At 50.1% G+C, this 67,371-nt stretch overlaps 2 protein-coding genes across 7 annotated transcripts; both read left to right on the top strand.

The window, feature by feature from the left end:
* Positions 1-7,339: 7,339 nt before the first annotated feature.
* Positions 7,340-19,837, top strand: UBL7 (ubiquitin like 7). 6 transcript variants are annotated; one of them, XM_011382068.2, is made up of 12 exons: positions 7,366-7,442; positions 7,834-7,897; positions 8,740-8,952; positions 9,739-9,858; positions 13,272-13,354; positions 13,971-14,079; positions 14,773-14,830; positions 15,497-15,630; positions 15,890-15,939; positions 16,199-16,366; positions 16,897-17,019; positions 19,588-19,837. In XM_011382068.2, exons 3-12 carry the CDS (start codon positions 8,769-8,771, stop codon positions 19,723-19,725), a joined length of 1,167 nt encoding a protein of 388 aa, XP_011380370.1. In that variant the 5' UTR covers positions 7,366-7,442; positions 7,834-7,897; positions 8,740-8,768; the 3' UTR covers positions 19,726-19,837. The 6 variants fall into 6 exon arrangements, with proteins under 6 accessions (XP_011380366.2, XP_011380367.2, XP_011380372.1 ...); XM_011382069.2 differs by having other exon boundaries at positions 7,375-7,392; XM_011382064.2 differs by lacking the exon at positions 7,834-7,897 and having other exon boundaries at positions 7,340-7,392.
* Positions 19,838-30,000: 10,163 nt separating this feature from the next.
* Positions 30,001-54,200, top strand: SEMA7A (semaphorin 7A (John Milton Hagen blood group)). Its single transcript, XM_011382071.2, has 14 exons — positions 30,001-30,234; positions 44,451-44,602; positions 45,126-45,167; positions 45,457-45,549; positions 45,757-45,841; positions 45,963-46,073; positions 46,713-46,852; positions 47,466-47,650; positions 48,567-48,675; positions 48,769-48,967; positions 51,443-51,567; positions 51,773-51,927; positions 52,143-52,204; positions 52,530-54,200. The coding sequence occupies exons 1-14, from the start codon at positions 30,063-30,065 to the stop codon at positions 52,889-52,891; spliced, it is 1,992 nt and encodes a 663-aa protein (XP_011380373.1). The 5' UTR covers positions 30,001-30,062; the 3' UTR covers positions 52,892-54,200.
* The last annotated feature ends 13,171 nt before the right edge of the window (positions 54,201-67,371 follow it).

Below are 67,371 nucleotides of genomic sequence, written 5' to 3'. Positions count from 1 at the left end.
GGATGGTTGTCTCTTTACCTTGTTGACGATTTCTTTTGCTGAGCAGAAGGTTTTTAGCTTGATGTAGTTCCATTTATTTATCTTAGCTTTTACTTCCCTTGCCTTTGAGGTCAAATTCATAAAATCCTCTTTAAGTCCAAAGCCCTTGAGTTTAGTACCTATGTTTTCTTCTATACATTTTTATTTGATTCCGATCTTATATTCAGGTCCTTATATTCAGGTCTTATATTCAAAATTGAGTTAATTTTAATGTGTGGTGATGGACAACAGTCAAGTTTCATTCTTTTTGCAGGTGGCCTTCAAATTATCTCAGCATCATTTATTGAAGAAGCTTTCCTTTCTCCACTGTATGTTTTTGGCTTTTTTGTCGAAAATTATTTACCCATGTAAGTATGAGTTTACTTCTGGACTCTCGATTCTGTTCCACTGGTCTGTGTGTCTGTTTTTCTCCCAATACCATACCGTTTTGATTACTGTCTCTTTGTAGTATAATTTGAAGTCAGGCAGAGTGATGCTTCCAGCCTCGTTCTTTTTTCTAAGGATGGCTTTGGCAAAACGGGGTCTTTTGTGCTTCCATACAAATCTGATGATTTTTTTGTTCTATTTCTTTAAAAAATGCCGATGGGATTCTGATGGGGATTGCATTAAATCTGTATAATGCTTTAGGTAATGTCATTTGAACTATGTTGATTCTTCCAATCCAAGAACACGGAATATCTTTTCATTTCTTTGTATCTTCTTCGACTTCTTTTAATAGGGTCTTATAATTTTCATTGTATAGGTCCTTCACATGTTTTGTTAGATTTATTCCTAGTTATTTAATTTTTTGTTGTTGTTGCAATTGCAAAAGGAATTATTTTTTCCACCTCTTTTTCTGACACTTTGTTATTAGAGTATAGGAATGCTATGGATTTTTGAACATTGATTTTGTATCCAGAGACTTTACTGTATTTGCTTATTGTTTCTATCATGTTCTTGTGGAGTCTTATTCTAGTCATGTTCTTGTGGAGTCTTATATATAGAATCATGTCATCTGCAAATAGTGACAGTCTGACTTCTTTGTTATCTATTTGGATGCCTTTTATATCTTTCTCTTGCCTGACTGCATGCACTAAGACCTCCAATTTTATATTGAATAACAGTGGCAGTAGTGAACAGCCTTGCCTTGTTCCTGATCTGAGAGGGAAGGTTTTTAGTTTCTCACCATTAAGTATAATATTTGCTGAGAGTTTGTCATATATGACCTTTATTATGTTAAGTTACTTTCCTTGTATATTGATTTTGTTAAGTGTTTTGATCATAAATGGATGCTGTATCTTGTCAAAGGCTTTTTCTGCATATTTTGATATGATCACATGATTCTTATTTTTTAATTTGTTTATGTGGTGATTTACATTAATCGATTTGTGTATGTTGAACCATCCCCGTGCCCCTGGGATGAAACCCACTTGATCGTGACATATAATCTTTTTAATATGTTGCTGTATACGATTCGCTAGTATCTTCTTTAAGATTTTTGCATCTGTGTTCATGAGAGATCTTGGTCTGTAGTTTTCTTTGTTTGTGTTATCTTTACCAGGTTTTGGTATCAGAGTGATATTGGCCTCATAAAATGAGTTGGGAAGTATTGCCTCCTCTTTGGTTTTTTGGAAGAGTTTGAGGAAAATAGATATTAAATCTTCTTTGAATGTTTGGTAGAATTCACTGGTGAAGCCATCTGGCCCTGGACTTTTACTTTTTGGTAGGTTTTTGATGGTCGTTTCAATTTCCATAGTGCTGATCGGTCTATTTAGATTTTCCAGTTCTTCTCGAATCAGTCTAGGAAGGTTGTATCTTTCTAAGTACTGGTCCATTTCTTCTAGGTTATTAAATTTGGTGTTATACACTTTTTCACAGTATTCTTGTATGATCCTTTGTATTTCTGTGATGTCAGTCGTCATTTCCCCTCTTTCATCCCTGATTTTGTTTATTTGTGTCCTTTCTCTTTTTTCTTTAGTGAGTCTAGCCAGGAGTTTGTCAAATTTATTAACTTTCTCCAAGAACCAGCTCTTCGTTACATTTATTTTATTTTATTTATTTATTTTTGTTTTCAATTTCATTTATTTCTGCTCTAATTTTGATGATTTCTTTCCTTCTGCTGACTTTAGGCTTCATTTGTTCTTCCTTTTCTAGTTTTTTAAGATGAAGCGATAGGTTGTTTATCTGGGCTCGTTCTTGTTTTTGGAGGTAGGCCTATAATGATATGAACTTTCCTCTTGTGACCCCTTTTGCCGTGTCCCAAAAGTTTTGATATGTTGTACTATCATTATCATTCATTTCTATGCATCTCTTGATTTCTTTTTTTATTTCTTCCCTGACCCAGTTATTCTTCAGTAGTATGCATGTTGTTCAATCTCCATGTATTTATGGTTCTTCCTAATTTCTTTTTGCCCTTGATGTCTAGTTTCAGAGCATTATGATCAGAGAATATGATTGGTATGATTTCAGTCCTCACATATGCTGAGGCTATCTCTGTGTCCCAGCATGTGGTCTATTCTTGAGTATGTTCCATGTACACTAGAGAAGAATATATAAGCAGCTGTTTTGGGATGGGGCTCTGTAAATGTCAATTATGTCCCGTTGGTCTGATGTGTCATTTAAGGATGTTATTTCCTTATTGATTTTCTGTTTGGATGATCTGTTCATATCCAACAGTGGGGTATTTAGGTCCCCTGCTATGATAGCGTTTTGGTCTGTTTCTTCTTTTAGTTCTGTTAGTAATTGCTTTACATATTTTGTGGCTTCCTGATTGGGAGCATAGATATTAATGTGTTATGTGTTCTTGGGGTATGATTGATTCTCTTTATCATATGAAGTGTCCCTCGAGCATCTTTCTTTACCTTTTTTATTTTGAAGTCTATTTCATCCGATATTAGTACCACTACTTTAACTTTTTTCTTAATGCCATTTGCTTGAAATATCATTTTCCACTCTTTCATTTTGAATCTATATTTGTTTTTGGAGCTGAGATGTGTCTCCTGGAGGCAGCATATGGTTGGGTTTTGTTTTTTGATCCATTCTGCAACTCTATGACTTTTTATTGGTGAGTTCGGTCCATTTACATTTAGGGTGATTATTGAAATATGAGGTATTCTTGTACCCATTTTATCTTTTGCTTTCTGGTAGCTCAGTGTTTCCATTGCTTCCCTGTCCTTATGTTTCTTTTTTCTTTATTTTGGTTGACTTTTGTGGGTTTTTCCTCTGGTTCTTCTTGTTTTATGTTACATACTTCAGTTTTATGTTATATACTGATCTGTGGTTTGTGGTTACCGTTACGATTATGTAAAGGTTAGTTATATACGTACAGTTGTCCATTTTCTTCTGTGCGTGCCTTATCTCTATTTCCCTTTGCGAATTTGGATCTTTGAATCCTCCCCTTTTCAGTCATTGTTTTCTCAAATTGTCCCTATGTATGCTGAATGTTCATTACTATCTTGCTATAGCGATTCTCTTCTTATTATTTAAGCTTATAATGCCTTGTTCTTAGTAAGGATTGCACTCCTCTGCTCCTATTTGCCTGACAGTCACTTTATTCCTAATTATGTATTTTTTTTGTGTGTCATTTTGTTTTAGGTGATCTGACCCCTTTCAGTATTTCATATAGTGCAGTCCTCGTAGTGGAGAATTCCCTAAAATTTTTGTATGTCTGGAAAGGTCTTAATTTCTCCTTCATATCTAATGGAGAGCTTAGCTGGATACATTATTCTAGGGTGGTAGTTCCTTTCACTTAATAGTTTAAATATTTGATTCCATTCCTTCCTGGGTTGTAAGGTTTGTGTTGAGAAGTCCGAGGATAATCTAATGGGTTTTCTTTTATAAGTTACCGTTTTCTTCTCCCTGGCTGCCCTGAGAATTCTGCCTTTGTCATTGATTTTTGATAGCTTTAATACAATGTGTCTTGGTGAAGGCCTTTTTGGGTTGTGATAATTGGGTGTTGTGTTGACTTCTTGAATTCCAAGCTTCGGCTCATTCCTTAGATTTGGGAAATTCTCATCAACTATTTATATTTCAGATTCATCTATTTATTTTCCTCGCCTTCGATAATGCCCATTATTCTTATGTTTCCTCTCTCGATAGTATCAACTAGTTCTTGTATTTCTCCTTTACTATTTTTCATTCTTCACTTTCTCTCTTTTTCCTTCTGATTTATTACTAGATTTCTGTTTATGATATCACTGATCCTTTCCTTCATTTGGTCAACTCTATTTCCCAAGCTTGTTATTTCATTTTTCAACTCTTGTTTTTTATCTCCAGAAGTTTTATTTGGTTCTTTTTGAGGGTTTTAATCTCCTTGCTCTGCTCATGTCATTATTTTTTGTTCCTGAAATTGTTGATATGACTCATTTTGGAACTCACTGAGTTTTTCAGAAGTACCATCCTTAATTCTCTCTCTTTAAGTTGCATATTTTCATGTCTGTAAGCTTACTTTCTGGAGATTTTTCTCTTTCTTCCTGAGATACCTTGTCACCTTGGTTGTTCATGGTGTTTAATGGACCATTTCTCTGTCCAGGCATTAATGGAAGTATATTCTGCTGTTTTTCCAGAGAGAAGGTTTATTCTATAAAGGTCTCTCCTTAGCCTGTAGCAAGGAAGGCGTTTTTCTTTTGGTTTCCAGTAGGCGGTATCTAAGCCTCTTGGATTCCTGCTTTATATAAAGCCTTAATAATGCCTTTTTAATTTTCTTGTAGATATTTAATCTTGCTCGCTACTCTCAGTTTCGGTCCTTGTCAGAGTCAGCAACAGTCTCAGCAGCATTTGCTCAGATTCCCCTGGGGCTCAGCGGTGATGGTCTTGGAAGTTATGGGGGGAGGGACCCTTTGGGTTGGGAGTTGAGGTCTGCAGTTTAGCCTTGGTTTTGCAAGTATAGCTGGTAAAAATCATCTGTTTTTTCTCTGAGGTCCTGTCCTGCTTCTCTGCTTTCTGCTGTGATGACTGGACCCTGCCGCCAGGGTCTTGGAACTCAGGCAGAACTGTTCAGGGGATTGGTTGCACTTTCTTTCCTCCGTAGGGAGGTCCAGCGGCTGTGAGAGACATCTTTGTTTCTCTCTTTCCACTGCCTGACACCCAGGGTTCTGACCTGTGGTAGCTCTTATGCGCTGATCCCATGTTCAGATGTGCTAGTGTGCAGTTTGGGTGTTTTTTGTTGAGTTTTAGATGTTCAGCTTATTGTTGTTTCAAGGGGAGAGATCAGGGGACATCTCTCACTCTGCCATCTTTCTGCAAAGTCCTTATCAGCGTTCTTAAGCTGACTCTAACATTGCAGCAAACATTCAGGAAAATTCTAGAATTTGTTAACTTGAGTAAACCTGAGTGTGGGGATCCTCTCCTGGTGCATTGGGATCCTCTCCCAGAGTGTTGTCCAAGTTCTTGACGTCTCAAACAAAGACTTGAGGAAGATACCGAAATACAGGAGAAAAGAAAAGCTTTATTGGAAGGGAAAGTACACTACCCCATGTAGAAGCGGGCCTGAGCAAGTGAAGCGTGGCTCAAAAGCATGATTTTTATACATGTATTACTTTATACATTTGTTTGTATCAGGAGTATTTACAGATGATTTTCATTTGCCATCTCGTTAGACACAGGTATCCACGGTAATTCTATAAACAGAAAAAAGTTATTTTAAAAATGCAAATGTACATTCTTATCATTTGTTTTCTAATAGTTACTGATTGGCCTGAATAATGTCTTGAAAGTTTATTTAATAATTGTCTACTACTGTCTCATAGAGAGTTGATGAGAGTATCAATGTCTCCAAATGTGAACTATCTAAAGGACAGGTCCAGGACATTTTCATTTTTACCACCTCTCTGTTCACCCATCTTTGTCTTGTGTCTAGGATTCTAATTTTCTGTAGAATCTGAACATTGCAATGATTTGGAATTTAGGCTTACCTCCTCTCCTGGGAGCTATATTAAGACAGCCATATTTGGTAGATAGCTTTGGCCTGAATTATTCATTCAACACATTTATTGCTCACTTACTATGTGCCATGCTCTGGTCAACTGCTGAAAATAAAGTGAAGTACAAGATAGTCACTGTTCATTCCCCCTGTGGAGAGTATAATCAATCAAAATGAGAAGTTCACCAGCACGTATTTGAGATCCACTCTGAGGAAAACAAAATGAATACAGGGTTCCCTGCTTTCTCCTGCAGGCAGTTAAGGCACACTATTAAATAAAGTTTAACATAACACTAAATTCTGGGGTTCAGGTAGAAGTACCTAAGTAGATAGGAAGGAGCCTAACAAGGACTGGATCGTTAAGATTTCTGAAAGAGCGGGTTTATCTAAAGGTGAATAGGATGGGGAAGGAGGGAGTTTTAGGACAGCCATGAGGAACCTGAACTTGAGCTTGAAGACAGTGACATGTTATGAAACTCTTCACATAACAGAGCAGCGAAGGAGTGATTGGCCTCCAATGATAGGCCTTCCAGACAGTACAGTTTTTCTGTTCTCTTCAGTCAAGCTATCCTACTCAGTTGCTGCCCTAGTCCCATGCCATACACTGGGAAGTTCGAGTTATACTTTTACATTTGGGCACACAGATTCAGCTTTTAGCTGTTGTGCTCTACCACATTATTTTCTTATATTCGCTTTTTATTTCCTTGAGTAGAGTTCAATCAGAAATAGCCTCTCTTCAACATTTAGCTAATCCTAACTTCTGTGCAAACATAACCCAGTTCTAACCAGGTAGCTAAAATATGTAGTTCTCTTTGAGGATTCAATGGAAATTCCCTGCCCCAAACTAATTCTATAAATGACTTTTACATAAACACACCACTGAACGTTGGGGCCCAGCACCCGACTTAGTGGATAGAGTCCCCCACAGGTAGGTTCGCCGTGAGAAATTTGTGGCGAGGAGCACAAAGAGGCTGACTTCACCCAAGGGCACCCGATTTCATGGTGAGGATAGCAAGGGCGTGTCTGATGAAGCCACTAGGGAAAGGGCCTTCCACGGACACAAGGGTCGGAGTGGGAAGGGTTCGAGGTCCGCGATCTGGCTGAGGGCCGGGCAGCCCGCATTCCCACGTGCTGTAACAACCCAGCGTGACCGACGGACTCTGCATGCTTCCCAGGATGGCGCGGGAGTCACACAGGGCTGTACACGCCACACCTGACCTCTCTCGCGACTCGAGCCCTGGGATAATGTCATTAGATAGGACTCCCCGGCGAGAGCACCAAGAGGCCCGAGCGCGGGGATTTCGAATTGCCCAGAAACCACGCCCTCCCCGGAAACGGAAGTTTGCCACTAGCGCCGCATGCTGGCCGACTATTTACTAGGGGCGGAGCAGCAGCGGGAACTGCAACTCCCAGAATGCAGTGCGGAGCTTTCGGTTTCCGGCGAGAGGACCGGAGTGAGTGTTTACACCGGCGGCTCTGCGGCCGGGTTCCTTCCGCGGGACGGGTGAGGGCGCTTGGGGCCCCGGCCGCGTGGGCTCGGCTTGTATCGACTAGTTAGCTGGTCCCATGGGAATGGTGGGGTCGTCGCCAAAGAGATAGTGTCGCTCCGCACTACTAGCTATCTCTGACCTTGGGCCCGTGACTTCACCTTTCTGAGTCTCGGTTCCATGGTCTGTAATATGTGGATGATAATGCCTGCCTCAGGGAACGAGTGTGAGGATTAAATGAGATATAAAAAGACCTATTCCCTCCCCTGTCATGAACCTGGAGATGGGAGATACCTTAAGGATGGCTTAGAGTCTGTTGGGCAGCCTCAACCTCACAGCCTTTCTATCTTCGTCCCTACTGGAGGCCTCTTTGCAATGATCGTAACAAGAGCTTGTCTTGCCTTGCAGGATTCTTTCGGCCTCAGGATTTCTGACTCATTTTTCTGAGCACCCATATATGCCAGGCACTGGGGTAATAAAGGCAAAAAATTCTAGTCTTTGCTTTCAGGGGCCTCCAAGAATGGGATGGGACGAGATTGGGAATAGTTATTTGTAACCCTTTGCCCTGAAGGAATGTGAGAATAAACAGAGGAAAGAGGGAGGGGACAGAGGAGGTGGTATTTGGCTTGGTCTTGATAGGAGGAGTTTGCTCAGTTTTGCTAAGAGGCCAAAGTGGGAAGGGGAATTACAAGCAGAGTTAGCAAATGAGAGAAGTGTAAAGTGGGGGAGCTTTGTTTGAATGGAGGCTTAGTGGAGAGTGGCAAGAAGACTGGCAGAGGGAACAGATGTGAATGTATTTGTTAGCCAGGCTGTGGAGTTTAGGCTTATTCATAGAGGTAGTTTGGAGTCTTGGAGGAGTTCTAAGCAGAGGAGTGACTTGATTAGATCTGTTTTAAAATGATGAGTTGGGTGGCAGCATGGATATTTGATAGGGAGAAGCAAGAGTCGGAACTTGTTATAAATCTCTTGTATAGTTCAAGCAAGAGTTGATGAAGAAAATCAGAAATGAGTGTACGTAAGGGAGAGGGTTAGATGATCTCATTTGAACCTCACAAAGTTCTTGTTAGGCGGGATGGTGTTTTTACATCTACTTTAAAGATGGAGAAACAAGCCTAGAGAGCTGAAGTTCCTTGCTGTCCATCATTGGATGAGTAAAGAGAAGACCCCAGATTCTAGTTCTGGCCTTCTGATGCTGTATCCTGTGCTTTTCCAGCAGTGTCACATAGAATTGTCTCTCATTCGGCCTCTTGGTTGGGTGGGGTGGAGTAGGGTGGCTGTCTGTATTTTAACCACAAAGGCTACGTTCCTTTACAGGGAGAAAGAGAGAGCGCGAAAGAGAGAGGATGTCTCTCTCAGATTGGCACTTGGCGGTGAAACTGGCTGACCAGCCACTTGCCCCAAAGTCTATTCTTCGATTGCCAGAGATGGAGCTGGGAGAATACTCACTGGGGGGCTACAGTATTTCATTTCTGAAGCAGCTCATTGCTGGCAAACTCCAGGAGTCAGTTCCGGACCCTGAGCTGATTGGTGAGTCTGTAGTTTCGAGATGGGCTGCTGCTCTGATCTCTTTTGGGGAGGATACTGATAGAATTTCAAGGGTAAATTAAGAATTTGGGATTTGTTGCCTCATAATGTTAACACTCCAGGGGAGTGAGTGTTGTTGGGTTAAAAGAAACGCAAATCATATAATAAAACTATTGGTTGCCATTACAGTTGTGCATTATACTGAACTACTTTATCGAAGTAGTGACATTGTTGAATTCTTTCTCTGAAAGAGCAAGAATTTGAGGTGAGATAGGGAAGGAGGAGCTGGTCAAGGAAAGCCCCCGAATATATGGCATTTTGAGGTGAGTCTTAAGGGATAATTAAAAGGATTTTTGTCTGCTTGGTTGTTTGGTTAGATGGAGGGCAGTAAAAAAGGAAAGGAGGATGGCAAGGGCATTCTAGGAGGAGAAAAAAGAATTAAATATAACAATTAATTTATAAAGATAATTTATAATAGCTAAGGGATCCAACTGGCAAAAAGTGTATTTTCAGTCATAAAAACACTGGGCTTATTCTTTTTTTGCTGTCGCATTTTCTCATTTAAATTGAGCGGTCTTCACAAGCTTTAGAGCTTTCTTATACACATTCTGTATTTTAGAGTTCGTACTTGCTGACAATTGCTATTAAAATGTATTTTTTAAATAAGTGTACTTCTTAAAGCCTATATCATTCTACAGCTATCTGTCTAATCAAGATAAGGCTCCTGGGGACAGAAACCATCTAAATTATTTTGAGGAGCAAAATATAAATGGACAATTCTTTTTTTAGATCTGATCTACTGTGGTCGGAAACTAAAAGATGACCAGACCCTTGACTTCTATGGCATTCAACCTGGGTCCACAGTCCATGTTCTGCGCAAGTCCTGGCCTGAGCCTGATCAGAAACCAGGTGAGTGAGGGTTGGCCTTACTCAGACAGGTAGAGCTTCTGTAGTGTCTATAAGGGAAGGGTCTGTGGGTTTTTGAGGCACAGGCCTGGGTGGATGGACCAAAGGAGTGATTTACTGAAATGGTAATAGAAGATATCTTTATTACTTATTACGTTAGATCACATTGATAAGCAAAATGTAATTTTGATCTTCTCTCTGCCAACGCTATTAACGAATGGTGATTTTTTCCCTCTTTTTAATTTCATTATCCACTGTTTTAGGTTAACAGCTTATTTCTCAGTGAACTTTGTATCTTGTTATTGTTGTTATTGTTCTCATTAGAAAAAAGCAAGGAATTCCTTGTACTCTTAATGCTGTAGTTTTTTTTCTTGTTAGCAAATCTTCTGACAAACTGCTTCAGGTGGTGACTTGTTTAGTCAGCTCATTCCTCCTGCTATACTGGTCATTTATTTTTCTCAAGCTTGAAAATATTAGAACTGTGTTAAAGTAGCTCTTGGAGAAAACATACAAAGCTTCTACTGCCTTTTGGGTTTATTAATAAAAGGTGCTGTTGGACTTGATAATTTAAATTCTGCATCTGTGTTTTAAAAGCCTCCCCAAGGGTAAAGCTAGGTTATATAAAAGATTAGCTTTGTTAAACTAGCAGTTGGACATTTTTATAATGTTCATGTTTGCTATAACTGGTTGTCAGCTTGAAATTTATCCTCGTTCCAATTCTAAACATAAAGGACAAAAAGATCTTTTGTTCTCTGATGGGAAGTGAGAAAGAGAAACCCTGATATCCAAGGGCTGGCCTGGCTCTCAACTAGGCCTTGGAACATGAGCAATTGCACAGATTACCAGCATCTACCAGGCTGCTCGGAGATTGTAATGAATCAAGACAAGAACGAGAACCCTCTCATTTCCGAACAGAGACAATAACCTGAACATTGTCTAAACCACAAAAAAAGACCAAATATCCCCCTCTCCTGGCTATTATGAGTGACTGCTGCATCTTTCCAATTATGTCTTTGCCATGCTCTAGTTTTCCTTCTAGATAACAGTTATTAAGATACCCAATCATAAGATCAACCCACTTCCTGATAGTATCCAGTCCAAAGTAAAACCCCACTTCTTTAAACTTCCCCCACAAATCACCCAGCCAAAGTCCAAATCTGGTAAGTCCTTTCTAACACCCTCTTATTGAGATGCCCCCGGAATCTGTGATGTGCATTCTTCTCTGTAAGGAGCAGTAGATCCAACTTGTGCAGTTGTGAGTGAGCCCCTCCCGTCTGGCTAGAGGGCATTGACAGAAGGAAAGTAACATTTGTCGTTCTCCCAGCCAGATTGTTTCTCCTTGATATCTTATTTAGTCATTACAGTGGCCCTGCAGGATAGGTAACATTAGCATTTTACAGATGAAGAAAAAGAGGGTTAGAAAGGTATTTATTCAAGGTCACCTACTTAGAAAATGAATGCAAAGCTGGGAGGTAAATCCAGGTTTTCCTGGCTCAAAAACCCACATTCTTTTCACCGGGCTAGCTGCCTCCCGCTTCCAAAGGGTAAGATTAGCTCAGAGATGTTAATAGAGACAACAATAACTCTTAGCTGATTATCAGCTTAAGATATTAAGAGTCCTTTTCCTCCCTCCTTCTACCTGGAAATCTATTTTTGAAACAAATGGATTTTTTATTGGGAGATAAAATAAATTTCTAAATCTGAAAAGAAACTGTGTCGTGAGGGCATCTTAGGTATTCTGTCCTTGAGTGTTCTTCCAAAAGGAAGTACATTCTTGATCTCCCACTAGATTAGTGCCTGTAGAAGATGAATCTGTCAGACCTTCTCATCTCACCTGGATCCCTTTAGTGGTTCTCCATGGAGGGTTACAGATCCCTTCAGGGTCTCCCTTAGCTTGCTATTTGAGCAGAGATGTGTACCCCAAGCTCCAACCATACACACAAAAAATACTTGTTGTTTCTTCAAAGCAACTTATTTTAGACTTCCATGCCTTTACACAAGTTCTTGCTTAAGCTTGGACTACCTTCTCTCCCTAGTAAACATCTGCCCTAACCTTAAATACCCTCTCAAAGGGTCTCCCCTGGGAGACAGCTCTGTGTCCTAGCCCTCCCTCTTAGTAGTAGCTGTCCACCTATTCCTAGCGCTCTAGCTGGGATCAACATCTCTGCTGAGGTGCTCAGCGTGGTATTTTGTAATTGTATAGTTTTTGTTTGATTTAGTCTTATTTCTCCTGCTGTCCTTAAAGTTCCTTGATGTGAAGGATTCTCCTCTATTTTTCACTTCCCTGTGCTTTGCCCAAAACCAGGCATGGAGTAAAGGTATGTTGTATAGTACGTTTGTTGAATGAATACATTAGGTAATGTGCTTAAAATGAATATTTTTCAAAAGAGACAACCCTCACAACTAGAGCTATAGGTAAGGATGTGGTTCTACACAGAACCACAGGGGTGCCATTCACCTTGCTTTGGGAGTTGGACAGTACACAGTCTAGAGACAATCACAAGTAGGCATCCTAGGTGAGGGTAACTACTTTTAAAAGTATGACCCAGGGTGAACTTCCTGCCTATTCTCCCTTCCTTTATCCACATTTTTTCACCTACGAAATGGGCTGATGTCCCAGTAGTCAAGCAACCAAGTAAAACTAAGACAACTGCTAAACTTGCCCATTTATATGAATCATAGTGTCCAAAGATCAAAAGGGAGCTTTGAGTCTCAGTGAAACACATGCTATCAAGCATGTGAAGAAAGTTGTTAAGAACCCCAGAAGCACAGTGTGTTTTCTTGGTCTCTCTTGTGTTTTTTTTGTTTTGTTTTGTTTTTTGTTTTTAATTCAAAGTAATATTAAAGAAGCCTGAAAGAAAATATCAAAGAGAAAACAATTACCCCAGATTCTGTCACCCGACTAAATACTGTTCTTTCTGTTGTCCCATCCAGCCTTGGACCACAGGCAAACTGACACATTTATATAGTTTTATTAGAGAATACACATGCAACTTTGTGTTCTGTTTCTCTTAACATGTTGTGTCAGTGTAGCTCCTTATTGTTCAGATGGTTTACAGCACTTAATATTTTAAATATGCAAAAAAATATGCTGAGTTGGTTATACCTTCCTCCTTTTCAAATAAGTCTAGAATTCCTGCAGTGGGATGTTGATCAGAGCAACCTCTTTCATGTGGTAAGATTCCCCTTTGCTGGAACTTGACTTTGAGGATCTACTGAAGATGCTTAAAAGAGAATGCAGTTTTCATACCTGTTTGTAAATGGATTTTTCTCAGTAGGCACTCACAGTCTCAGTGGGGTGATGAGGGAGGGGAACCTGCAGTCCAAGCTGCACCTGGGCACATGTTGAAATGATATTGTGTGTCTGCAGCAGGTGCGAGGCCTAGACTGTAGGTAACTGAGTGTCTTGTCTGCAGAACCTGTGGACAAAGTGGCTGCCCTGAGGGAGTTCCGGGTGCTGCACACTGCCCTGCACAGCAGCTCCTCCTACAGGGAGGCGGTGAGTGTGTGCCAGGACCCCCTGCCCCAAGACTTGCCAGGCCTGCAGGAGAGAGTGCAAATGCTGGAGAGTGGTATGCAGTGGGGACTGGGAGCCTGTTGCCATGGCTACCAAGAGTTCCTTGGGGAGTTTGCCATGTCTGTGGGTCTTGGTAGAGCCCTGTCTTCTCCCAAAGAGGCTGTCTCAGCTAGCTATTGCTGATTTCCCTCTAATAATAATGATGCAACCTCTCCTAATATTGGCCTCACAGGGTGAATATAAATACAGCCAAAAGATCTGCATACTGTTTCTGCTGGGCTTCATTCTTTGAACTTGGCTGAACTGCTTGCCCACCACTCCTTACCTGGATTTTCTCGCTGGGAAATGTACTGATATGTTTCTGTAGGAGAGTTCTCATGCAAAATTAATACAGCTGCAAACTTCCCAATATATATGAATATGAAATGATAATTGTACGGAGATTGAAAAGGACTTTTGGGACCTAGAGAACCTTTGTTATTGGCTTCTAATGAGAGCTTTTATTTTGGAAACATTAAGACTGTAGATGGAGGAAGGACCAGATTGAAGGTTTAGTGTGATATTGTTTTTTTAAAAAATTTGTTTGTTTCCCCTCCAGTATAGTCACATTTCAGAGAAGAAAGAGGTTCATCTGTTTCCTGGGGCTATTGTTCCATTGTGGTGGTGTATATGCAAGCACTTAGAGGGAAGAAGTACTTCAGCAGAGTGTAGGTATTTACTGAGTGGATTGAGATGGTTGGAGTGCTCAGCCCTCCCCATTTCTCCTGCAGGTCTTTAAGATGCTCAGCAATAAAGAATCTTTGGATCAGATTGTCGTGGCCACTCCAGGCCTTAGCAGTGACCCCATTGCTCTTGGTAAGTGCAGGACTGAACTGGAACAAATAGGAGTTGTTTGGGGAGGAGAAACCAGAAGGCAATTATCCTAAAGAGACTCTGACCATCTTTTGAAGAATCACTGCTCGTGGGGGAGGGGACAACCAAGATGTGTTCCATATGCCCAGCCCTCCAAGAGCTATCAGCCCCTCAGAGAAATCATGGCCTAACTAACATCATAAATGAGACTATGAGGATGTCAAATGAGGGCAGCAGCCCAAACCACAACCATCAGAGAGGACTTCCTGCATACCTTGATAGAAAAGGAAGAACCCAGAGATATGGGGAAAAGAGCTGGCATGTCAGTACACAGTATGTGACTTAAGTGCAGGGGGAGGCGGTGAGCAGGGAACAAGATGGAGAGCACTCGGTTGCACTGCTTGGTGCTTTGTTCCTCCCACTTTCACAAGGGCTGCTTTGTGATCCTGTGTCTATGGTTGAGCTCGTTGCTCTTAGGCCTAAAGCCTCGTCCCTCTCCTGGATCTGGCTAGATTTCCAGTCTTTGAGTTGAGCCCTGTTCTTCTTAGGGGTTCTCCAGGACAAGGACCTCTTTTCTGTCTTCGCGGATCCTAACATGCTTGATACGTAAGTATGCCTATCTTATTAGAGGGGACCCTGTCTCTCCTTATTTGGTTAGGCCAGAAGTCTAATTGTCACTCTGGCTTCCGCTCTTGGAGCCCAGTCCTCGTCTACTTCCAAGTCTACCTTCTAAATATGTTAGGAGGTGAGAAAGAGCGAGTCGCTATGGGAGAATGACAAGCCAGAGCATGTGGAGCTGTGGAGGTGAAGGGAAGTGGCCTGTGAGCCGGGCTCAGTTTATCTCTTATTCAGTAGCTATGAAGGAGCCTTTGAAGGATGTGAAGCAGGTACATAGATCCCTATTTTAGAGCCAGAAGGGACAGCAGAGGTTCTCTCTCTTATTTTGCACGTGAAGGAAACAGCTCCACCCTACCCCCTAGGAAGACAAGTAGTGATGGAATTGAGAACAGAGACTGACCCTACAGCCTCTCAGGCTGTCCTAGCCCATCATACCAAGGAAAACGATTTATCTGCAATGGATCCCAGGACTGAAGGCCTTGCCACTGTTGCTTGGGGCACAGCAGCAGGAAGACAAAGCCAAATGGAGGGAGGTGCTGAACTGAGGAAATTAAGGTCAGGCACAGATGGCTTGAAAGTTGTGAGAGGCACCAGACTCTTGTCATGGCGAGGGTACTCTTATTCACCCTGGATTTCTTTTTCCTCTTCCTCCAGGTTGGTACCTGCTCACCCAGCGCTAGTCAATGCTATTGTCTTGGTTCTGCATTCTGTGGCAGGCAGCACCCCACTACCAGGGACTGACTCTTCTTCCCGGAGCATGCCTTCCAGCTCTTACCGGGACATGCCAGGTGACTCCCAGGAGAGCATAATGCAGGCCCCCACAGGACCCGGCAGTGGCCCAGGAAATGCTTTACTCAGCAGCTATGTATAGCGCTGGCAGAGGGTGTTCCTCGGGAACTCTCGGTTTGAGTCAGGGAGTGCATCTGTCCTGTAATTTTCCAAGGGGAGAGATGAAAATATGAATTTGGAAAGTATCTGAGCTGAGATTCTGGAGCTATGCCTGTGCCTTCCTGTTCTTCCTCCTGAAATCTGTTCTCCCACCTCCAGGTGGCTTCCTGTTTGAAGGGCTCTCTGATGATGAGGATGACTTTCACCCAGTAAGTGGTCTGGCTGCTTACTGGCCTCCCCACCATTTGGGGAACATGGTGCCAAGGATGCGCCCCTCCCTGGGACCTGGTGTGTCCAAGCTGGGAGGTGGTCACAGGCCCTTTGGTGGCCAAGTCCGTGTCATAACTATTGCTTTCTGAACCTGGCAGCTTGGGGAGTCTCCCCAAGAACTGTACCTGGAGCGGGGGCGGTGTTATCTGGGACCGTCACAGGGCCACTTCCCTGATTCTGGGTGCCTCCCTTCTCCAGAGCGCCAGGTCCACGCCCTCTAGCAGCACACCCAGCTCCCGCCCAGCCTCCCTGGGGTACAGTGGAGCTGCCGGACCTCGGCCCATCACCCAGAGCGAGCTGGCCACTGCCCTGGCCCTGGCCAGCACTCCGGAGAGCAGCTCTCACACACCGACTCCTGGCACCCAGGTATGGAGAGAGGGCGGGAGAGGCTCCCCGGCGGTAGAACGGGTTTGCCCCTGCTGACCCTGCTGCTGGGTCTGGTTTGAGCTGAGCTCTGCCTGGTTCCTGGTGGGTTCCTCTCTGCGGCTGGGCTGGGGCGATTTCCCCCTCACTTGCCTTTAGGGCTCAGAAGTCTGGAGTGCAGCACAGTCCCGACTGATTCCTCCTCCTGGTAGTTCAGGAGGCTCTTCCCTCACATAAAGTGCTCTTCCTCATCCCTGACAGGGCCCGGGCCTCACCGGCTTACGTATTCCCAGTGATGGTCACTGCAACTCCCAAGGCCGTCGCTTCCAGTGCTGGGGTCCTAGGCTGGGTCGGGGTCTGATTCCATTTCCCTGGAGCGGAAGAGAATGGAGCCGTCGTCTCATGCAGGCCCCTGTTGGGACACAGTAGTTGGGCACGCCGGGGACACCGTGGGGGTGATGCGATGGCAGCGGGTGTGTGCTGGGAGATTGAGATGGCTCTGAGAGTAGCCCTGACCACTGTTTTGTCTCTAGGGCCATTCCTCGGGGACCTCACCAATGTCCTCCGGTGTCCAGTCAGGGACGCCCATCACCAATGATCTCTTCAGCCAAGCCCTACAGCATGCCCTGCAGGCCTCTGGGCAGCCCAGCCTTCAGGTCAGTCTTCCCTACTCCTGGCGTTTATGCGGCTTTCCCGGTTAGGTTACCTTGGATACCGAGCTTTTTTCCTGCTCTCTGGAGGGCCTTTCCACTGGGAATGCTGGGTCATGGCAGTGGAACAGGAGGACGCTCCCAGCAAGGGCAGTTGTCCCTTCCACTCCTGCATCCAGTGACCATGGCCCGACCCCACCGACCTCCCGGCTTGGATACCTACGGCAGTTTTGGTCAGTTCATGCATTCCATGACCATTGACTGAGCACTGAAGAGATATATACCGGGCCTGGGTCCAGGACCTGGGGTAGAGACAAGCCATCTTCATCCCTGCCACAGAGGGGCTCAGGCAGTTAGTTACTGCACTGGGAGAGCAAGAGGGTGAGAAGCCCTGCCCAGGCTTGACGTGAGGGCCTAGGTCAGGCAAAACTTTTCTGAGGAAGGGTTATTTAAGCTGATTGTCAAAAGAATTAGCTAGAGGTTATCTAGGCAGGGAAGAGGGTGTTTGGGGTGGAGGGATGGTATCCAGGCAGAGGCAACTACTTGTTTGAGCGAGTGTGTGGAGGTACCTGACATACTCAGAACTACAAGGCCCGAAGGCGGTGTCCTCGTGGATAAGATCCTGAGATGGAGTCAAGACTACAAGAGAGGCTGAGGGTTTCGAGAACAAATTTTGAAAGTTTATCCAATAAAAAAAAGGAAAATTTTAATATAAGGTCAAAAGAAAAGGCACAAATTACTCGATGTCTAAAGTTCAAAAGATTAAATTACTTTTCTCCTGCTATATGTATAGACACACCCACACACGTACAGGCACACGTGTAGGAACAGGCCTTGAGGAGGAGCCTGAGTGTGGGGGCCTGAAGTACCTAGGTAAAGAGATTAGACTTGATCCAGCAGTCATAGGGAGCCATGGAAGGTTTTAAGCAGAGAGCGACACCATCCGGTCACCTTAGCAGCTAAGTGGAAGACCCACGGGGTCAGGTTTAATTGCAGGTCTCTGTGCACAGCTGTCTGCTTCACTGTTTGCTTTGCTCTTCACAGTAAACCTGGGGGTGAGCGTCATGTCTGGAACTTGCTCAGGGTCAATAAGCCAGTAAGTGGTAGAGATAGGGCTGAAGCCTGTGTGATTTTGTGTACGCCATATGGCCCAGGTGGGCAGTGGGGAACGGGAGCCGGACCTGTGGACAGCTTTTCTTTTCCGTTCCTTTATCTTGCCCAGCTAGAAACCTATTCACCCTCCTCTCCAGCTCTGGAGCTTTCACTGGCTCCACCTGGCCTGTAAACTGAGCCTGAGTTGGTTTGTGTGGGTTTTTAAAGCCCTTCACATTCTCACTCTTGCCTGCCTGCCTCCCTGAATTTGTGTTACTTCCCCACTGCCTTCTTCTTCCCACAGTTGGAACACATCATTTTCCCAGGTTGTGTACTTATCTCCTTCAGGAGATAGAGATATTAATGAAGCTTTGAAAGTATAAAAGAAAATATAGTTAATTTCTTTAAACTTTTAGAGTTGAGAAGGCCTTTTATATCTTATAGTCCAAATCCAGGAGTCATTGTATAAAGAGTAATACATTTGGAATTCATAAAAGTGAAAATTTATGCATAGCAAACCAAACCAAACAATAAAAAGCAGGCAAAGTTTGCATGCTAACAACAAACTGGGAAAAATCTGTAATGTATCAGACAATGGGAAAAACCTCCTTGATATGTAGAGATTTTAGCAATTTAGGAGAAATAACTTCATAGAAAAATGGGCAAAGGCCGTGAACAGACTATTCACAGATATGAAGTACAGATGGCCCTTAAGCTGTGTAATTCCTCGCAGTTCCATTTCTCGGAATTTATCCCAGAGATGTATATGCGTGAAGAAAATGACATTTGTACGGAGTCAGTCACTGCAATGTTGTTCCAATAGCAAAAGATTAAAATAGTCCAGTTATGGTACATTTTAGGACATCCATGGGTTGGCATATTATAGTTATTAAAAACTTCTTTATATGCTGGCATAGAGAGATCTCCAGGTACATTGAGCATGTTAAAAAACAAAAGGTTGTGGGATGTAGAAGGGGAATATAAGGAAAGGGTAAATATGGGAATATATATGTTTGTCTCCTCAAAATAAAATTGCTTATGTGAGATGGGGATGGAAATGAATGGCAATAAGACTTTTCACTATCATAGCAAAAAACAAAAGTAGTTTTAAAATTCATCCCCTTTGCGCCTTATGTGTGTGTGTGTGTGTGTGTGTGTGCGCGCGCGCACGCATTTGTATATATGTAGCAGGAGTAAAAAAGTAATTTAATCTTTTGAACTTTAGACATCGAGTAATTTGTGCCTTTTCTTTTGACCTTATTTTAATAATTTTCCTTTTTTTATTGGATAAACTTTTAAAATTTGTTCTCTAAACCTTTAGTCTCTTTTGTAATCTTCCTACAAGCCCTGTGTTCTGTGGAGCTTCATATCAGCGACTTTGCTGTAGGAACCTACCTTTTTCTCTCCCCTGAGATGATAGACTTAAGTGAGTCTCCGTTGGATCTCAACTAATGGCTTCTGCTTGGTCCTGTCTTTCTGCAGAGCCAGTGGCAGCCCCAGCTGCAGCAGCTGCGTGACATGGGCATTCAGGACGATGAGCTGAGTCTGCGGGCCCTGCAGGCCACTGGGGGGGACATCCAAGCAGCCCTGGAGCTCATCTTTGCCGGAGGAGCCCCATGAACTCCTCACTCCTTCTGAACCCCCAGCAAACTGCCAAGGCAGCCACCCATGGAAGGCACTCCTGAAGGTGCCCCATCTCTCCTTTATCCAATACACCTCATGGTTGACCTTTGATTTGTCCAGTGCTTGGCCTTTCTGGCTGATCCGCGCTGGTGGAGGCAGTGGAGCAGGCATGGTTTGTGGGTCTTGGTGGCATTAGGGATCACACCTGGTTCTTGCTTCTGAGCCCTGGGTAGAGAATTTTAGACCCATGTCATGGGATTCTACGTGATGCCCACATTCTCTTTCGGGAGAAGTTTCCAGTGATAGTCCTCAGACCCTTTGGTGCTTTGGGGTGTGGCATCCTCAGTATGTGCCTGAGGCTGGAGCAGGGCTGCTGCCCAATCTCCAGGGTGGCTCCTGTGTTACATTAATGGCCAGAAGAGGTTTGTGCTTAGGAGTAGCCAGGTGGACTTTCAGAGGAGCAGAAAGGGGCAGCTTACCTTCTACATATTCCCCTCCCAAAGGCTTCTAAAAGATTCCTGACCCTCCCCCCGCCTAGTCTTACCAGGCATTCTTAGACGCCTGTTCTGTAATGATGCCAGAATTTAGGCCTCTGAGCTATGCCAGGAGGCAGGGCCCTCTTTTCTGTCCTGAAGGCGTAAATACAAGAGCAGTTAAATAACAATGCTAAACAACACCAACAGGAACAGGGCTCAGCTTTCATATTGAAGAGAGGGCACCAACCCCAAGCTGCTGCTCCATCTGCCTGAGCTCTTGTTCGCCTTGGCATAGTGTTCCCTGCTGTGCTGCAGACATGTCCAAGTTGAGCGAGTGGGTTTCATGTGCCTTGAGTACTTTGTCGGGAGAAAAATCCTTCCCTTCATATAATGTTTCAGTAGAAAGTTGCTTGGAGGTCCGTTCCTGCCCCATGCCTTTGGCGGGTGTTCCATCCACAGCATCTGTAGTCATGGCCATTTGGCTTCTGTTTGTCACCTGGAACAAAAGGTTTACCACTTAAGAGGACTACCTACTTCCCTATATTCCCCAGCGATTACTCCTTAGCCCCCTTTCTGCCCCGAGAGGGAGCACACAGAGCAAGCCTGCTCACTGTTCCACTAGCATGGCTTCAGTTAAGGAGACCAGTATGATTCACTTGTTGACCTGTCCTCCAATTTTAGTTCCCAGCACATCTTGTTCTCTCTGGATGACCTCCAGCTTATCAGTGATACTTCTTAAGGGAGATGCTCAGGAGGACCCACTATTTCAGAAATGGCCGAACAGCACCTTGTTCTTCCTGTAGAAAATGTGAAGCCTTTTTACATTTCCCTCTCGGTCCTAGAATTAATGTTGAGAGGTGTTTGCACTGGCTGAGAAAACTCATATTGAACCCACCAGGCTTTTTGGGGCCGGGCCTCTTTGGGCCTCAGTGGGCTGCCTGGAGCCCAGCTGCCTCCTTGTGGTTGAGGGCAAAGACCAGGAAGCCCTGTCTTTGAACCCAGTGTTTTTAGCTTGCTTGTGATGGAAACACTGGCCAGTTCCATGCTCATGGGACTGCCTTGGTCAAATGGAGCTGACACAGCCCTTCTCGTCCCCATGATACAGCCAGCCTAGAACTGGTTTCCATTCTGTGGCAACTCCCACCCTGCTCCCAGGAGCTGTCTTCAAAGGGACTGGGGCTCCTTCACTCCCCTGCCCCATTATGCTGTGGGACGTTTGAGTAACCCTGCCCTGTCCCTGGAACTGACCCCCAAATCTCAGTTATACTGCTTCCCAGAATTGAGCTGTTCCCACAGTTTCCTTTTCCCTTCTTTGTCCGCTCTTTCCTCCAGGGTCTTGGCAAGTTGGCTTTGCTTCCTGTGGCCATGTTTTAAATAATATATGTTGAGTCTGATAAGTGCCCCCACTGAGCCTGGGGCTTTCCATGGGCCAAGGACTCCTTCCTCACCATTGTCCCCTTCACCCTTTCAACAAACATTCAGCCTGTACTCTGTGCCAGGTAAACATGACGGGGTCCTTACTTTCACAGAACCATGTCATTGGTAAGACAGACAAACTGATGTTTACACTAAAGCCTGATAAGAACCTGTCCAGCAGGTCCTGCAGTCATTGGCCCATAGGAAGGGGAGCTAACTTGGGTTAGGGTGTGTGCATGCGCTTGGAGAAAGCGTCTAAGCTAAGACCTGAAGGGTGAGGAGGAATTAGGCAGGAAGGTGGGCATTCTAGGTGGGCTGGGTATGGGGAGAACATGGCTCCTATAGCCCTGTGTGTCAAGGGTGTGGGTTGCGAGGTAAACAGAGGCTAGATTATTTTAAGCCATGGAAAGAGTTTGGACTTACTCTAAGGACAATGGGGAGTCACAGGAGAATTTGAATCAGGGGAAAGAAGTTTGTACTTTAGAAAGGTTGCTGGCTGCTGTGTGTGAATAGATGGGGAGTGGGCCAAATTTGAGGGAGAGAGACTAGTGAGGAAGCTGTGATCCACTGAGTACTGTTGGTGGGCTGACCTGGTAGTGTGGAAGGAGAGGAGAGCAGTAGGTGGAGAGAGACTAGGAATTGGCGATAGCACATCAAGAGAAATAAATGTAGTACTATTTGTTCCATTTAGCAAATAGGGACGTTAAGGTTAAAAGGCGAGGCCATCTGTCCACAGTCTTATGGTGAGGCAGTATACAAGTTGGTCTTAGAAACTCAGGTCTGCCTTATACCAGAGCTGGTACCCTTCCCACTGTTGCCTATGGCTTCTGAGTGTGAGGAGGTGGGTGGTGCAGGGTCTGACGATCAGGTAGGCTGAGGAGCTTGGGCCATGGTAACCTTGGGGAGGTGCTACAGTGGAATCAGAGCCCAACTGAGGCCTGAATAAGTGACAGCTGTGGAGGCAGGGAGGCAGGGAGAACTCTAGAGAAACTTGGTGTTGAGAGGGTGGTTGGAGGGGATATAGTTGGTAGTTGGAGGGGAGGGGGAATGCGAGTGAGCTTTTGTAGTTCAGCAGAGGTGAAGTTGGAATTGATCACGAGAACTTTTCTAGGAAGCTAAGGGGGAAAAAAAAGGAAGAGACCCTGAAATAGAATATGCAAATATATAGAGATGGGTGAGTTTTCTGAACAGATCTCTTCTCCTGATATAACTCAAATTTGGCTGGGCTGGCACAGCTTGTTGGGCACATGGGCCCTAGTTCTGCTCTTCGCCTCAGCCCCATCTGGCCTGGGCCTCAGATCAAGCTCTCAGAGCCCTACCCTAATGTGGCCTCTTGTTGCCTGTGCCACAGGCTTTGGCAGTAAATGGTGAGGATGTTGTGAGGTTTATTTAGGCCTCCGTCTGTCTGTTTACCCTACCTCTCCAAGCCCCCTCTGGCCCTGGGCTAGGGTTAGGTCAACTTTGCTGTGCCCCTCATTGCCCTGGCTCTGGCCCTGGCCCTGTCTGGCTCCTATAGGCTCTGCAGTTCCTGGTAACAGGATTCAGCTTCCTCTATGCTTGAAATGCCTTTTGCAGAGACTCAGGCATTGCCCTACTCCACCTTGGCAGAAGTGGCTAACAGCAATGCGGCGCAATAGTGCTCATTTATCAAGCACCCTCTCTGTGCCAGTCATTGAGCTAGGCACTCAGTTATCTTAAAAAGTAGAAATTATTGTCTCCATTTACAAGGGAGTGCTCCCCATTAACAGGATGTGACTGTGCCGGGAAACTGGCCTTTCCAGGGCTGGGTGGGATTGTAACAGCACAATCCCATCAGTGTACCCACCTGGGGCTGTGTGCCTGGCTGGCAGTCCTGTAAGCCACTCAAAGGAGCTAAAGAGTCTTCTCACCACTCATCCTTCTTAGAAGTGGCAGCTTAAGTCTTGGAGGGGAATCAGGCTTCTAAATCAGACCGACAGGTTTAGATCTCTTTTCCACAGACAGTCTAACCACTTGGAGCCTCAGTTGTGTCCTGTTTGAAATTTCCCTCAATTTATGTAAGTGGATATTGACAATTTTTGTATTAAAGATGCCAGGGCACTTAGAGCTGGACTGATGAATGTTGTAGATGACTGATCAGGATCCTGACAAGGCAACTCTAACAAGAAGGACGGGAACAGGGGACTAGAAAAACAATTGCTCTCATGCAGAATGGGGTCTTATTTCTTCTCGTGGGCCCATATTCAAACAATCTTTCTCAACCAGTGTTCCATAAAGCCACTACCGGTGGTTGGGAATTGGCTCAAGGATGACCCTGGTTTAGGATGAACAGGGTTTAAAAGCCTGGTGTCTCAGCTCAGTAAAGCAGTGCCTTTGGAGGGGTTGTAATTAGGAATGAAGTCTCTCTTTTCAGACCTTTACTGCTCAGCCTCTCCTCTAAGTGATCTGATCTGTCGACACACACTGGACTGCCTAACACCTTAGAGAGTCTCCGTAGAAGTTTGTTAAATGACTGATTCTTAGGAATCAACCAGAATTAGGCCAAGCAAAGCCCCATGTGGGACCTAGTTGGAACTGGGATGATTTACCCTGGAAGAGATTTAGAAGGGCATGAAATCCCCAAAGGACTATTTCAGGAAGAGGAACTAGACATGGTCTGTGTGGCTTTTGAGGACAAATTCGAGATCTCTGGTGGGCTGGGTATCTTCCTCCGGGGAGGAGGCTTTGTGTTGGAGCTAAACAAGATGGCATGGCTGCTGCGGGTGAGCTCATTTGGCAGTGGCGGTGTGTGAGCAGTGGTCCTTACAACTCCATATAAAGGCTGTGGTGAAGGGCTCCCAGGTTGGACCGAATGACCTCTGAGAATTCTAATATCAAGAATTGGGCTTTTTGGATCACTTTATCCGTGAAAAAAAGAACTGTTTGTGGGAGACCACGTGTCTGCATGTGTTTCTCTTCCACATTCAAATGGCTCCAGCAGGCCCAAGGATCACATCAGAGCTGGGAGGGTCCTGGGATACCTTCTATCCTGTGGAGATAGTTTTAAAAGCATATTTATTTCAACCTACGAATAAGGAAATGTGGAAGATAGAATGAGAAAGCTTTGTCTATCTCTGGTCTAGATAAGAGATAGACCAGAAGAACTGTTTTAGCTCTTCTTTCTGTTTGTAAACAAAGAAATGGAGGCCTGGACTGGGGCAGGGCCCTTGCTTAACTTGGGTCAGAGGCCCAGCTAGGACTTGATTCTTGGCCTCCTAGCCACATCTAGTCAGGAGACTTGTTAGTCTAGATGGGTTCCACATGACTCCCACAAGATCCTTTTCTGCTGCAGGCCTTGGGCACTTGAGAATGGAGGCTCAGAGATGGATTTTGGGGGTGGAGAAGCGGGCGGGGTGGGGTGGGGTAGAGGTGGGGGTCGAGGGTGGAGTTTGTCTCCAGAAAGGCTTGGCTGTATATAGGTTTATCTACAGTCTCTGCTAAGACCCACTCTGGACGAAGTGGCCACCAGGTGGCGCTCCTGCCACAAGCGCAGTGCCATGTGGGCAGTTTTGAGTCTAAAGACTGGGCTGTCCCCTGGAAGCCATGGGTGGTCCTGTCGTGTTTTTAGGTGAGTTGAGTGCCCTAATGGAAGGTGAAATGGTCTGTCCCTTCTCTGCCAATATTCTGTCCATCACTGAATATCCTCCTGTGGATTTTCACTTTTTGTCTCCCTACTTGGCTGGCCAGACTCTGATCTTAGCAGTTTAACGGTAGGGTCAAAGAATTAAAAATGCGTCTAGAATGACTAGGATAGAGAGCAGAGTTGCAGAAATGGAATGCTGCTGGAAAGTTTTGACTCTCAGGGCTAGGAAGGGTGGTGGAAATTCTGAGAAGTTTTCCATTTAAGGTGAACTGAGCTGACATTAGGAGATGGTGGCTCTGAGCTGGCCTAGTAGGAAGAGGGAGGCTTGGGTAGGTGTGGAGGAGCAGGCACTTGAGGGGAACATCCTGGTAGAGGTTTAGGGGTGGGCAGAGCACTGAGAGAAGAGTGAAGTGGCCTGTGTAGGCCGAGGAGGGTGTCAACGTAAGAAAGGTCCAAACCTGTAGAAAATTTTTATGTTTATTTGAGCCAAGCTGACAACGATTACCAGGAAGCAAAATCTCAATGGGTTGAGAAAAGGCTCCAGAGAATAGCAGTTTTGCAACTTATTTTATACATGAGAATAAAAGGAGGAGATTTAAAAAGGGTTACATGAAATCCACTGGTGGTAGATTGAGGGGGTAGGACAAAGCCAAGGGGCGGGGGTAATCGGATTGGATAAAAGGTAAAACAGACACGTACTTCTTTTACACTGGTGGGTACAGGATAGTTAGTAATTAACATTTATAGCACATAGAAATGGTATGTGGGAAACAAGATGACAATGTGGGGTTCTATGGTCTTGTGCTCTGGTGTGGTTGTGCCCTGAGGGGTCTGGAAAAGATTACTCTGACATTTCAAAGATATGTTCGATACAAGAAGACAGAAGATAGGCTCATTTAAAGTAGAGACTGACCTTTACGAAGGAAGCTACAAGCCTAGGACATGACTACCTGCCATGGCTGGCCTTTAGTTAGGAATTTTTATATTCAGCCTATCCTATGTGGTTACTTTTGGTCTCTGATTTTGTAAGGCCAGCCAAGCAGGCCTCCCCTGAGGTTGTCAGGTTTAGTGTTTGGCCCCTTTTTTGTCTACAAGGGTTTCTTCTGTGCGCCTTGCCTGGTTCAGCCCTAAGCCCTGACATGGTCTTCCAAGAGTTGGGCTGAATACAGTGGTAACTAAGGCTGTTGTGGCCATGCTCTTGCCTTTGAGATAGTTACTTGCCTGCACACAGTGAGCACACAGTAAGGTGGAATTTCCAGATGTGACCTATATATCCACAAGCATCTTACTTTTGTATTATTTGCCAATATTTTAAAACTGAGAATTCCAACAAAAACTCAATTTTCGCCTTTTCTTGAAAAATCAAACTGCCTGTCATACTGGGTATATTTTCCATGGCCCCCATGGGTTGGAGCTGAATAGCAACTGCCCTGTAGACAGGGCATGTGCCCTCCCGGTGCTTTCTAATTCCCCGCCCCACCTTGCTTTACTATTCTCAGGATTTTCTTGGTCTCTGCCCATGCAATGGGTGATGGTGATGTGGGGAGAGTAAGAAAGTTGCTGTTGATAGTAGCCAGAAGGCCTATGTGGGCACCAAGCTCTTAGGCCTCAGTGGGGATGGATCTAGCATGAAGGTCCATTGTGGGCTTGGGCTCCTTTAGCCTCCATCCTTACACTTCCCACAGACCTCTTGTTAGGGGTGGGTCGCTCCTTTGAAGACCAACTGCAGCTGTGGAATCAGGGCTGAGGAGAGATTTAGAGGAAGCTTGGAGAGTGGAGGAATGCTCTGAGTAGGGCCCTGAAAGGCTTTGTTTGGAAGGCTGGGCAGGGCTCCCAGGGCCAGTGTTGCAGCTTTGCAGCTGTGAACCTCAGGGCTGTGTGTGTCCGTTTCTTTGATTCCACATGGGGGCTTCTTGGTTTTGGCTATACCTTAGCTGCCTACAGGGAAGACCCCTTCAAGGTGTTTTTCTTCTAAGTAGGAGCCTCCACATCATTTCTTTCTCTCAGTCTTCTTCCTGCACTCCTCTGTAGGTGGAGTTATGGGGAAGGGGAGGCAGGAATGTACCTCCCCCTCAGCATCCACATCTGTTGCTTCCTCTGCTCGTCTAGTTCCATCCTTGTGAGGGGGATTGTGCCCCTACCTAAGCCTCCAATGAGGCAGGCAGTCTCCTGTCACCACCTGCATCATTCTTATTTGATTTCCCTATGCTGTGTCAGGCAGGGAATCCATGCCCAAACACAGGTCCTGTGCTCTCCCCGCCCCATAGAGGGGTACTTGCTCCCCTCTATGCCCAGATTCTAGCTTCCCTCTCCCTCTGTGGAGCTACTTACTACCCAAATCGTGTGCCCAGTTCTCACCTTCACTGGCTTGTCTGTAGCCAACTAGGAGTGGGGCTGCCATCTGGCCCTGGCCCTTTGCCCCTAGATTGGCTGGCTCAGGGATGCCCATTGGTGGTAAAGCAGGTGCGGGCTGGGTGTGGAGGAGCCCAGCCAGGGGGCCACCCCGGGACATGAAGTGGGATAGTCTTCAGCAGTATCCCCTCACCCCCACCCCAGTCCATTTCCATCTGCTGCCCTGTTGCTTGGGAGGCTGAGACTAGCCCCTGGCCTGCCCTTCAGCCCAGCACCTGGTAACCTGGGCCCTGTCTGGATCTTTCCAAGGATCATTCGGACCCAGACTCCAGCCTAACACAGGAGGCAGTAGCAAAAGGGTGTGTTGCACTGAGAGCGTTAGGATAGAGAAGAGAAGGGTGTAGGCCCCAGAAAGACTGCTTGAGCTCTAATTCCAGCCCATCTATAACTAGCTGTGACCTTGGGGACATCACTGTCCCTCTCCCTACCTTGGCTTGCAAAAGGAGCCAAATAGTAGCACCTATTCATAAGATTGTGAAGATAAGCCAAATTTAAATGAGGCTATGAGCACGTAGCAACCTCAGAGTTAGCCATTGCCATTGGAATCAGAAAGCCCAGGTTCCCATCTTGGCTCCACTAGCTGACCTTGGGCACACTCCTCTCCCTGTGCCTCGGTTTCCTTCTCAAATATGGGGTTATGCTCTCTCAATGAGGGAGAGCATGTAGGCCTGCAGGGAGAATGTAGGCAGAGCGGGCTGTGTGTGTGAGTTGCTGTGCACATGGACGGTGTTATCATTAGTTCTGAATGCCCAGTTCTTAAAGGCAGGGGCAGGTAATTTCTTAATTTGCTTACCTTTGCAGAGAGGTTCAACACTGGGGGCGATACAGCTCAGCAGATGAGGCCGTGGGCTGGAAACAGTGTCAGTCTCGGAGGCTAGCCTGGGCCAGGACATGCTGCTACCTTCAGGGCCACAGGTGGGGGTGCAGGCCTAGGGAGGGGCTCTTGGATTGTCCACAGCCTCCCTCTCTTTGGGGCAGTGTATCTCTGGGCATGATGAAGCTGTAGGACCCACAGAGTCTGCTAGGACCTAGCCCTGCACTATCTCTGGAGGCATCTCGATTTCACCTTTTGGCCTGTTCAGGTATCTCGGGGAAGAAGGAGGGGCTAGCTGGAAACAAAAATTGGAATGAGAAAGTAACAGTACTTTCCTGGTTGTGGATCAGGGCAGGGGACTGGAACTGGGGCTGGGGCTAGGGCAGCCTGCTCCCTGTCTTAGCTGGTGTCTGCAGTGTGTGAATCAAGCCCAGCTAGGTTTGTGGGTCCTGGAGGCCCACATGTACCTCTGCTACCTCCTTATCTGTCTTCTCAGTGCAGTGCACATGGGCGAGACATCCCATAAGCACTGGATAAGTGGATTTCCCATCTGTGGCTCCCTCAGGCACAGGCCAAGGTAGATACAAAGTCCGGCCTTCTCTGGATAGAACTGATGGGAGAGTTGCCTGGGCTGCTCAGGTCACTGCAGAGGACTGGACCTGGATTCCGCAGGGGTCACCACAGGGTCATCAGGTTACTTGCAGTAGCTCAGCCCTATGCACCTGATAAGCAGAGATCCCTTAAAGCTGGCCTGACCCTGCTTCCCCACAGTGAGTCCTGGACACACAGGATGCTCCTTTCTCTTTCTGTTTAGGTAAGGGGGCTTCTTAATTATATCCCCCTCCACTCACATGGAAATGAGTTTGGATTTTTCTGAGCACACACCAGCTGGCTGGGGGGAGGCAGCCCAGAAGGCTGCTGGCTGGGGAAGGGGGAGAGGAGAGGAAGAAGGGGAGGGAGCCAGGCCAAGATGAAAAATGATCGGTGTTCTCACAACAGAGCAATGGTGGGGCGCTTAGTGCTCCCCACAGTTCATTGACCCTCTGTGCCCCAGCCAACCTTACCCCCCACGCCCCCCACTCCCCACCATCTCCCTCGCCACATCCCCCTTAGGGAGACGCATCTTGGTCCTTCTTATAGGCTCTGTGCAGTGTCCATGCAAGCCATCCAATCTATCCTCTGAGAACCACAGCCTTCAGGGGCCATACCACTGAGCTGGCCATGAGCGAGGTTGCCTGGTGGTAGACTTTTCTGTTCCCTCGGAGAGGTCCTCTCTGACTTCTAGGCCAACACTTTCACGGGCTGGGGGAGTGGATCTGAGGCCCTGAGAGGGGACCAGGACTGCTGCGGATCACAGAAGACCACAAGTCTGCCTCGTTCGCGTCTGCCGGGGTTCTCCCGTGGAATTGTCGGGGAAGGGGTGGCGAACATTCCGCTGGAGGTGGACAGTGCACCCACGTTGGGCAGCGCAGAAGCGAGAAAGGCTGAGAGGGGCGGGGGAGGGGCGGGGTGGGGTCAGGCATTTGACTCCGCCCCTTCGTGCTGGGATCAGCCTGCTGTCGGGTGCTGCTCTTTCAGTCTGGGCTGCTCGCAGCTGTCGCTTCCCGGCTGCGGGATGTCACCGCCTCCACCCGAATGCGCCGCCCTCGGCGTCCGGGGCGCTCGCATTCCTGGCCCGGTGGTTCGGTCCGGGCTCCCGCTGCGGCTGCTACTGCTGCTGCTTTGGGCGGCCGCAGCTACCCAAGGCCACCCGAGGAACGTACCCCGCATCTCCACTGTCTGGAAAGGTAGGTGGAGCCGCGCGGCCGGAGGGGCGCGGGAGCCCACGCCGCGCGGGGCGGGTGCGGAGTGTGTGGCACAGGAGCGAATGCGTAAGCGTAGCTCTGCGGGTCCCGCGCGATCCTCACAGGGAGCGTGCGGGTCTGGATGAGTGCGAGTGTGCAGTCTGGCTCACCGGAGCTGCTGAAATGCTGCGGGGAGCGAGCGGAGGTGCCGGAGCCCTGGCTAAGTAGCTCCAAGTCTGCCCGCAGCCGAGAGCCATAGCGCAGGGGCGCAGGGGAGGGGAGCGGGCCCCTCTCTCCGCCCAAGGCGCTCTTCGTCCGCTAGCACCGGGGCCTCTGTGCAGGACCCTTACTCCCGCCAGGACCCTTTCCCACGTTCTCCTTCCTGAGCTGCGGGCTCCGCTGTCACGCGGGGCGCAGGCTGGGCCAGAGAGGGGGGCGCGGACCCCTTGCCGCCGCCGCCGCCGCCGCACTCTGGCTGCGGGAACAAAGACCCCGCTGCCTAACCCCCGCCCCCGCCTCGGCCCCGAGCATGGGCCGGGTAAAGGGTCGGGTACCCTATGGAGAGCTGGGACTTAGTGCGGTGCGGAGGCTTGGGGCATCTGGGCGCTGCCTCTGCAGTGCCGGCACCGGCCGCTCCCCCCCTTGTCCGCACGTGGCAGTTTTCACCAGGAATAGGTGCTAGCTTGGGGGACAGTGCCTGTTAGGTGGGGCGTGGCCGTTAGGACCCCCCCTCAGGCGGTAGATGTGGGACGGGGGTGCAGCTTTTAGGCCACAGTGGTGTGTGAACCTGAAGGACCCGAGTTTTCCCCAGGAGCACCTCAGTTTCGACCCCTGTACAATGGATCAGAAAGCCGGCGAGGTGGGGTTCGAGGCTTTTTGCCCTGGGGGACTGAGTTCCTCTACACTGCGTTGCACACAAATGCTTACCGTCCCCAGGACAACTGGGTTCTCTCCCCAAATTTGCCGGGTTTGCGGCCCCTTGTGGTGGTGGACATGCGGTGGCGGTTGGGGGGACTCGTCAGGTCTGGTCCTACCAGGAGCCCTTTGATGCCTGAGGTGATTTGCAGGGATTGCCAGAGCCTGAGCATTATCTGGGGCAGGTATTCTTAGCAGAGAGAGCGGGAGGAAACCCACACATCACCAGTGGCCTGAACTGCAGCTGCAGCAGAGGGAATGTGACTCCTCCAAGGTCACTGGGCAACGTGTGAGCTCACAGTGCCGACAGGGTCTGATCTGGCACAGGATGAGTGCTAATACTGGTTAGGGAGGGGAGAAGGATTCAGGCAGTTTCTTGGCCATGAAGGAGAAACTCTGGGAGCCAACTCTGTTACCCAGCCCCAGGTATTCTTCGGGGGAGTGAAGCAGGGCAACTGAACCTCTAGTGGTCTATTCATGGTGGACACCTCCAGCCCAGGCTTCCTCTGCCTTTCCAGCATCTTTGCCTTGCTTCAGACCCCTTGGCTGCCCTGGGCAACAGAGCATTTGGGCCCCCTGAAGGGGATAAATGGTCATATCAGAGTGTTCTAGAATCTCCCTCTGCACCAAACCCCTTGCATTTGGCTCTGTTTGCCCCATCCCACAAGTCTTTTCAAGACTCTTACCCCTAACATACTTAATGCACATCCATTTCTTAGCACTCAATGTGTGTACCTCCCCATCTTAGGCACTTAGTCTCTCCACCCCGAGGCTACTTAAAGCTGCTTTCATTTCTTTCACGCTTTCAGAGCTCCCGACCCAGCTCTACCTCTTTCCCTTGCATGAAGTTCACTAGTGTCGCCGCACTGGCTGGGCCCTCTGCTTGGTAATACACTAATGACCCCCTGCTGGGGTCTGCCAGCTGCTCACCTGTCTTGTCCAAGGGCAGTCCGTAGTCTTTTTCACCAGTGCCAGGCACCCCACTGGCCAGACAGACCCTGCCATCCACCTGTCCCCCAGGACCACCAGCTGGTGATGGTATGCCTGGCTGACAGCTGTCTTCTATTTCCTGTGGGGTGACACATGGCAGTCGGACAGGAATGGGCTTGGGCAGAGCAAACCCTGAAGTGCGGTGAGAGGAGGACCCTCCCGGCCTTGCTGTAGTATAGGCCTAGGTCCCTGTCTACCAGTAGGTGTGGGGAGGAGGATGGCCTTCAGGAACAGCTAGATCAAGGCTAATGGTTGTTCTGGAGCCACTTTTCTAAAGCGTCAAAGGCCGGAGTTTTGTTTTTAAGCCAAGACAGGTGTGAGGACTGGAAGAGGTATGAAGGGTTCTTTGTCATTTATTTTCTGCTTCTTGTATCTCTAAGCCCTAGGGAGAAATTAGATCAGGGAGTTCTGGGAGGGTCCTAGCCTGTACTTGTCCAGGGAGGTTGAGGCTTCTCTAGCCTGTTGAGTCCTGGCCTAGAGCAGCTCTGGACCAAGAGAGATATGCCAACACTGACCTGCTTGTAGGCTCTTGTTTCTGACCCTCAGAGCTCACCAGAACTGTAAGAACTCTGGAGTTTATCCCCTGAGGGCTGTCACTGACACATGGGATGTGACTGTTTGGGCCTGACCTTCCTGCTAGCAGGGGCTGGAGAGGAGTGAGTTACAGCAGGTGAGGACAGGAGGTTGGCATGCCTGTGGAAGCTGTGCACCCCTCTCCCATTCTATCCTCAGTTGGAGGAGATGCAGAAGCCCAGGAAGGACCTGACCCCCAAGGTCAGAGGTGAGCCAGCCTGTCTGCTTGAAAAACAGAGCCCAGTGTTTAGTCTCCACCTGCCCAGCTTGGTCTGCCTCGCCCTTGTCCAATTAAACAACAGGATGTTATTATTGACTTGGAGGCTGCTGGGGGAGCCATTATGGAGCTGTTACCCAGCACAGGGGTTGTTGTCACCTCCTCCAGGGGATGAGGTCACAGCTCAGGCTCCCCAAGCATCAGCATTTCCAGTGGAAATCCTTGCCTCCTTGGGGACTTAGATGAGTTCCTCCCCTTCATGGTTTACCTCCTTGCAGAACGGAGACGGAGGAGGTGGGGAAGTAATTCTCAGGAGGAGAAGGGGGATTCCTAAGCTGAGAGAGGCTCAGTGATGTCACTGGGAGCTTCCTATTAAGCTCTGTGGCCCCTCTGTCCTGAATAGTGAAGGTTTTGAGAGCAGGCTGGAGTGGGGTGGATACTTGCAGGAGCCCAAGATGTGGTGTAGGGTGTGGGGGAAAGATGGCAGATTGGGAGCCTGGTTCTGGTCCCAGCTTGATTTTATGTGTGACTCTGGGCAAAGGCAAGCCTTTTTCTGAGCCTCAGTTTTCTTAAATGTCCAAAGTGGTTGGAGGGAGGAGTTTATACTTATTAGAGCACTAATCCCCTGAGATTCTTGCCCTTCTGGGATGGGCAAAGGCTATAGTGGCCCATTTAAATTTTAGCTGTGAGAAAAAATTGAAACCTGGGAAGTCAGGAGAAATCTTCGGAATTCGAGTTATTTATTTTTTTCTCTCCTAAGCAGAAGGCTGACGATCAGCTGGAAGCAGTGGCTTATTGGTTTGTGGCTTCAAGTGTGGACATAGTAATTCAACATTTTTCACACTGGATATTTTATGGGACCAACCTTGTGCTGGTCCTGGGGTTGTGCTTGGGGATTCAGGGATAAGAAACTAGACAAGTCCATAGACTTCTCAGTGTAGATACAGAAGCAGGCAGGTCAACCTGCAGTTACAATGAAATATGGCAGATTCAAATATGGCAGAGGGCAGCTGTGGAGTTGAGGAGGTACCTAACTCAGTCTTTTCTATCAGGGAGGGCTTCCTGGAAGAGGTGGTAAGCCAGGATGGCAGGAGAAGCAGGAGCCAGCTGGGGTAGGGGAGGGACAGGAAGAAGCACCCAGTGTGACAGGATTTCAGACCCCAAATCTTGGACCATGGAGAGGAGGAAGTGATGAATAGGGGACCCTAAGGGAAGACATTGAGTTAGCCTTGGCCTCTGTGTTCCAAGAAGGTTTCTTGCAGGAGGGGACTTCTGAGTTTGGCCACCTGACCCTCCACAGCCAGCCCAGCAATGGGAAGGACCGTGGCTGTCAGGACAGGTCTCCCCAGTGTCACAGTTCACTGATGGGAAGCTGAAGCTGGGTTTTAGGGCACCAGGGCTTTCTGCCTGACGCCATAGGTAGGGGTTCTCTAGGTGAGGAGGTCTGTCCTTCAGTAGAGACTCTCCATAGGAGCGAGGGAGCTTCCGAGCACCAGCCAGGCCCTGCTGGCTGGGGGAAGGGCAGATACCCTTCCTCTGACCAACTTCCCCTTCTAGGAACCTTCACTTCCTTGGGATGGGGAGGGTAGATCACTCTCTGGGCTGGGAGAAGGGTCTAGGGGGAGGGCCAGGCCTGGACCCTTAATATGATGGTAGGAAGCAGAGACTCACTCAGCCCAGGGAAAGGAATCCAGCTGCTTGCAGGGGCCAGTGGTGAGAGTGGGTAGCTCTCATGTTGAGAACTGGGGCCCCAGCTGACATCATGTCCTCTTGCCTTGGCCCCATGAGCTGTCTGTTTCTGTCACAGGAGTGACAACACTTCCTCTACTCTGCTCCATAGCTGGAAAGCTTCCCCTTTTCTTGGTTTCCTTTTTTGGCAAGGCCTGTCTGCCCTAGAAGCCTCCTTTCTCTTAGGGTGGGGGAGAAAGAGGTCCTCCTAGAGCATAGACACCCCGCTCAGAGAACATGGGCTTCCCTCTTCCCTAGCCAGCCCAGGCCATGAGGGACCAGGAGATCCATCCCCTCCCTGCCCCCTATAGTATGGGAGCAGTTGTCTCCCTTCAGTCAGTCTCTAAGCTCTTTATTCCCCCAGCCTTGACCCTAGCCCTTCTTTGTTTCCAGGACTATGCCCTGGTCTCTGTGAGGCCCCTCCATCCCTCTGTGTCACTGTGTTGAGCGGTCCTCCTAGGACACACAGTGATGGAGCTGCCGTTTTCCCCAGTCCTACTTGGTGGTGTGGCTCTACTCCCACTTTATCTCTCACACTTCCTCCCTCACCATTCCCCGGCTCCCCACATTTTCCTGACTCAAGGTCATTGCCCTGCTGTTCATCCCCTCCTTGTACTCTCCTCCTCTTTTCTTCCAGTGCTATCTCACTTCCTCCAAGGAACCTTCTTGGATGACTCCAACTCACATGGCCTGACGGGACAGTTTAGGATGTCAGAAAAAAATGTCAGAGATCATCTGGGCCAACCACTAGGTCCACAGATGAGGAAACTGAGGCTAGAGATGACAGAGACTGGCCCAAGGTCATCCAATGAGATGGGCATAACTGGGACCAGAGCCGTATCTTCTGTCCGACCCTGAGCCTGGCCTCAGCTCTTGGCCTCCGTCTACTTGTTTGTCTGCCTTCATGCTCTGTCCACAGGCTTTGGGCTCCCTGAGCCCCTTTCCCCCTTGGCTAACTCAGCTGAGCTCAAGTTCTTCCTGTCCTGGCATTCTTTACTCTCAGGATCCCCACTGGCTATGACCTTCCTCCCTTCAGGACCTTAGATTTGGGCCAGCTTGACACACCTCTTCTGGCTTTTTCCTCAGGTCAGCTGGCCTCAGGGGTCTCAGGGGCAGGTTGATCTGTGTCTCCGCTTGGGCTAATCTGGGTTTAACCCTCATGGCAGCCTGGGATTAGGCTGATCCCACGTACCTCCTGCACCCTCTGCTTCCAATCAGGGGTTTAGGCTCCGCGCCAGCACTCCTAGGGCAGCCCTCATTGTGGCAGGCAGCTAGCCCCTACCCCTGTGCCTAGGTCTGTGTTCAGCCCCTCTGGGGGAGAGAGGAGAAGCCTGAGTCTGTCCTTGGGGAACACACAGGTGCCTGCTGCCTGTGATTAGGGAAGGCACCTGGGGAGGTCAGAAAGGACCAGTAGGTACAGCCAAAGACTGTGATGGGGTTGTACAACTAGGGAAGACTTCCTGGGAGAGGGGGAAGAGCCAAGATAGGGCCGGGGGCTAGGACATGGGTTGGAGTAGAGTTCGGCACTGAGTGCTGTGCATGTTTGTCTGACACCAGGGTTTGCCTTACCCTAGTCCTGCCCCTTCCTACTGTCTCATCTGCCCCCACTTGTCTAGCCCTGGCCTTGGCTTGGCCTGGAGACCATGAAGTGAGAGGAGGCCTGGCCTCACCTTCAGGACTCCACACCAGACAGTGTAATCTGAAAGAAGATATGTGCCAGATGGTGTATAGCACAAGGTCAGAGGGAGGACAGAGCAGTGAGGGTTGGAGCAGTCTGGAACACTTCCTGGAGCCAGGAGGATTGAGCCTACATCTTCAAGGACAGGTAAGACCACGTGCACAGAAAGAAGGCAAGAGGACAATCAGGAGAAGGAAGAGCAAGAGCAAAGGTGTAGAGAGGGGATGGAGCCATGGCAGAGGTGGGCAGAGGTGGGGTGGGCCTTAACTACCAGCTAGAGGAGATGGGTCTTGCTGGGACAGGCAGTTGGGAGCTATGGTGGGCTCTTGAACTGAGGAGCCAGAGGTGGAGGCGAGTGTTTTTTTTGTTTTTTTGTTTTTTAAATTTTTCAATTATACTTGACAGTCAATGTTATATTCATTTCAGGTTTAAAGCATAGTGGTTAGGCATTTGTATAATTTATGAAGTGATCCCCTTGATAAGTCTAGTACTCACCTGGCACTATACATAGTTATTACAATATTATTGACTATATTCCCTATATTGTACTTCACATCCCTATGGCTATTTTGTAGCTGCCAGTTTGTATTTTTTAATCCTTTCGCCTTTTTCGTCTAGCCCCCAACCTCCCTCCCACCTGGCAACCATCAGTTTGTTCTCTAAGTTTCTTTCTGTTTTATTCGTTTTGTTTTTTAGATTCCACATATAATTAAGTGACATCATATGGTAATTGTCTTTTTCTGTCAGCCTTATTTCACTTAGCCTAATATCCTCTAGGTCCATGCATGTTGTCACAAATGGTAAGAATTCAATTTTTTTATGGCTGAGTAATATTCCATTGTGTGTGTGTGTGTGTGTGTGTGTGTATATATATATATATACACGCACACACACACACACAATATATATATACGTGTGTGTGTGTGTATATATACATATATATATACACACACACACACACACACACGTATACATATATATATACACAATGGAATATTACTATATACATATGTATATGTGTATATACATATATATATACTACCTCTCTTTTATCTGGTCGCCCACCAGTGGACACTTAGGTTGCTTCCATATCTTGACTATTGTAAATAATGCTGCAGTGAATATAGGGGTGCATATATCTTTTTGAATTAGTGATTTGGATTCCTCTGGATAAATATCCAGAGTATTTATTGCCGGCAGTTCTATTTTTAATTTTTTGAGAAACCTCCATACTGTTTTCCATAGTGACTGCATCAATTTGCAGTCCCACCAGCAGTGTAAAGGGTTCCTTTTCTCCACAGGAGGCGAGTGTTTTTGGCCAGTACTGGCTGGTGGGAACCTCGCTGGGCAGATGGTAAAGAAGGGTTTGCGAGCATACCTTGTCCTTTGCTGTGGTCTGCCCTCTGTGAAGAGATCTCAAGACTTACCTTCCCCTTTAGTCATGCTGGTCAGCACTCAGTGCTGTGCTGCACTCCACATCGGGCCTGCACACCCACACTTACTTATTATACACACTCTGCTTAGGACATCATGGATAGAGATCAAGCCTTCATTGGCCAAGTGACCTCTGACCAGGCTCTACCCTCGCTGGGCTTCAGTCTGTTCATTTGTATGGGAGGGGCTGGCCTGGAAGCTTCCAAGTGTCCACAGTGTTATAAGCGTAGATCCCAGAATCAATCTGCCTGAGTGTCAACCTCTAGTCTACCACTTAATAGCTGTGTGATCCTGGGCAAATTACTCAACTTCTCTGTGTCTCGCTGCCCTCATCTATAAAATGAGGATAATAAGAGAACCCACCTCATAAGAGTTCAGTGATGATTAAATGAGTTAATACGTCAAAAAATCAGAATAATTCCCAGCACATAGTAAGCGCTATGGAATGATTAGTTGGTAAGTAGAGGTACTGTTGTCATTGTCATCCTCCTCCTCTTTTGGCAGCTCGGTTTTCTGATGAAATGCAGCCTCGGCAGCCTGGCTCCTACAAGCTAAACTCTCTAGCTGGCTACACTCACTGGTTGCCCTTGCACTGATCTCCTCGCCCTCCCTGCTGGCTCAGGCTAAGGCTGAGCTGGGAACCTTCTGTTTCTCAACAGTCTTCCGTCCTGCCTTACTTGGGGTGGACTAGCCATCTTCTGCCCTCTCCCCTACCTGTGCCCGGGCTCTGGGCTCAAGGACAGGCCCTGCACCTCTGCCTGTCCTCTCCTTTGAAGGAGACACCGGCTCACTCTGGGCCTTTGAGAACCTGCTGGGCTGAAGAATGGATAGAAGGTGGACTGGACATAGTGTGCATCCTGGGCTTCCTGCCTTCCCTGGGCTTGGAGGCTTTCTGCTCAGCTGGGTCTCAGTGCCAGCCTTCCCTCCCTGAGCCCCCGAATCTGGCTCAGCCCAGCCCCACCACAGCTTGCTGTCCAGCTCCCCTTACCCGCATCTGCTCTCCCCACCAGACAAGCATTCTGGTCCTTCAAGCATAGTGGCTCAGGGCAGAGAGCACACAGCCTTTGCTGGCTTGGAAGGGCCTTAGTTTTCCTGTCTATAAAATAGGGATGCAGACTCTTGTCATGCCTTTTTTGCATGGTGGTTGGGGGATTTGGTGGGCTAGTCGTTCGAGGCAGATGAGGATTTGACGTCTGCTGCCTCCACCTCTAGAAAGCCGTCTCTGACTTGGCCAGCAATCACAATCCTACACTTCCCCAAATCAACCCAGATTGTTTTGTAATTTGTTCCAAGAATGACGGTAGGTCATAAAACCTAGACCTTAACAAGTACCAGCCCCTCTGATCCACAGAGGAGGAAAATGAATTCAGGAAGGCTCAGCCCTTGATCATGGTCACAGCCAACCAGACTTCCAGCTGCCAAAAGGAGCACAAGGCTTCTTGGAGCCAGGGCTGAGCCCACATGTGAGATATGTTCCCCACCTACCTACTGCTGACCTTGAGGAGCTCCTCAGCCCAGTACACAGCTCCTTGTTCCCTCACTGATAAGGAAGTGCCGACCTCTCACTCCCTGTGATCGAAGTACCATATCAAGGGCCTGCCACCCGTCCAGCACACGTCTCCACCCCTGCCAGGCAGCTGTCTAGAACCTTGTCCTGCTGAGTGTCACCAAGACCCCAACAGCAACCACAGCTTCTCCTTAGCATGGGCTGGTGCCACTTGGAAACTGGGCTTCTAGGTGTGAGGAGTGGCTTCTCATACCCTTGTCCTTGGCCATATTGGGAGAAACAAAATTAATGAAACATTTGTTCCTTTGCTTCCTCCACCCCAGTGGGAAGGTTTCCCTCCATTGCTCTGATGCAGTGCTGAGTTCTGCCATTAGTTGCTCTTTTGAGTTTAAGGTTTTGGTTGCTAAAGGCCCTTGAAGATCAGAGTCCCCCACCAGGAAGGTAGGTAGGTAGGTGATTCCCATCAAGTTATCAGCTTAGTGACTTATCACTTAGTGGGGAGGGGGAGGGTGGAGAGCCAGAGATGATGTTGGGAAGTGGGAAAAATGTGATATACAACTTTTGCAAATCCAGAGGCTCTCAAGGAAGCCTAGGATGTGGTCCTAAAGGGCTGAATCTGGCTGCTGGATACCAGAAACCCTGAGCTGTGGCCTGGCCCTGGCCCTGCCTCCTTTGCTGTGTGCCTTTGGCCAGTGGCACAGCCTCTCTGGCCTCCATGACCCCTCAGCACAATGACTGTTCAGATCCCTTCCCTTCTACCTTGACCTATATGATGCGGGTTCCCAGGAGTAGAGAGGCTGCAGGCTAATTCCTTGGCCCCACGTGGGCCTTCCCTCTTATCTCTGCCAGCTGCATGGTAGACGAGGATGTGAGGTGGGCCTGGTGATGAAAGATGAGGTGCAGCTGTGGGAGGAGGCTCCTGCCAGATGTGGCTGGGTCCCCATCCAGAGATGGGTTGGCTCCTGCCTCATGCCTGGGCCTCCCTGGCTGCCTGACTCAGGAATTTCCTCAGGTGTCTATATTCCTGCCATTCTCAGAGCCTGCCTCAATGCCCACTTTCAAAGGACTCCTTGAGGTTAGCATTCAAGACCTGTTGGGTCAGTGGGTCAAGTTGGAAGGCTGTCCTTGCCCAGACCAGACCATGGGCCCTACCCCTTTTTGCTCCCTTCAGGGACAACAATATCCGCCACCATTCCAGCCTCCACTCAACCCTCCGCTTGGGCTGCCCTCTTTCACAAGCAATGAAGATATGGGGAAAGCGATGACTAGATGCTAGGGACAGCACCCAGAGAGTATGAGAAAAGGAATGATGTTCCACTAGGCAGGCCTGCTTGAGGAGAACTCACCCTATAGAAGTCCAGACGTCCCAGTCTGTTGATCCCTGGGACAGTGGTGGGAGGGTGGGGGGCACAAGAGCAATCAGCTCTGATTTGTTCCAACAGGATCAGAGCCCCATGGATATTCCAATTTGGGGGTTGTGACTAGGGAAGATTGCGTCTCACACCCTGCCATCTTCTTGACCCTTATCCTGGCAGGGCCTGGGCCAGGGCCTTGCTGGTCCTATCACTGTTAGGAGAGTGGGGACTCAGAGAGGGCCATGAAGTCTGGCTGGGTATGGGGCAGCCTGAATGTGCCCTTCCTTGGTCTACAAAGAGCAAGGATTGGCTCAGAATCACATGGGGTTGGGGGAAAGGATCTTGTGCCTGGCTGCCTCTGGGGCCATGCCTGCCTATGTGCCCTTAGCCCCCTCCCCTGCCCGAACCCTTGGTTATTCTGGGAGCTTTTAGCTACCACTTAGTCAGCCACTAATGCGTCAGGCTGGGGAGTGAGGGGGGAGACACGGTGCCAGACGGTGCTCCTTTTAGACATCCAGGATGGGAAGCAGAGGGAGCTGGGCAGGCAGGGGAGTGGGGAGGTAGGGGTGCTGGAGGAAGGGAGGCTTTCCAGGTCCTGGCCCTGCTCCTAGGGAGGAGGGGCAGCACTGGAGACTGATGGGTAGTGGTCGATGTATCCACGGGCTGCACCACCACCCTTCCTGCCTCATACATGGGCCTCAGTCCACCTTCCGGATCTTCTCTGATTGGGTATCAGACAGCTTCCCCACCTTTGCTTGGGCTATTTCTCCTGCCTGAAATTTTCTTTCTGCCTGTTCTTAACCCATCTAGCTTTGCTCTGTCTTCCCCATCTCTTTGGACTCATAAGGAAGCAACAAGATGCATTTAGAGATGTGGCACTTGCTCCCTTGGCAGGGCCTTTTTAGGGGCAGCCCTTGGCCTTTTTCAGCCCCTACAGGGTTGGAGCTTCGAAGGCTACCGCTTCCTGGCCTAGCTCTCTCCATGTTGGTGCTATGGATTCTGGCCCTGAAAGCGTGGTGGTGCTGCCTTCACTTCCAGGCAGCCCTCCTGCCCCTGAGCCCCCAGCCCCCGCTCCTGCCGACCTGAACAAAGCTTCCTTTCATGTATTCATCTAGCTGCTGCCGCTCAGACACTTCCCCCCGGCACAATCAGGCTCTTTGAGGGCCTCCAGCCGATGTGGGAGCAGGGCTGGGGCTGTGGTAGAGAATGGGCCAAGGCCAGGACCTGGGGCCGGGCTGGTGCCATCGCTCCCATACACAATACCAGGCGCAGAGCCCCGAGGGGCGGGAGCCTGGGGGTCAAGGGAGGCAATGCTCCTGGGCTCCTGTTTGTTCTTCTGGGGCCAGCAGTCCCTGCCTCCCCCACACCCAGATGCTGCAGCCAGGGTTTGAGGGCAATAGGGCTCAGGCTTACAGTTCTATGCAGGACTGTCTTGGCCCTGGTGCTGCAGCCCCCCAGAGTGGCAGCCCTCACCCTCCATGTTCTCAGAAGTTATGTGTGAGCAGCCCTAGGGGCTACACCTAGGCAGTTTTATTTGAGCATTGTGGAGGCTTGCTTCGGCGTAGCTGTCTCATCCCTCCAATTGGATCCCAGGCTAGGGCTGGTCTCCCCCTCAGACCTTGCTCTTCAGGGCCTCTCTCATCAGGCTTGACACCTCAGAGCAGGGTTCTGTCTTCCCCATTAGACTAGACTCCCCAGAGCAGGACTGCAACCCCCAGGCAAGGGCTCCATTAGGGCCTCCTCCACGGCTCCTTTCCAGGGACTAGCGCTACACACTGGCTGTGGCCTTATTGCCTGTGCTGGCTGAGGTGACTGATGGAGTGTTGGGGCTCCTCCCCTTTGGCCTCTGCTGGTGGCGCCTGGGGAGGGAGGGGACGGGGTGGGGAGGGGGAGGTTGTTCAGGTCTCCTTCCCCAACCCAACATCTCCAGATGCAGACACACAGCTTTTCCTGGCCCCTGGCTGGCTAGGGGAGTGGAAGGGGAGCTCAGATTGCTGACAGTCTGGATCATGGGCTGGGCTCTGGGCTGTGGGATGGTGGCTGCTGCTTAGGCTTTGGGTGAAAGGGGAGCTATGGGAGCTGAGTCAGGAAAAACTTGTGTCTTTAGGCTGCTGACCCCAGCACTCTAATTTTACCACAGCTGGAAAGGAGTGGGAGCCGGGGGTCCTGAGACCTGCCAGCCCTGCCCAAACCTTGGCCGGCACCCCAACCACCACCTAGCACACACAGAGCTGGGTGCTGGGCCCCTGCCCTGCACAGCTGGTACTGATGGAGAGTGAGGTTCAGGGTACAGGGAGGCTGCTTGGGCTGTTTGTGGTGTGGCTGAGGAGAGCCAGGTAAACCGAGGGCAGTGAGCTCAGCACTTTTCTGTAGTCCACAGTGCTGACATCTCCCTGAATGCTCCTGAGAACCCATACTCAGTCTGGATGAGCCAGTCTGTCCTACATCCTAGTGTGACCTTGGCTGGTATGTTTCCCAGGGGCCGTCAGTTTCTGCCTTTGCAGTGAACCAGGCCATAGCTGAGGTGGGGTGCAATACCCCATTTCTGGGGTGACTCGGCCATACAGAGATGTATCTTACGGAAAAAGGAATGATGATGTGGATTGCATGGTATATCACATTCCTTGCCCCGTTGAATGCAGAACCAGCAGGAGTGTTTCAGATGGCAGCAAGAGGGCTTTGGGGCAGACTCAGGAAATGGCAGTTCTTTTCTGTCTGGGCTTGAGTGTGTCCTGCTTGGGTGTCACTGCTAAGCTATCTGCCCCTGGGTTTGCTGCAGCCAAGTAAACAATGGTCAGGCCGAGTTCCTGGGTGAGGCTTCGGGATGGTCGGAAGTGTGGGAAGATGGGAGCTGTGGGTGATTGCTGGGGGCAAAGCCACAGGCTGTCCCATCCCTATAATTTAGTACTGCAACCAGGACAACCTCAGCAGTGTCACCGGAGATGAGACATCTTCTCCCTGGAGGCGGTAGCTGCAGACAGTTTCCTTTTTGGGCAAAATTGTGCTGGTCAGCCCTTCTGGTTAAGGACCAGGATGTGCTCTGTGAAGGGCCCTCTGTCCCAGAGTTGCTGCGGAGGGAGGGTAGAACTTTACACCTGGGGCAAGCTTGCACCTCCATGAAACCAGGCCACAGTGGTCCAGGCCACAGCCCAGCTGCACGCAGGAGCTTAGGCTCAGGTTCAGGGTTTACCACTGACCATGTGGCCTTGTGCTGCCCCTTGTCTGTACTTTTGCTTTCTCATCTGTGAAATGGTTGGGAATAGACATTTAGATTCCTTTCCAGCTCTGATCTAAGTTGACTTTTTGAGGGCCTGGGGTGGAGTCCATAGGAGGGGTTGGAGAGGGTTTCCTGAAGGACGGAATAGGGTTCTGAGCAAAGCGATTCCTGGGAACCTGAACTCTAAGTGGGGTGCTTCGAGACCCTGCTACCTGCAGGGGGTAGAAGTAACTGCTTGCTCTGTCCTGGGCAACAAAGAGCCTCACAGAGCAAAGCCGAAAGGCCCTGGTCCCAGCCCCTTAGGAACAACCAAGTGTGTGTGTGTTGAGGGGAGCTCTTCTCCCCAGAGGTCCCTAAATCCTGCTCCTACCCTGAGTTTCACATATTGTAGGGTAGGGGCCATGGCTTTGGGGTGAGGACAGCTGTTTGCTAGACTCCACCAGGGGACCCCTTTCTTCTCCCGCCTGTAACTCTGAGTCCTGGCACTGCCCTAGCCCAGACCCAAGCTCTAGTTACCAGGCGGTTGCACGTGTGCCTGAGACAGGAGACTTGATCTTTCTGCCTAGGGCCCAGCCTCAAGTTTCTGCCAATTGCCTCCTCCTCAGGCCGCACAGGGAAGGACCAGGTGGAATTTGGCTCAGCAGAGCCACACACAGTGCTTTTTCACGAGCCAGGCAGCGATTCTGTATGGGTGGGTGGACGCAGCAAGGTCTATCTCGTCAACTTCCCCGAGGGCAAGAACGCCTCTGTGCAAACGGTGAGCCTGGGCCCTGCCTCCTGCTTGGCCCCATTTCTCTCCTTATCTCCCCTCTGGCCTTGGTGAGAGAACCTCAACAAATCCGGGGGAGGGAACTGGCATTTCTTCCTAAACTGGTCCATCCCCCATTATATCTTACAAATGGTCCCTGGGGGAGGCTCCTTAAAGGTAGTCCAGATGGACATGGGTGTTGGGCAGTGTGGAGCAAAGCCTGGCCAGGTGGGTAGTGCTGATGGGGGAGGTCTATGCAGGAAGCTGGGCTCCAGAACCCCGTGGCCCAGGTCTTCTGAGATCTCTGGGCTGGCCTTGAGCTCTGGGCTGGCCCCTGAGCTCTGGGCTTGGCTCCTGGTATCAGGCCGAACAGCCTGTATGATCTCGGGTGAATCACTCACCACCTCAGAGCCCTAGTCACTTACCTAAAATATAAAATGAGCTTGTCCTGAGGGTACATGGAAAGCAATTAGGGGACATCTGGCACCTGGCAGAGTGAACTAATACTTTCCCTTCCCACCTTCCCCCATAGGTGAACATTGGTTCCACGAAGGGGTCCTGCACAGACAAGCGGGTGAGTGGGGAGAGGGAATAGAGAGGGGAGGCTGGGCTCCGTGGAAAAGGAATGCGAGTCTGAGAGTCTGAAGAAGGAGGCATGGCCCTGCCTTAGGGTACCCAGTTTGAAGGGAGACACAGCCTCTCTGAGGCCCCTGTGTCCTTCCTCTGTTCTTGCGGGGTTATGCCCTCCTTGGAGGCTGCCTCCTATGTTTAGCCTTCTGAATCCTTCCCCAAGACTGAGAGTTCTAGTGCTAGGCCTGCCAGGACCTCCACCCAACCTCTGTTCTTCCCCTTCTTCTGGGCAGGACTGTGAGAACTACATCACGCTCCTGGAGAGACAAGGTGATGGGCTGCTCGTCTGTGGCACCAATGCCCGGCGCCCCAGCTGCTGGAGCCTGGTGAGAAGGCCCCTCCCCATATGCTTGGTCAGCTCGCCCTTGTCTGGGTGGGCTTCTGCCCCCCATAGTTAGAAGGAAGTGGAGCGGACTGGCCTCACCTTGTATAGAATTCCCAGGAGGACAGGGACCCTGGCTGGGAAGCTGGTGCCTATGGCAGGCAGTGATGATAGGATTACATGGCTGTCTGACCCCCTCGACCTCCCCCAGGTAAATGGCACTTTGGAGTCGCTTGGTGAGAGGAGAGGCTATGCTCCCTTCAGCCCGGATGAGAACTCCCTTGTTCTGTTTGATGGTAGGACTGTGGCTGCCCTGGGCTGGGAGTGGGTGGTCAGCTCCATGTTTGGTGGCCCAGGCCTGGGGAAGGGACTTCAGGAGTTGTCTGCCCTTACCCATGCCCCTCCCACCATGCCCAGGGGACGAGGTATACTCCACAATCCGGAAACAAGAATACAATGGAAAGATCCCACGGTTCCGGCGCATCCAGGGTGAGATCGAGCTGTACACCAGTGATACCGTCATGCAGAGTGAGTAGGCTCCAGCTGGACTGGAGTGAACCCGGGGGTGTGAATGCCCTGGCAGCAGATGGGAGCCTCATGTTCCCTGGGAGGGCTCCCCAAGGGCTGCAGGGGCCACAGGCCAGTCAAGAAAGTGACTGAGAAAGTTGGCCTGGCAAGGAGCAGGGGAACAGCAGAGGCAAAGATGCAGAGGCAAGATGGGACTGACATACTCTGGGAACAAAACAGAGGAAGCCCCAGACCCAGTGTGAGGTCCCTTGGAGTCATAATGTATCCCCGCTGAGCTCATGTGGGCGTACAACCCCCTCCCTCCTCATTATGGCTCTGCCAATTAGGCAGAAGTGACATAAAAGCCCCCAGGGACCTTCCCACATAAAGGCCCCCAGGGACCTTCCCCCAGTCCCCAAGCATGAAGTCATTGCTCCTTCGCCAATGACATCTTTGTAGGGAGAGAGCAAAATAGGTATGGGGCAGGGGTACAGAGTTTCAGGCCCTTGGAGTATTGGGCTTGATGTTCTAAGTTTTATTCCAGGTCTGATTTGCCCCAGGTTTGTTTTTGTAGACTCCGAAGGTATGCAGGGTTAGAGAGGGCTCCTCACCCCGAGCAGGCTCCCTGGCCTCACACTAATTCGAATGTGTCCCTGGCAGACCCACAGTTCATTAAGGCCACTATTGTGCACCAAGATCAGGCCTACAATGACAAGATCTACTACTTCTTTCGGGAGGACAACCCTGACAAGAATCCGGAGGCTCCTCTCAACGTGTCCCGGGTGGCCCAGCTGTGCAGGGTAAGTGGATGGCTGAGTAGGATTGAGTGAGCGTGTGAGTGCCTGTGTGTAAATGTGCATGCATGTTTGTGTGAAGTATGTGAAATGTGTGAGTGAGTCTGTATGTGGGATTGTAGGAGTAAATGCGTGCGCAAGAGTGTCCATGCATCTGTGAGTAGGTAAAGATGGTTAAACTTATGTGCATGCGTGATAGTGTGCAAATATGTGTAGTCATGTGAGAGTGTGTATGAGTATGTGTGCAAATATGAAAGTGTTTACGTGTGTGTTACCAGTGCGAAGGTGCTGGGGTGTGCGAATATGTCACCTGTGTGTGTGTGCATGTGTGAGAGTGGGTAAATGTGTGTCTGAGCCCATCTGCTCTGTGGGGATGGACCCAGAGCCCTCACCCTGCAGGTGCCTACTGCTGGCCCTATGCCCTGGGTCAGCCAGGCCTTATGGCTGGAGCCTGGCCCAGGAACCGGGCCCGAGTCATGGGGCATCTCTACCTGGTCCCCTGGCAGGAACCCGCCCTTTTCAGAGCCTCCCTTCCTTCCCTGAAGCTTGAGTGCTAGCATTCTTGGCAGCAAGTGTGTAGTGAGTGCTGAGGGGCCTCCTTTCCCCACCACTCTTCCAGGGAGACCAGGGTGGTGAGAGTTCGCTGTCCGTCTCCAAGTGGAACACCTTCCTGAAAGCCATGCTGGTGTGCAGCGACCCCACTACCAACAAGAACTTCAACAGGCTGCAGGATGTCTTCCTACTCCCTGACCCTAATGGCCAGTGGAAGGACACTAGGGTCTACGGCATTTTCTCCAACCCCTGGTGAGTGACCCTCATCCTGGGGCTGGGGGCTGACGTTGGTTACATGTCCAGCAGGGATTGGAGGGCTTGGGCCCTGTCATGGGGCTGGCTGATGTGGCATGAGCAGGGACTGCAGGCTCAAGGGCCAGGACCGTTGCTGGGACTGGGGTAGGGGGACAGTCAGTGCTCAGGGAGATGTGTGTGCTGGTGTGTTTGTGAGTTTGTACACGTGAGTGTGCATGTATGTATTGTATGCACGCTCATGGCAGTGCCTGTGCTCGCATGTCTACCAGCTGTGTGCTTAGAGTGGGTTCTAGGCCTTGGGAATAAAGCTGCTGAGGCCTCTCAGGGTGCTGCTGGGTGCTATCACACCTGCTCAGGCACTGCCTGCGCCTGATAATTCACACCTCTTAATCACTCTCATTGATTGAAAACAAGGCAGGCAAAAGTGTTGGGTGTGTTTTCGGGGAGTGGAGGTGGGCAGGGTAGGGAACCCAGGACCCTGCTCTGTGGCTTCTGTGTGGATGGATCCAAGTGGTCTGGAGAGAGACCAGGGTCTGGCCTCCTTGGGTGTCAGCATCCTGCAGCTGTGCCCAGAGAGGTAGGAGGATTGCACATAGGGGACCCCCTCTGGTCCTGGGGCTGGCCTCCGAACTCAGTGATCTTATGGCAGAACACAGGTTGTGGTTTTAGACTGCAACAGAAAGAAATTAGGTTGAACTTTTTTCCCTCCCTCTTGCCTGCAACGGTGTTTGGCGATTCTTATTTTAGACGCTGGACTTGGTCCCAGGATTGTCCCTGCCTTCATGGATCTCACAGGCCGGGAAGCTTGGTTAGAAGGCTGTAGTAGTGCTCTGTATGGTGCTGGGCTGGCCTGGGTGAGTAGAGGTGGGTGGGTCCTGGGCCTCCCACTGAAATGGTTTCTGTGATCCCCCAGGAACTACTCGGCTGTCTGTGTATATTCCCTTGGTGACATTGACAAGGTCTTCCGCACTTCCTCGCTCAAGGGCTACCACACAGGCCTTCCCAACCCTCGGCCTGGCAAGGTAAGCAGTGACACCTGCCATGACCCAGGCCCTGCCCTCCCCTGACCTAACTCCCCAGCCACCCACTGACTTGGGCCTGCTCTCCTTGTTCAGTGCCTCCCAGACCGGCAGCCGATACCCACGGAGACCTTCCAGGTGGCCGACAGTCACCCTGAGGTGGCACAGAGGGTGGAACCCATGGGGCCTCTGAAGACTCCACTGTTTCACTCTAAGTACCACTACCAGAAAGTAGTTGTCCACCGCATGAAGTCCAGCCACGGGGAGATCTTCCATGTGCTTTACCTAACCACAGGTGAGGGACTACCCTGTGACCAGCACCCCCCATCTGCTTTGTAAAAATGGATATGAAAGGTATAAAGAATAATGTAATTAACATCTGGTTGGATCTTTATACCTGGAAGGAAGAATTAAGTGACTAAGAGCTGTCAGGGGTTAGTTCGGCTGTGAAAGAGTCAGGCAGAGAGGGCTTCCTGGAGGAGGTGGGGACAGAGGGAAGTGGGGAAGGCATCCTAGGATGGGAGAAGAACAGGTGCCAGGATTCAGAGGCAGAAATGTGATGAGTCTGAGCAAAGTTAGGTGCAGCTTTGGTCCAGATGTCGGACTCATGAGCAGGAAGAGATGTGGAAGGTCAAGAGGAAGGATCTGGTTACTGGGTGTCCTTTGGACCTCTGCCAGGTGAGAGGAAACATTCAATGTGATATGCAAAGAATTTAGTGAGATAGGAGGAAGGACTTGTAGAGGGCAAAGCTTTTGCAGAGTCTTGCAGAAGACTGCAGGGACTCTTCTACAGGAGGCTTCTCTGGGGAAGCAGGGTCTCGCTGACCCCAGAAGCTGAGTAGAACCCTGGGGAATGCCCCTGCATTCCCGGAAGCCACTGCATGAACACACCAGCCCTGAGCTGGGTTTATAGCAGCTTCCTGGCTCCAGCTATGGACAAAGGGGGCTCCTAGGAACGAATGTATTGGTCAGTGTAGCTGCAGATTTTCCTTGAGACCAGGCAGTGGTGCCATCAGAAAGGGTAGTGTCTCCCCCAGGTGCCTAGCACCTCTGGGGCCACACAGTCCAGGCCTCAGGTACCCGCTCCCACCCCCATGTGACTTCCTGCTGTTGCTTCATTTTGGGGTTGTCTCAGGGCCACGGTGGCCTCGCCAGTTTCCCTGGAGCAGGGCCTGATTTCTGGGTCCTGAGACCACACCTCCTTATTCCTCCATTCATCCTGGCTGCACCCATGGGCCCCTGTCCTTGCTCTGCTCCAGCAGTGGCTGGACTAGCAGTTGCAGTCAGCCAGGGGACAGCAGGGCACTGGGGTGCAGGAGAGGAGAGGTCATACGATGGGGGACTGGGAGCAGTAGTCAGGATAGGAAGGCTGGGGAAGCTGTGGGCTCTCTTCCTGCAGACCTGGGAGGCAAGAACACTTGAGTGATGAGGGCAGTTGTCTTTTTCTCCCTGAGGGCCATTAGAGAGACCCCATGTGGGAGCCTGAAGCAAGAAGAATTGGGGCTGGATAAGAAATAGAGCTTTCTGAGCCCTCTGCAGAGAATGGGAGGCTCTCACAACCGGGAGAAGCAATGGGAGGCTGTCACCATGCTGCTATGGAAGGAGGTGAAAAGAATGTGACTGGGCTGGGAGCTTGTCAGGCCAAAGAAGCATCGGACCACATTCCAGTACCTGCGAGGGCAGTCACAGAACCAAAGGAAATGTCCTAGGCAGGCAACCATCCCATTATCTGACTGTTATTTTGGGGCAAGTGATGCCCTGAGGAATTGCGAGGGTGGGAGAAGGAGGTAAGCTATTTTGGAAACTGGGACAGCAAGTTAGGTGGGATTGGGAGGACCCAGGGGTCAGGATACCCATTAGTTCCCAACAGGTGTTGATGGAGAGAGCACTGACCTTGAAATCAGGCAGCCTCGTATGTGACTTTGGGAATCCGTATGTGGAATCTAAGGTCTTTTTCAGATTGAAGATGTTATAAAAATCTAAAAATCCCCTAAGATTAAATACAATGTGGAGTCCTGAATTGGATTCTGGAACAGACAAAGAACACTAGTGGAAAAACCCGTGAAACCCCAGTAAAGTCTGTAGTTGAGTTAATAGTACTGTACTGCTCAGTTGTGAAAAATGTGCCAGTTACATAAGATGGTAACAGTAGAGAAAGCTGGGTGAAGGGTATACAAAAACTCTGCTATCTTTGCTTTTTTTTTTTTTTCGTAAATCTGAAATTATTCCAAAATAAAAAGTTTATTTGAAGAAAACATGTTCCCAAAGAGCCCAGGAGGCTGGGAAGTTATGGAAGAAGCTGAGAGAGGGGTGGGGTTCTGACATCTCTGGGTTGCAGTCACCAGCTGTGTGACCTTGAACAATTGCTTAGCCTTTCTGAACCTCATTTCCTTATCTGTGAAGTGGGGAAGATAATACCCACGACCGGGAGTGTGGAGGGTTGAACGAGGTAATGCTAATACGTGTAGTGGGTTTAGCACGGTACTTGGGCATGCAGGACTGCTGCTTCCGTTGTTCATGATCGAGCTTCCCCTGGGCCTTGTGGAGCCCTGGTCTAATCTTGGAAACTTTCTGGGCTGCCCTCCGGCTCCCACATTCCTCCCAGTCATGCTTTCCTTGTCACACCTCACCTCATCCTGTGACCTTCGCCTGGCTATGACTTCCCAGCACTCCCCCACCCATGCCTTTCCTGGGCAGTCCAACCCAGAGGGAAGCTGCCTGGCCTGGAGATGGGACTCTTGCTCTCTAACCCTCTGCTCACCCCCCACAGACAGGGGCACCATCCACAAGGTGGTGGAGTCGGGGGAGCGGGAGCACAGTGTCATCAACATCATAGAGATCCAACCCTTCCGCCATGCGACCACCATCCAGGCCATGTCACTGGACGCTGACCGGGTGAGCCTCCCCACCCCCACCCCTGCCCCTGTGGGGCTACCCAGTGATGGCCAGCTGAGGACAGAGCTTCATTGCATGTGATTTGCATGTCGTTTTCAGAGCCTCTGGGCCCCGGGCCTACCAGGCAGACGGCCTTGGCCTGGGGGTTTAGGACTCAGTGTTGACGGCGAGGCCCTGGCCTGACCTAGTTCTTTTCTCCTTCAAGCGGAAACTGTATGTGAGCTCCCAGTGGGAGGTGAGCCAGGTACCCTTGGACCTGTGTGATGTCTATGGTGGGGGCTGCCACGGCTGCCTCATGGCTCGAGACCCTTACTGTGGCTGGGACCAGGGCCACTGTGTTTCCATCTACAGCCCCCATAGGTATGTTGGCCATGATCCCGATCCCTGGGAGAGGGTGGACACAGGAGTAAGGTAGACATGGGGGATGTGGACGGACTGCAGGAGGTGTCGGTGCTGGGCCATTCTGGCCAGACCTTCCTCTAGGTGAACACCTTGGCAGATACTGGGGTGGGGAGAAGGACAGAGAAGGGCCAGGTGGCTTGCTGTCTACTTAGCCTCTCTCCTTTCAACTTCAGGTCAGTGTTGCAGTCCATTAATCCAGAAGAGCCACACAAAGAGTGCCCCAACCCAAAGCCAGGTACCTGATCTGGCCCTGCCTGGGGCCTAGTCCAGTGAGGGTGGTACAGCCATGCCCTCATTGCCCTGTCTGAGAAAAACGTGGTCTAGTCCTGGGAGCCCCATGCAGATGGGGCAGGACAGTCCTGTGGAGGGAGCCCCCTTGCTGTAGGGGTGGTTGTGAGAATGGTTGGTGAGGGAGGCAGGGGAGAGAAAAGAGACTGGGCCCTTGTTTCCCTGTGTTCATTTAGAAGCCTTGGCCTTGGAGGCCTGGTCAGTAGGGGAGGACACAGCCTGTCCTGGGAGCCCTAGGCCCCTCCTCACGTCTACCTTCCCATCCCCTCCAGCGGAGGCCCCACTGCAGAAAGTCTCCCTGGCCAAGAACTCACGCTACTACCTGAGTTGCCCCATGGAGTCCCGCCACGCCACCTACAGGTGGCGCCATGGGGAGAAGGTGGAGCAGAGCTGCGAGCCAGGTCACCAGAGTCCCAACTGCATCCTGTTCATCGAGAACCTCACGGACGGCCACTATGGCCACTACTACTGCGAGGGCCAGGAGGGGTCCTACCTCCACAAGGCTCAGCACTGGCAGTTGCTGTCTGAGGATGAAGCCAAGGCTGAGCATCTGCTGGGCCGAGCCCAGGCCCTTGTGGCCTTCCTCTGGCTGGGGGTCCTGCCCACACTCGTTCTTGGCCTGCTGGTCCATTAGGGCCTCCTGGGGCCGGGCATGCTGCATTCTTCCGCAGCCCCAGAGCACTAGAAAAGTCACACCCAGAGCTGCCCTGCCCAGGAGCTCCTTGCCTGCCACTGCTTCCAGGGGGACTGCGTAGCCCGATGGGGAACACCAGGCCTGGAGATGGCCAGCAGCGGGCAGCTGCTGGGCCCAGGTGGGGCGTGGGCGGTGGGGTCTGGAGAATGAAGGAGCCGACTGTGAAGCTGGGACATCGATGGTGCAAGACTTTATCTTCTGGAGACTATTTTTCAAGAACTCAAACTGGACCAAATGTAGTGATGTTCTTGGCCTAAGAGCCTGTGGGCCAGAAAGGGGTTGGGGAAAGTGAGCTGGAACCTCGTCTCTGGACCTTTGAGCTGAGGCCTGAGTCCTTTTGGATTCTCTGTACCCAAATTGCCCCCTCATCTTCCCTCCTGCCATGGCCAGGGGTGGCTGGTGTTCCCGCAGGCCCAGGGCTGCCCTCTGTGGCCCCCTTGCCAGCTCTGGGTCCCACTAAGGCAGCCTCTTTGCATGTTTATTGAAGGATGTTTGCTTTCCGGACGGAAGGACGGAAAAAGCTCTATTTTTATGTTAGGCTTATTTCATGTATAGCTACTTCCGATTGCATCTGTATGAAAATACCAAAACTACATGCTGGGGGTGGGGTGGGAGAGGGAGGGGCTGGGAAGGAATGGGTTATGGGGGGTCCCAGTGTGAGGCTCCTGGAATGAGATAAGAGTCCAGGGACGTGGTGGCATGGGTTTGAGGAGATGGCATGAGCTGGCTCTGCCCCGGGAGCCCAGGCTGAGGGAGATGTTGTCTAAGCCCCTGGTTCGGGGGTGGTTATGGGAGGGGGTGGGTGAGGGAGACAGGGGAGAATGAAGGATAAAACTGAGCCCTAGGTTCACACGTTCATTTAGAAGGAGTCAGGTCCTCAGGGGGAGGTTCCAGGACTCTGCCCTTGGTATTGGGGGTTGGGGGGTGGGGGGACCCTCCCCTCCCCTCAGCCCTCTTCCCCAGGGGCTGTGCTTCCATGCTCCTAGCCTCCCACCTTCAGCTCAGGACATGCTATAACTTAGGCTAAACTGTGAATTCTGGTGGGGACAGCCTGGGCCAAGCTCTCTAGGTGGGTGGCTCTGTCCCAACCCTGTCCAAGTATTTCAGCAGAGAGCTGGGCCTTCTCTGCCATGTTTGGCCAGCCCAGGGCAGGGCCTAGGGCCTGTGGCCTTCCAGCTTTGGCCCCTGCATCTCTTCTCAATGCACTTTAATGATGTAACATATTACTAATAAACAAGCTATTTATTTACCTGTGCTTGCTCCTTCCCTTCAAAGCCATTCTTGTCCGGGGGTGAGGGTGAGGGCTCCTGTTTATGACTGTACTTCCTGCCTCTGAACATCACATACCCTCTCACTGGTCCTTTCCTTAGGGCCTTGGAGGGGTGGACACGCTCGGCAGGGGTTCCAGCTAGTGAGAGGCAGGAACGGGATCTGAACCCATAGCTCCTGAGCAGTGCAATGCCTACCACGCCGTAAACCTTGGTGCCCAGACAGCTCCTGTACCCCACATCCTCTCCTCATCTCAGGAGCTGGCCTTTCCCCCTTCCCAGCCTCCACCTCCCATACTTAGCCAGAGGCTTGGCCTGGCCATGCTAGACACAGCTTCAGGCCTTCCTGCCTCGAGGGGCCCCTTCTGAGGGGAGAGCTAATCAAATATGACCTCATGGGATAAACCTGTGGTGATAAAAGTACGTGTGCAAGAGGCTAGAGGACTGCAAGAGGCAGTGCCTGAGTGGGGGTGAGGTACTTATTCCAGGCAGGGCGAGGGGTCAGTCTGCATGCAGAGGGCACAATGGGGCAGGGTTTTGTGCTAGTCTGGAGTTTGGCCTTTCAACCCCAGGACAGTGAGAGGGCTGGGGTGGGATTTGTGCCTTAGAAACTCTTGAATTCCCTCAAAGAGAAAGCAAATAGATTTTAGAACCCAGAAGGATATGTGAAAAGGAGCTTATGAGGCTGGGATGGGATGTGGGGAGAGGAGTTAGAGACTGTTCAGGACTAGGAGTAAAGGGGGGGCCAGATGTCTCCCAGATACCTCGTGCCATCTTCTCCCCTCTCCTTTCTTCCCTTCTCGCCAGCCCCTTGCAGCAGGGACTGCTGGAGAGGGGAATGTGGCAGTGGAATTTGGGACAGCACCCTCTCTGAGTCTAAGCTCGGCTTCTGGGCAGCTCTAGCAGATGCCGCAGAGCTGGAATAGGCCTAACCCACCACGCTGTCCTTTAGTTTGCCCTGTGTTCTCCTGGGCCAGCCCTGTGCCAAAGATTCTGCCTGGTTCTTTTCTCTCTCACACCCACCTTTCCTAAGGTGACCAAGGTGGCAGCAGGTGCTCAGGCCAGGAGTCTTGGAGTTTGGGGGACCTGGGCGAGCTCTGGGCTGGGGGCAATTACCTTTTATGATCCTGGGCAGACCTCGCCTCTTCTGAACCTCATTCCCATGTGTAGGAAGAAGGAGCTAGACCAGGGCTTCTGGGGGGCCCCTTCTGGCACACTTTTCTGGGTTCTAAGACAAATTTACTTTGTCTTAGAAGGAGCTCAGAGTCGCTGTCTTGGCCCCATCTCTCTGTTTTCCTGGTTTATAGCCAAGCAGCAGCAGCAGCAGCAGCAGCAGCACAGGGGCTTGCCAGGCTCCCCCCACCCCAGTGAGCCCCTCGAAAAGGCAAGGGCAGAAGAAGTGGGATCCAGGAATGGCTAGTGGAGAAAATGTGGGCTCAAGCCCTGGCCCACCTAAATTGCTGGGTAATCTCCTGTGAGGTCCCTGCCTTCTCTGGGCTTCGGCAGGCCTCTTTCCTGTGGGGCTCTTCTTGGTGTCCTATGGGCCTCTAGCAGGGGACTTGAGAGACGGAACACACTCCTTTGTGTCAATGGAGGCACCAGGAGAAGCTGGGCAGGCAGAAGGGCAGGCGGGCAGATGGGAAGCCATGTGCATGGAGGCATAAAATGATCTGTGTAAAGCCATGTAAATGAGTCTGCAGGGAGGGGCATGCGGGGCACAAGCCTCCTTCTCTCCGATTTTCCTCTGATGGACAAGCAGCACAACAGGCCTTGGGCAGCAGCGACTGTAGGACCATTAGGCTGAACCCCAGGGGCATGGAGATCCACACAATATGGCACCAACATGGGCTTCTAGGAAGCCAGGCTGGGGCCAGGGTGGGCCCAGCCTTCTGCCCTCTGTCTTGTGCATCTACCTGCAACACCCACCCAAGGAAGGAGTAAGGATGTAAAAGAGGGAGCAAGACTGTGAAAAACCAAAGCTTGGAATTCCTGGGGAGGCCAGCAGGGAATGGGAAACCCTTTATGTCTCCTTCCCCTTCATAAACCTAAAGGGCCACTAAGGTTTACCCCGGTAGGTCCACATTCCACCATCCTATCTCCCTTGGGGGAAAGCTGCTGCCTTCTCTCTCTCTCCTCTGTGTGAAACCTGTGAACAGCTCCCTCTACTTGCAGACCTGATGTCCTGACCCAGCACGGACAGCCCTGCACATCCCTGTCTTCTCTATCCTGTCTCCCTCAGTCCTCTGCCCACCTTTGCTGGAGACACTGCCATTGCTTCTGTCACATTTTTCCACTGGAATGCCAGGAGTAGGAGGTTCCAGAATACCGAGTTCTTCAGAGGAGTCCTGATACTTCTGCCCACCCACCATGTCTCTCCTGTTCAGTCCTGAGCTGGGGGAGGCGGGGGGGTGGGGGCGGGAATGGAGCTTTAGGGCTGGTGCACCTGGAATCAGGTTCTTGGGTCTTGGCAAGAGAAGGCACAGCCCCTGCCATCAAGACCCTCACAGCCTTCTAGGGGAGGCAGATATGGGGCTGGGTGGCAACCATCTGTGTGATTATCCTAGGTGGGAAGGTACCTGACCCATTGTGGAGGGCAGAGAACACTTTGGTGGGCCTTAGAGGATGAGTAGAAATCCCCCAGGTCACTGAAAAATAGAAGAGGAAACAGCATTTGCCAGGGCCCGGGGTTGTGCAAGGGCCTGGGATGTTATGGGCCTGACTGGAGTAATGTCAGCTCCAGGAAGGCAGAGAGACTTGTCAATTTTGGTCGCGGCGGCATCTCTAGCACTGAGAACAGTGCCTGCAATACATTCTTGTTGAAGAAATAAGATGAAAGAGGGGAGAGTATCTAGAAGTCAGATTGAATGAGTCTGTCTGTGCCAGCTCCTGGGAGCTGAGACCCTAGATCTTCATCCTGAAGATTATACAAAGCCATTGAAGAGTTTTGAGCAGGGGTGGGTGGATGGTGATGATGAGAATAATAAGGAGAATGAGGTCCGAGATCTAGTTTTTCTCACACCTCATCCTTGATTGCCACACTCCAAGTTCACCCCTACATCTACAAGCATTTCCTGTTGCCTGCACAACCCAATTTTAGCCTTATTGTCTGGGCTGGGCCATCCCAGCAAGGATTCTGGCCAGGAGGATGTGGGTTGGTGGAATGGAGCTGGAATGGCTAATTTAGGCTCAGGAAACATTTTTATGTTGGTATGGGTTAAAAAAAAACAACAACGACAGACAACCACAATCCCAGGGTGAAGGGAAAAACACAGGACCAAACCAAGGAGGCACTTGCTTTGTTAGCATGCTGGTGACTTTCTGGAGAATGGTACCCATACCAGAACTGCTGGACCCACACCTGAAGTCATAGTGGCAGTTTTTCATGAAGGGCTTAGGTAGAAATGAATACAAGCGTAGAGTTGGGCCTATAACACGTGGGCAAACACATGGCCTACGACTCTATCCAGATCCAGACCTGCCTATGAGGATAGCAAACATCACTAATCAATTGTGCATTCTTTCTCCTGAGCTCAAGTGAGCGATTTCCTATAGAACTGCATTCTCCAAAGGCTACAGAGCACTTGAAATGTGGCTCATCCGAAGTGAGATGTGCTATAATACTGGATTTTGAAGATGAAATATAAGACAAAGAATTTATCTTATTAATAAATTGCTATATTGATTACAGGTGGAAATGAAAATGTTTTGGATATATTGGATTAAATAACCTATATTGAAAAAGTTAATCTCACTTGTTTCTTTTCACTTCTATTTAATGTGACTACTAGAAAATTTAAAATTATCTGTGTAGCTCATATTTTCATTGGCCAGCACTGCTGTAAAAATCCATTCCACAAAGGCAGAGAATTTAGTCTTTTTTGTTCACAGCTAAATCTCCAGCACCTAAATAGTGCCTGGCACATAGTAAGTGCTCAATAATTATTTGTGGAGTGAATGGATGAATCTTCATCAACACCACTCTTCAGGGAGCCTCCACCTGGTAGAGTACAATTGGTCAAATGTGCTGTATTTGCTACCTTGAGCCTATGCAGTAGCTCCAGCTTGGCTACAATCCCCCCATATGTGCTTTCTGATTTTAGAGCTGATTCACCCTCTTGGGACTCTCCTGATACCCAGGAGGGGCAGCTGAAAGTGGACTTGGGTGAATGCCCTGCTCCCTTGAGGATCCTCTGAAAGGAAACTTTCTGTTCCTTCTGATGAGGAAGAAGGGCAAAATGCAAATGATATGGAAATGACCTCTCTTTGACGTTTGCATGTCTGTGGCTATTGGGGATGCTTCCTGTTAAAGTCCTGATACCAGGCCCTGGTCCCTAGGGACAAAAGAGGAATCTCTGGAGACCCTGAGCTCCAAGGGGAACCAAGGCCACCTTAGTCTTTCCCCAGTCAGCAAGGGCTGTAGCCTGGAGCATCCTTGTCTCTCCCATCCAGCAGGAGCCTAAAAATAGTCTGCAGTTCCAGCCTCCCCCACAGCCGCCCTCATCAAGCTGGGCCCTGTGCCTGCCAGCTCCTCTGCAGCCCAGACTGTCTGCATGGTCTGTCTCAGCTACCAACCCCCGACTCCTCACCCTTTGTCTCGCCCTGGCCCCTGAAGACCCTGAGCTCAGCGCTCCTGCTGTCAGGCCTGCCGAAAGACTGCTTATCACCCTGCCCTCCCAAGCAGATGGGGCCTTGGCCCCCTGGACCTCCAAACCCCATTCTCTGTCCGCTCTCCCATTCTTGAGGGGATGTTACCCAGACACAGAGGCGGGGTGAGGGAATTCCAGGCAGTGGAACCAGCACGTGCAAATCCAAGTAGTGTGAGAGACCATAGCATGTGGAAGAGGGCGAACTATTTAGAAAGGCTGGTTGAACAAGATGGAGTGGTAGGGCCAGGTACAGGAAGGAAGGCAGCAGGGCAGGTCTACTGGTTCCCACCCCCAGAGATGGGTCCTCCAGGAGTCTTTGTCCTGCCTCTCAAGTCTGCCCCTACCCCCAAAGGTTGGGCCAGGACCATTCTGTCCATACCACGTGCGGAGCTCTTGATGCCAGGGCTCCCCAGTTTGGGCCTTCCACATCTCTGATTTGTGGGAAGGCCTGGTGCCTTCTAGCTCTGAGCTTCAAGACTTCCTGTTTGGGTGAGCAGGCAGGGCTCCTTCTGAGGGGCAGAGAGAAAAAGTCCTCAAGGCAACACAGAGCCTCTAGCAGAGTTTCCGAGCTGGAACACACCTTGTCACCCTGAGGTCAGTGATCACTGTTGGGGGCACATTATGGTTTAAATGAAGGCTCATTTCTGTGGAGGGACTTCCTGGCAAGAGTGAGTGTGCAGGTGACACCGTTAGTCCATGATGGTTTCCCCACTCTGAGCTGAGCAGGGGCCCAGCTGCAGAAAGTGGGGGCAGCGGAAGTTACACTTTCCTCTTCTGGTGGGCGACTTTGGAGGAAATGCTGAGTTTATTGGGGGTGGTTCTTTTCACAGCTGGTGCGAGAAATCTATTACCAAAGCCCCTTCTTGCCCCAACATCTCCTGGCAGCCTGGCTATAGCTCTTGGGGGCAGAGTGCCAATGTGGGCATTACTGTCCTCCAGTAGACAGATGCGGAGTCAGGGGAGGGGGATTAGGCCAGGAGAGGGAGCTTCTTGCCCAGAGCTACCTGGCCCATTAGAACCTAGCCTAGGACCTAGGACTCTTGCCTCTTCTCATCCCCACGTAGCACCCTCTTCACAGGAAGCAGGGGTGGTTCTCGGCCAAGGTGAAGGTATTGGGGGAGGTTTTTAGACCCTTGAGGCTTTCTCACCCCACTGCACCCCTCATTTCCCAGCTGATGGAAGCCCTCCTCAATGTGCACATCGGACATTGTGAGGTGTCAGTCTCGGGATATTTGTTTCTGGCTCTGGGGGTTGTCAGAGGTGCTCCCCTCCCCCAGCCACCTCAAAAGCTCAGAGACACCTGGAGCTCTTCTGTACCCTAGATGATATCTTGGGACCCTAGGCCTCTTTCTCAGCTTGAGGAAACTGCAGCCCTTGAAGAAAGCCCAGACTAACCCTGCAGTGAGTGAGGAAGTGTGGGACTGTTGACATCCTAGCCCTGATACATCACTTCTTGAACTCCACCTGCTGCTTACTCATCTCCTCTGAAGACTCACCTCAATCATGGGTAGAAACACAGGTGTAATGAGTGGAGAGCCCTCTGCCTGGCAGCTCACGCCAAAGTAGTTGGATTGTGGGGTTCTCTATTTCGATGCCTTTCTATTCTCTCTGTGTCTCAGTCTCAATCCTTTTCTGTTGGTCTCTCTGTCTCTCTTTGTCCCTCCTGATTCTTTCTGTGACTTGTTCTCTTGTATTCACTCATATGGAACAAGCATGTATACATATAACATATAGTCACATGGGATCACACACATGACCTGCTCACACATACACACATGCAGGAATATGTATCTGTGCACATGTGCACTCCCCACAGAGCCCTTCCTCATTGGATCCTGTCCACATACTCAGAGGAGCGGGGCTGTGAAGCTCTCTTTTCCTCTGTCCACAGGCTCAGGGCAAACCCACAGCGGATGTCTAGGCTGTCCCTGTTTCCCTGGCACTGGCAGTTGGGAACTCGGAGACCTAGGCTGGGACCCCCACTAATATCTGGGGAATCTAGTGGGGTCACTGGGCTAACATGACCTGGAGAGAGAGAGAGAGAGAGAGAGAGAGAGAGAGAGAGAGAGAGAGAGAGAGAGAGAGAATGTCCTGGAGGTGAGCAGAGAGAGTGGAACATGAAGATGCGATGTGGAATTAGTGATGTACTGGTACAGAGGGTCTCTAGCCCCTGCCCCATTTGATGCTTCTTCCCTCTGGTCCTGCTGAGATGGGAGCTGGGGCAGAGGAAGGCTAGATCACAGGAAGCCCAGGGCAAGATGGCTGCAGGGAAGAAGCCTGAGTAAACGTGTACCCCGCCCACAGAGAGCTGAGGGCTAGACGTCTGTGGGGCAGATCATGATGACAGAGGCCTCTGTTCACGTCCTTTCAGGACAATAGGCCGGATGAGGCCCCACCAGGTACTTGGATTTCCTGGGCGGGTCAGGGCTTTCCCAAAATGCCCAACTTTTCTGGTCTCTCAGGGTCAATGTGAGGGCCGTTGTGCAGGCAGGAAGCCCCTGGAGTCAAGTCACCAAGGACCTGCCCTGCCCTGGCATCTGGGCTTGGGCAGTCCACAGAGCCTGCCTCCATCCCACCAGCCTCAGCACGTGGGCCTGCCTGCTCTCTGTTCAGATAGGCCCACTTACTGAGCACCTGTCAAATGCAGGTTCTGTGTAGCGGAGGCTTATGACTGGCAGGAGGAGCCAGGGCTTGGCGCCTGGAAAGAGGGTACTTCTCATTGCTGGGGCAGGGGTTAACAGCCCTCCAGGGATGGTGGCTGACCTAGCAGGAGCCCAGAGATCCTTCTGAAAGGTGTCACTTGTCTTCACCCTCTTTGCCAGAGAGGTGTGTTGATCAGCCTGGCTTGGATTCAAAGGACAAAACCATGAGGACGATACCACGAAGAGTGATAGTGGTGACCATACAATATATATCACATGTGTACTGGGACTGTTTTAGGAGTTTTACATGAATTATTTTAGTTAATTTTCTCGCCAGCTCTATGAGGTTGATACTATTATCATTTCCATTTTATAGTTAAAAGAACCGAGGCACAGAAAGCGTAATCAGTTTGCCAAAATTTTGCAGCGAAAGGATCTAATCTTTTTCTCAAGACACTGGGGTTTGGGACCGTTTTATCTGATCGCTCTCACTCATTCTGCAGTTATTTATTAAGCTCCTCTTCTTTGCTGGGCTTCTGATTGCCATATGGGATACACATAGCAGAGGTGAGCAGATAGCAGGGTCACTCTGGCAAAATGAAAACAATTGGACCTGGGACAGAGGCAGCCCAGTGGCCCGGGGCTCCTCGCACACCATCTACTTGGATCTGATGCTCAGAACTCAGAGGAAAATGATGGGACCACCTGTTCCAAGAGTCTGAGAGAGGGGAGGGCCACCTGCCAATCTATCCTTTTAGTGACCAGAGGCAGGCTGGGTGGTGGCCCGGCCCCTCTGCTCTGGCAGGGAAATTACCACCAGAGACTGGGGGTGGGACAACCTTCTCTTTTCACTGATTCTTGATAAAACTATCTTGGGGAGAAGCTATTTTGTTGGCTGGAGGGAGCCTACATCCTGCTATCATCATGAAGCAAGCATCGAGGGGTGAGGACCCCAATGGGGGCCTGAAGTTGAGTAATGTTGACTTAGTTAACTCAGTGGAAACCTCTGTCCGCTGTTGTCTTCGAGGCAGATATCACAGTCAGACTGAAGGAAGAACTTTCTGACTGCTAGAGGGCACCCCAATCTCCAGGCTCTGTGACATCATCCTGTTCTGTGAGACACATTGCTGATGGAGAAACTGAAGGAGGGGATAGAACCTGTGCCAGAGCCGAGACCACAGCCAGACCTCAAGTTTCCTTGTCTTGGGGGCACCTGCTGTGATGTGGGAGTATAGCGAGAGGGCTTCATTCTCTACAAGGCCCACTGGGTTTCCTCGGGGACCCTCCCCTCCCACTGACTCCTTATAGGTCAACTCTGAAATCAGGGGTGGGGTGGGAACGGGCCTCCCCAAGACAAAGAATGGATTCTGTGGGTTGGCGTTTTCAGAGGGACAGAAAAAGACAAGCAAACCAGCCAGCCAGACAGGCTTGGCCTTCGAACTCTTCCCTAGAGGGAGGTAGTTTGCTTTATTTTTTTATTGAGATAAAAATCACCATTCAAAAGTGTACAGTCCACTGGTTTTCAGTATATATATATGTTCACCACTATATAATAACAGAACATTCCTTCACCCCAAAAGAAACTCCATACCTGTTAGGGGTCCCTCATCCTTCCCCCCGCCCCACTTTCTGTCTCTATGGATTTGTCCATTCTGGACATTTAATATGAGCAAAATTATACAATGTGGCCTTTGTGTTTAGTTTTCTTTTACTGACAATTATGTTTTCAAGGTTTATTTGTGTCATAGCATGTATCAGTGCTTCCTGTGTTTTTATTGCCAAATAATATTCCATTGTGTGGATATGCCATGTTTTGTTTGTCCATTCAGTGTTCGCTTTTTGGCTATTGTGAATAATGCCGTATGAACATTGGTGTACATGTTTTTGTGTGGACAAATGTTTTCAATTATTTTGGGTATCTATCTACCTGGAGCAGAATTGTGGAATCATATGGTAATTTTATGTTTAACTCTCGGAGAACTACCACACTGTTTCAACAGTGCTCATACAATTTATATTCCCACTAGCATGTGTTTGCGATTTCTCCACCTCCTCACCAATACTTGTTATTTTCTGTGCTTTTATTCTTTCAACACACATTTTTTTGTATACGTACTTGGTTTGAGGACAGTGCTTGGGGTAGGGGAAGAAGAAGGAATGAGACTCAGACTGCTCTGGCGACATAGACAGAAAACAGTGGCAGCTGGTGATGAGTGGAGAGAAGGATGAGTAATGGAAGTCTTATCTGAGAAGGATGTAGGGCAGGCTTCAGAGGAGGCAACATTTATGCTGTGGCCCCTGGTTCCTGCTCTTGCACCCTTCCTAACACCCGGGTCCCCGGGAGGGGTAGTGGTCAAGGTACCTAAGCGTTGCCATCTGAAAAGTGCCATCCTTGCCTGAAATTCACCCATTAGAGCCTGTTCCTTTGTGTTGAGTCCTCTTCTCCAGAACACATTCCAGCAGCCTAAGCCAGATGAGGAAACTGAGGCTCAGAGGGGGAACGATTTGCCCAAGGTCACTCTAGAAGGCCAGAGCCCTGATCTCCAGACCCCAGCCTGGGGTGCTTTTAGCTCTAATGGCGTGAGGCCTGCGGTAGCATGAGGCTGGGGATAAGGAAGGGGAGGTAGCAGGAGGCTGAAAAGGGATGCCTAGGTAGGAGAAAGCCAAGCGTCAAAGATTTTCCCAAGCTGGGGGAAGGGGGCTCTGGGCAGGGTGTATGGTGGGGAGGGGTAAGTGGTAGAGGCCCATGGGGCTTACTCCGACCGATTTCTCTTCTGCCCAGTTTCAGTTCTACCTCACTTGCCCCCTGAGACCCTGCGGTTGGGAGTGAATTCGGTTGGGGGTGGAGTGACTCTTAGTCAAACCCATCTTGATCCCTAGGGGGTGAGGGTGGGGGAATGAGCCCAACATCAGCTGGTTAGCCACCTTTCTCAGCCTGCCCTCCTGTCCCCACCAGGTCTCCCAGTCCAAAGGAAGAGGCTAAAGCTTGGCTGGATAGGGGTGAGCTAGAGCCGGGCCTGGCTGCCCAACAATGTCGACAGCTCTCCTGCTTTCATATCTCGGAGCTTGGAGCTTTCAGTGGGTGATGACTGGCCCCAAAAGTAGGTTCGCGGAATATTTATTCAATGAACTCATACTTTCTAGGACTAAGTTGAAGTATGCTCACCTCCTTACTCACACATTCTCAGTGACTCTTAGGGCCTCAGGGTAAGTCCCTGGCCATATCAGGTGCTGTGAGTGTATGGGGACAGGATGTGATGCAGCTCCCTGTCTTCCCAGACAGCAGGAGAGTCCTTGATCTTCCTGTGACCAGTGTGCTCAGGGCACTGGAATATGTAGTGGTGGTGACACCAAAGAGGGTGCCGAGAAGAGGGACCAGCTTGACCAGGGTTCTCAAGTGGGTGGGCTGGCAGCCCCAAACCCTGCTTGAGCCCGGAGGAACACTTTCTATTCCACCATGGGCTGTGAGCTCAGAGATCAGGCCCCAGATTTACCAAAGATGGTCCCAATTTGAGGCCTGGACCACTGCTGGGCGTGTCAGGGGACTCTGTGGCCCTGTGGAGGAAGTGTCCGGGGCTACTTTCATGTTTTTGGTTCACTTGGGTCTCTCCAAGGCAGGGGTGCATCCTTCAGGGGCTCTGGGCACTGACAGAGAGACCTCAGGCCTGCCTTGATTCTCCCCTGCCCCACCCTTGCCCAGATGGCTCCTTCTGGGGGCCCAAGCAGGCAGCTGGCTCTGGGAGCCATACTACCTCTCAAGCTCACCACCTGCCCTCTTATCGCACACCTCCCCCACACCTTCTTATTTCCTCATCTCAGAGCTCAGCTCACCAAGCTGATAGTAGCTTTTGATCTTGTTCACAGGCAGCCCCAGGCCTGTCCCAACAGCTACTGTGAAGAAATGTAAGTAAAACTAGAAACATGGGGGGAAGTCCAAAAGATGATATCCTCGAAGTGCTTCTCGCCACTCTGGCCACCCAAAGACCTCACTTCCCCACCATAGAGCTCCCATGGGGCTTCAGGGGCAATTTTTAGATCTTTAGCAACGGGCCTCTGAGGGACTGGCTTTTCCTTGGGGCTGCCCTAGTGTTGTGGCACTGTGGGGTGAGGGATTTTGGAAACTCCCTGGGACGACTTAGCTGCCCAAGTCTAAGCCTCTGTGAGGACAGATATCAGAACATTATCCATGCCTGTGGGACGAACCCAGAGAGAGGGACTTGAAAACCAATGAGGTGCTGTTAGTACAGTAGGTACTACCTTAGCTGGCCAAAGTGATTCTTGCATTCTGTCTTTGTGGACAAATAGGAGATAGCTGGGTAAAGAGGGAAACTGCATCATCAGAGGCACAGAGGTAGAGAGCAAAATGACCAAGAGGGGAACAGAAAGTGTTGCCATGTGATTGACTGAAAAGGAGTGGATGAGTGGGGACAGGTGGGCAGTGGGTAGGCAGGGCGGCTCACAAAGGACTCTGAGCGCTCAAGGAAGGAGTAGGAACTTTTCTTGAAGCCAGCACTGTGGAGGATAGCTGGGATCCTCCTGAGCCCCGACCATCTGTGTAGGGAGGCCTCTTGCATGAGGCTGGCATGGGCAGCCTCACCCTGTGGCTGATGGCAGCTGACTCAGCTCTGCCTCTGTAAGGGCCCGTAGGAGCCATCTGAGCAGTGGTATAGCCTGGGCTAGCTCCTCACAGCTTCCCTCGGTCCCTCCACGGGCTCAGGCCCTATACTGTGAGAAGGAGTCATTCAGTCCTAGGTCCAGATCCCAACTCTGCTGGGATGCACACGGGATTGGCAAAACTATGAGAAAGCGGTACATTAAACCTTGTTAGTTACCTTTGACCCAGCAATCCCACTTCTGGGAGTCGGTCCTACAGCAACATCTGCATGCATGTGACATAAGTACAAGAGCGTTCATCGCAGCACTGTTGTGACAGCAAAAGATCGGAAACACCCTTTCTACCCATTCGCATGGGACTAGCTTAGTCCGGTATGTCCCCATGATGGAATACTACACGGTAGTAAAAAAGAATATGGAAGCTTTATGTGTATGAATGTGCAAAAAAGCTCTGGGGAATTTTGTCAAGTCAAAAAGCAAGTGCAAGTCTATGAAGAGCAGAGAGTGGCTCATGCCCAGGCCGGATCGGAAGCAATGTGACGTGCTCAGGAGATTAGAGAGTTCAGTGACCAGAGTGAAGGAATGGTGCCAGATTGGTGAGGTGGAGACCAGCTTGGGAGGGCCCCTGAGATCAGAGAAGAAACTGAAAACTACTGGGAGCCAAGCGACAGTGTTCAGCAGGTGCTGATTTGCTTTGTCTGGTCACAAGATCTGACAACTGTAAAACAATAACCACACGCACACTGTGCTTTATGTGCGTTGTCTCATTAAACCTCTCAAGAACTTCAGACCCCATGAAGGAGGTACTTTCATCATCATGAGTTTACAAATGAGAGAATGGAGCACAGACAGGTTAGGGAACCAGCACAAAGTCACACAGTCAGAGAAAGAACATAACCAGTCTGGCTTCTGAGCCCACAACTCAATCATTTTGTTATCCTGCCTCTCAGAGTGGTGGCTGGAGGGAGTTATCCTGGAGGGGTCGGCTGGAGGCAAGGGAACATCAGGAGGCTGTTGTAACAACCCAGAAGAGAAGTAATGAGGGCCTGGAGGGAAAGCAGTGGCTTTTGGGATGAGGACTCAGAACTCAGGATGTGGAAACAAGACTTGACGGTGAGTAAGATGTGGCTGCTGTGAAAGGAAAAGAGCCCAAGATTCATTCATTCACTCACATAGCAAAATCACCAAGTACTTTCCGGTTGCCAGGCTCTGTTCCAGAAATGGGCTTGACTCCATCATCAAGACAGACA

This window comes from Pteropus vampyrus, unplaced genomic scaffold, assembly GCF_000151845.1.
Source record: "Pteropus vampyrus isolate Shadow unplaced genomic scaffold, Pvam_2.0 Scaffold462, whole genome shotgun sequence".
In the NCBI taxonomy this organism is placed as follows: Eukaryota; Metazoa; Chordata; class Mammalia; order Chiroptera; family Pteropodidae; genus Pteropus; species Pteropus vampyrus.
The sequence above is the reverse complement of the archived record's forward strand: the minus strand, read 5'-3'. Positions and strand labels throughout refer to the sequence as shown.

What these genes read in the sequence shown, in the direction of transcription:
- UBL7 (XM_011382064.2), top strand. Translation starts at nt 7,353, where the DNA reads ATGCAGTGCGGAGCTTTCGGTTTCCGGCGAGAGGACCGGA. An exon ending in TGAGCCTGATCAGAAACCAG is followed by an intron (nt 9,859 to 13,271) that starts GTGAGTGAGGGT and finishes TCTTGTCTGCAG; the next exon opens with AACCTGTGGACAAAGTGGCT. An exon ending in AAGAAGTACTTCAGCAGAGT is followed by an intron (nt 14,080 to 14,772) that starts GTAGGTATTTAC and finishes TGTTCTTCTTAG; the next exon opens with GGGTTCTCCAGGACAAGGAC.
- SEMA7A (XM_011382071.2), top strand. Translation starts at nt 30,063, where the DNA reads ATGTCACCGCCTCCACCCGAATGCGCCGCCCTCGGCGTCCGGGGCGCT. An exon ending in GCCCCAGCTGCTGGAGCCTG is followed by an intron (nt 45,550 to 45,756) that starts GTGAGAAGGCCC and finishes GACCTCCCCCAG; the next exon opens with GTAAATGGCACTTTGGAGTC. An exon ending in TGTGCTTTACCTAACCACAG is followed by an intron (nt 48,968 to 51,442) that starts GTGAGGGACTAC and finishes CACCCCCCACAG; the next exon opens with ACAGGGGCACCATCCACAAG.